Here is a 72089-nt window from a genome sequence, read left to right as displayed (position 1 = left end):
TCTCATGATTTCGGCCTTCTATATCATTGAAGGACAATTATTTTCTCAAGGAAATATATATATAATTTTTTCTCTTAATAGTTTCAATATATATTGTCAAAGATTAATATATTTATTTACTTCGAAAAGAATTTTAGTGTGTATGTTGGGACGACGAAGGAAACAGCATTCATGAGTTGAAAGAAAAAAAAAAAAAAAAAACAGTTGATCAGGATCTTTTTTTTTTTTTTTTTCACTATTTTCTCTTCTCTGGGGCTCTGATACCATGTAAGAATACAAAGAAATTTTTGTTCATCATATGTGTTCTTGATAGAGAAAGAGATTTGAGAGAATAGCAGTTTTACAGAGAGAAAGGAATCATATCTTGTATGTATTGAATGAATAATCTGAGTTACAATAGCTGCACATATATACAGACAAGGCTATCTTAGTCACCAAGTAAGCTAATTACTACTAACAAACTTAACTATTTAGCAACCTAATCTACATAAACTTGTCAATATCTGAAACATCTAATACATCTTTACACTCTGGGAGAGGATAGGTGTCTCGCACGTGACCATTGCTAAAGAACTAATTTAATCTAATCTTTCTCTAATTGGAAAATAAATAGAGAATTTAATTTCTAAAGTCAACTTGTTATGTGAAAGGTAAGCCGGAATGGCTGTCATTCAACTTATTATTAAATCCTTTACTTTTTGTTTTTTGGTAAATTATTAAATCCTTTACTGGACATGCATTAGAGGGGATTGTTCCATTTGTTCCAGGCTGTAAGAAAATAAGTTTGATGGAGGGTGATTGATATTCTTCTATGATTAATCCTTTGATTAAGGCGTGGGATCAGAAGGTTAGAACTATTCTGTTCGAACTTTATATATCGATGATGAGTATTCACGACGTATTTCGCCAGGTTCTCCAAGAATGTATGTGAAACTCATTTTACATGCATGATAGGTCGTCTCACAAGAAAGATAACGTGCAAGACTCAATCGACGCTTTAGCGCTACACCGTTCAGCCGTAGTTATACTTCAGTGTTAAGTGTTTGAAATCCCTAAATTTTTTAATTTTTTTTTTTAACAAAATGTGAAACTTCCATTGATTAATTATGTTTCTCAAAGCTAAAATCAGTAGCACTTTAGGACGAGGTGGTACACCACGTGATTGGAACACGGAGTGATATACCACATGTCATTGTATAAATAGTGAGATATGTGTTAACAAGTTGATAACTTAAAATATAAAATTTCTCACCACTTACATAAAAACAAATGGTGTAGCACCCGTGTTCCCGTCACAATGAAAAATTTCTCTTTTAGGACAAACCCAAAACGAAGCAAGCATGTATAGGGATGTTTAGATATTTGAATGTCTGGTGTGTTTTCGTATAATCCCCATCCTTATCTATGAAGTTAATTAGTTTGCTTCCCTACATGCTTCAATGCAGTGTAATAATCCCCATCCTTATCTATGAAGTTAGTTTGCTTCCCTACATGCTTCAATGCAGTGTAATATCATTACGTGCCTAATCCAACAACATGTCATTCTCGTTGGACGTGAAATTGGCTTTCGTTACTAACTTCCCTACATGCTTCAATGCGGTGTAATATCATTACGTGCCTAATCCAACAACATGTCATTCTCGTTGGACGTGAAATTGGCTTTCGTTACTAACTTCCCTACATGCTTCAATGCGGTGTAATATCATTACGTGCCTAATCCAACAACATGTAATATCATTACGTGCCTAATCCAACAACATGTCATTCTCGTTGGACGTGAAATTGGCTTTCGTTACTAACTTCCCTACATGCTTCAATGCAGTGTAATATCATTACGTGCCTAATCCAACAACATGTCATTCTCGTTGGACGTGAAATTGGCTTTCGTTTTCCTTGTAACCATTTTGTGGGTTCGATGGGGCACAGCCACATATGCATGCAACTAGAGCACATGTGATCTAAGGACCCACAAATTTCCCAAATTGATCTGGCTATAGTACTTCAGAGCTGGTGAGATAATTAAAAAGGGCTCAAGAACTATGGAATTAATATATATCTTCTGCTCTAACCGATTTACAACACCTAATTATTGCGTGGAGTTAGTAATATTAAATGGTAACGATTGTTGAATAATGTAGAGTATCACGTTCGAAACGTATATCGACGTCATTTGTATGAAACCACAACTAATTGCATTTTTGAAACAAAAAAATAAAAATAAAAAAAATAAAAAAAATAAAAAAAGAGAGAAAAAAAAAAAAAGAAGAAGCGATAGAGCTCTCTCAAACCAGCACACTCGCTAGCAAACCGGTCATGTCCCTTCATTCACCATTTACTAATAACTTTTTGTGAAATGATGATAAACTTTTAGACCGAATATGTTCTACTACCGTCATTGATATTGTCCTTAATTTAATTATTTATTACTATGTATGTGATTTTATCAAAAATTGTTTCGGTAATATTGGCAATTAACCTCTCACATATAAACTATAAGAGGAGACTCCTCAAACCATTGCTCAACATGAAAACATGAGATCTAATATAATGTAAACTTGTTCAGACAGGTGAAAAGATTAGAAAAGGGGTTGAAGTGATGATTGAGAGTCATTTTTAACCTAAGTGAAGTCTAGGCTGACAACTTCAAACATGACACAAATATGAATAGTATGAGTTCTTGTATTATTATTTTTAGGATAATGTATGAATTCTTGTATTATTATTATTTTATATCGACTTGCATATTAATTAATTAATTTGTAAGTTGAGATGAACACAATACCAACTTAAATAGATAACCCGAACACAATCCATTGCCACCACTGTCTGAGTCTGCAGGTGGTGGTAACAAGATGCTGATTGTTTTCTCTTCTGTCACCTTTCATATATGTTGCACTCTGTTTTTATTGTAAAAGAGCAAGTTTCTTCATGTTGCAACTTGCAACAAAAATAGTTTTGCATTAAAATGGAAACGAATGGCCCCAAATTATTCCTAGCAAACTAGAGCCTTCTTTTTGTTCCCCTTTGCTTCTTTAACATAGAATTGTATCTAGCCAACGAATGGTCATCTCACGTATATACTGGCAACTTGAAGAACACAAAAATATATGAGCATCTATGGAAGTAATAAATCCTAAACGAATGCTCAATCATTTATTAGAAGAATGTCTATAGTACTGGTGCACTGCATCAAACTTTAACACATAAAATGTTGATCGTTAATTATAAATGATCAATTTTTACGTGTTAAAGTACAACATTATATGACATACGTAGTTTAAAAATAAAAATATTTCTTCTCACTACTCTTTAAAGATGGTGATGATTTCATTATCACATTGATTGTTGTTATATGAGTTTAAATTTTAAGATTTCTATAATCTCATTTATCGAATGACAACCAATGTGGTGATGTTTTATGGTCACCATTATTCTACGACGGTGAAGAAAGATGAACTCTTAAAAATAAAGATGTGAGATAAATAAGGCTGAGCTTTAATTATATCTCATACCAATTTATTTTTATTTTCATTTCTTCTCATGGACGTAAGTAAACATGATATCATCTCGTGCAAACATAGGCTAGCTCTTAGATGATAACGTACATAAAATTCAGTGAAAGTCAGTGAAGAACGCGAAGTGTCAAATCCTATAAATGCTCATTTTCTTACTAATCACATTCTTGGCAACAAAACATGCATCCTCTATAAATTTTTCAATGTGTCTAGAAACATAATTTGGCATAATAAGTAATCTAATACAAGTATTTAGATACTTGAAATAGAAAAATTTCAACTACTTATATTATGATATTTAATATGTTAAATTGTATTTTCTGCACACTGAAAAATTTCTCTATTAACTCCGGCCTGAGGAGATTGAATGTTTGATCTGAATCCGAATGGGACCCATCCATGAACCACCACCTCCCTCTCCAACCCTTTTCAGTGGGTCCGTAAATGTGGTCGGAGTGGGACCAACGATGGGAGCCACCCACGAAACAACCGACTACAGCGGCACATGCAATGCACGCTCACATGGCCACCACCGCACCACACCCCACCCGGCCAGCAACGCTCATTAAGGAACCTTCTCAATTCTCAACCTTTTTCATTTTTCTTCTTTTTTTAATTGTCATGCTAATTTTTTAATTATTTAATTGAATATTGGAAAATTGTTTTGCTTGGGGAGTGATTGGCGGGTCAGGAAAGAGATCTTCTCCGGATTTTTCCCTCCAAAATTCAAGAATCAAGTAATTCGAATTTTTGAAATTTGATCAAACGGTTAAAAAAAGAGAAGTTAGTAAAAACTTTTAAAAGTTGTAATAATTTTAAGCCATTGAGTCAAATTTAAAAGGGCTATATCACTTGATCTTTAGGTTTTGGAGAGAGATCCGGAGAGAATCTCTTTTCGGCTGGAGAGACTTCCTTTGTGACACGTCAGCAGAGAGTCCACGTGGATTGTACGTACGGTCAAAAGGCGGCAGGTTGGTGGTGCAAATGCAAAAATTATGCAATGCAACAATCCTAACTGAAAGAATCTCGTCTTTCAAAAGCTTCTTATCCACAGAGAGAGAGAGAGAGAGAGAGAGAGAATGACAAACAGAAAAAAAGAGGGTTTTGAAATTCTTAATTTAATTTGGCTAGCTGCATTTGCCAAGGGCTTTTTTTTATTTTATTTTAATATATATATATATATATATATATATATATTTTAATGGTTGACAGAGAATAACAATGATATGTTATGGTATCTTTTTGAAGAAAATCATTCATCAAAACAACATTTTATTTTTATATTGTTCATTGTTTGGTTTTCATGATATGAAAAGTTAGCCCTTGTTTTCTTGATAAAGAAATAATTCATGGGAATGAGAGATCATATTATAAAGTAATGGAGGATTCTATGGAATCTCAAACATCGTAATCGTGTTATAACATGATGTAATTATCCAACATTTAACGAAAGGTTACAGTATTACTGTTCAAATTTACACTCCAATATTACATAATTATCGTAATGTTATAACTGATAAGTTCAAATATCTTAAACAACATTTCTCGCTCAAGTCTGTTGTAAGAACTATGTTGAATATACTCCTGGAAGAGTTGGGATTCACAATCACTTGTATTATCTCATGTATATTTTCAGTTTTGTAAACTTGTAATCGGAGATAAGACTCCTTGTAGTTGACTCATGTAAATCATCTAGTTAAAACCTCACTCAGAATTAATTGAGTTAAGCATCAACAACTCTTTAGCCTTCAAACTTTATATGTGAATACTTCTCTTTTATGGTATCAGGACAGGTTGCTCCACGTGTGAAGCTCAACGGTCACACCCAATTCGTGTTGTCCACGTGTTTGACTTGAAAATTCATCACACATGAGGGGACATGTGAGGATGTGAAGGTAAAAGAGTCCCACATTGGTGAAAGGAGAAACCTTGCAAGGGTTTATAAGAGGTTGGACTACTCTTCATATTGCTAATTGGTTTTACGGTGGAACCTCTCCAGTTTCTGACTCCGACTTAGTGGCCATTATCCTCAATAACATGTCTTGTGTACGAAGGTACAATAGCTTCTGCTCAAGCTAAGGTGGAAGCCATTTCGTATGGTGCTCTAGAGGCACTACTCCTCAGTGCAGAATGCCGTCAAAAGACCCACAATGTCTTTACTGTTGATGGAGCTCCCACTACACTTGCAGCTGGATGTGGAGGACATGGCTTTTAGGTTGGCGGTGCACGTGGTGGCCGTGGGCCTTTTCCTAGTGGTCGCGACACTTTCAAGCAAGTAAGACCTCGTGCTCCAAATGATGGTGTTGTTGGTGTTGTTCCTCAACATGGTGGTAATGGTTTTCACCCTCTTGTAAGAGTTCGATGCGAATTTGCACACGACATGGTCATTCTGCTACCAACTGTTACAATCGTCTGAACATGGCATATGAAGGTCACGTCCCAGCCCCCAAACTCCAGCCTTTGCTACTGCTACTCAATCTAATGAAGCTCAACCCATGGTAACACCCCAGGTTCAAAATTGGTTATTCGATTCCGGCGCCATATCATACATGACTTGGCTTAGATGGCAAATCCCAGAGAATGCAATGGCAATAACCACGTGAATAGTGTGGTTGGAGGTACATGTTTGCACATTTCTAAAATTGGTCGATTCCATATTCAAACTTCAAATCAAACCTTTAGTCTTTCCAAAACTTAATATTGTCCCAGTGCCTCCACCAATATAATTTCAATTAATCGTTTTACCTAGGATAACAATTGCTCACTAACCTTATATCCTTATTCTTATTGTGTTCAGGACTTAACAATAGGGAGGACCCTTTTGCAAGGCCGGAGTAAAAACGGCTTCTATCATTTTTCAAGCTTTTTATCCAAAAACAATAATGGCGTCTTTGCATACTTTGGTGGTCGCATGTCGGATGCAATGTGGCATTCTAGATTAGGACATCCCTCTATTTCAATTTTAAAGTTTTTAGTTGAAAGAAATAACTTGCCAATTCGTGGCCATGTGACTTCTTCTTTATGTTATTCATGCCCTTTAGGCAAGAGTCATAAACTTCCATTTCAACTTTCTAGTTCAATTTCAAAGTTGCCATTAGACTTAATTCATTCAGATGTATGGACTTCTCCATCTTATTCGATGGATGGTTTTAAATATTATGTGGTTTTTATTGATGATTATTCACGATATTCTTGGATTTATCATTTAAAACTCAAATTAGAAGTGTTTAATATATATTGTTGTTTCATTCAAGAAACTGGTTGAAAACATGTTTAGCAGGATCATTAAATCATTTCAAACTGATAGGGGAGGAGAATATAAGAGCCATAATTTTTGAAAGTTTTTAACACTCAATAGGATTCATCATCGCTTTACTCGTCCCCATCATCCCTAACAAAATGGCCTAGCAGAATGTAAGCATCGTCGTTTGGTAGAAACTAGACTTACACTACTTGCTCATGCATCAATACCTGTCACGTTTAGGGTTGAGGCCTTTCATATAGCAAACTGTTTAATCAATCACCCACCCACCAAAGTTTTGAATAATGAATCCCCTTTTCAAAAATTATTCTCCACTCCTCCCCAATATGAATTTATAAGTATTTGGATGTGCCTGCTTCCTGTATCTTCGTCCATATAATCATCATAAGCTACAATTTCGATAAAAAGGTGTATTTTTCTTGGTTATTCTTTAAACTGGCAAGGGTGTCATTGTTTGGACCCCTCTACTCGAAAAGTTTTTATGTCTCGCCAAGTTATTTTTGATGAAAATGTTTTCTTATAAAGATTTCGTTGTTACTTTGAGCATGCAAACTCCATTTTATCACTTGATAACAATTGATTGCTCATGTCCTTATCCTAAACCGTTGCAACCTAGTATTGCACCACAAACCCAACAATCACCGTCTCCTCCCAACTTAACCCTAATAGCACCTAGTAGCCTTCCTAACCATCCCTCACCTTCACTACCAATGATCTAACCCCTGGACCAAACTCCACCTATCCTACCATCCAAATCCCACTTTCCCCAAATCATGATTCTGTTGACCCTGACCCTCCAAATCATAGTTCTCCAAACCCTAGCACAACTCGGCATCCACTAAGAACCTTTTCGAATATTGGGATCCCAAGTACAGTGTCTCTATCCTCTTCAATAACATTACCTTCACACTCCATGTTCACAAGGGCTAAAGACGAAATCTGCAAACTCAATCCACGATATGCTTATGTTGCTGCCACTAAGAACAATCTTGTTGAACACTCTTATTTTACTAAGGCAAATAAACTCCCGGAATGGATACAAACCATGGCCAAGGAATTCACAGCGCTCCAACAGACTGGTACTTTGGGTCATTGTTCCATTTTTAACCTCATCTCAACATCTTTTCAAATAATCGGGTTTATAGGATTAAAAAGAAGTTTGACGGTTCCATTGAAAGATTTAAAGCGCCCTTGGTTGCTAATAGGTTCCATTAGGAAAAAGTTATCGATTATGAGGAGACGTTCAGTCTTATGGTAACTCATGTCATTCGTCTCATTCTTTTAGTTTCATTACACTACAACTAGTCATTCCGTCAATTGGATGTACAAAACGCGTTCTTGCATGGTTCATTATCTTAAGAAGTGTATATACGACAACCTCAGGGGTTCATCGACCTTTCAGTTTCCCAATCACGTTTGCAAACTTCAGTTATCTCTCTACGACCTCAAACAAGCACCTCGTGCATGGTTCCAGTCTCAACATCTTGAGGACCTAGGGTTGTTGCTTCTCAAGCAGGCTTTTCTTTCTTCACTTATTTTGATGGATCCACCATTCTTTATTTGATCATTTATCTTGATCTGGTTATCGGAAACAATGTCTCTCAAATTGAAAAATTCATCACACAACTTGGTTTAATGTTTTCCATGAAGGATCTTAGGCCACTGTATTATTTTTTAAGAATGGAAATGTGTTGGACACTATCAGGTTTTCATCTTTCCCAAACCAAATACATAACCAATCTTCTCAAAAGGACAAAAAAAAAAAAAAAAAAAAGATTTTAAACCTCTTCAAACACTAGCATCCACTTGATTGCGATTGTTTCTCCACTAACGCATCCTCCTGATGCCACAAAATTTCGAAGTATCATTGGCACCCTTCTATATATTCTCTTCAAGAGCCCTAATATTGCTTTCACCGTCAACCAAGTTTGTCAGTTTATGCACTCTCCAATGACTATCCATTGGGCTGTAGTGAAGAGAATCTTATGATATCTCAAAGGAACTCATGACCATGGTTTGCTATATAGCCCTAGGTCTCTCAATCATGGCTTATGCCAATGCTAACTATGCAGGTGATCCAAATGACTATCATCCCACAAGGGGATATTGAATTTTCCTGGGTTCAAAGAAACAAAAAAGGATCTCCCGTTTAAGCATGGAGGTGGAGTATCTCCAGTTAGCGTATACTGCAACTACCTTGTCTTGGTTTCAAAACCTGTTTCATGATCTTCATCTTTATTTTCCTTAACCTAAGTTATGGTGTGACAATATCAGCGCCCTTGTCATCGCTTCTAATCCGGTTTATCAAGCTCGTATGCGTCATGTTGAGGTTGACTATCACTACATCCGTGAAAAAGTTACACGCAAAGAAATACTTGTCAATTATGTGGCTTCTACAGATTAGGTGGCTAATTTTCTCACCAAAGGATTGTCTTCCACTCATTTAGCTTATTGCCCAAGCTTCTCGTACTCAGCCGTTCGCTCAACTTGCGAAGGCGTGATAAGCCATGAGTTTTCAAATATCTCAAGCAGCTTTTCCCGCTCAAGTCTGTTGCAACAACTCTGTCAAACATACTCCTGGAAGAGTTTGGGTTTATCTTCAACTCTTCGACTAATAATTATTTTCATTATCTCATGTATATTTCAATTTTGTATTTTTGTAATCAAAGATAAGACTCCTTGTAACTAACTAATGCAAATCATTATCTATAAATTAATGGTTAAAACCTCACTAATAATTAACTGAGTTGAGCATCAACAAACTTTTAGCCTTCAAACTTTATACGTGAATCTTATCTTTTAGTAACTAATTACAAAAGAACCCTCAAACCCTAGCCACTTGAGCATGAAGTATTTAGGAAGGGGATGTTAATGCTCAAATATAGAAAGGTCAATACAAGATCAGTACGGTCAACTCTGCTGGGTATGTGATGTTTGAAGACAAAGAGATTTAAGTGGTCCCCTCCAACAAAAATAAATAAATAAATGAGCTCCATCCATTGAGAATGTATGCTATATATTTGTTTGCTTACATAATATATCAAGAATAATTTCACAACACAATATGGTAAACCTTTTTAGAACCTAACCCCTTCTTCAGGTTGCTCTTCTTCTTTATATAGGCCCATCTCTCTACCCACAAAATATGGGCCTTGATTCTCAGGCCACCTCAATTGGCAAGTGGGCTACGATTGGGGTCCAACCGCAGGCTATCCTCCCTATTGGTGATCCCACGTGGCACATAGTTGATGTTTAAGAAGACCTATGCCTTGGGGCAATGCATCGGAAAGTTGTTAGATCCATCGCTTGGCTCAAGAGGTCAAAAGGTGATCATGCCGAGCGCTTTCCTTAGTTGCTCGCTCGGTCCCATCGGAGGTTGTCCTTTATGTTGGTGATCAACACGTGGCACGAAGTTGACATCTAAATAGACATGCATGTTCCTTACGATTTTGTGTTCCGAAGTGTTTAAATTGAGCGCTCATCTTCTTATTTGCTGCCTAACTTGATTAAAATGTAACCAAACCGGTTTATACAAGACGATGCATTATATCATATATTAATCAACTCCACATCCACAGGCTGAATTCTTGCTTTGTACAATAATCAAGATTCAGATAATAGCTGGCTGTTCATCTTTGCTCGACCAACCAACCAGAAGACAAAATAAAGTTGTTGATTTGCAGCTGTAATGAGACTTGCAAGACAAAAGGGTTGAATAAAGAAATAGTCAAAACTTTATAAAGTCACCTTTTAATTAAAGATGCTTTCTCACTAGCCACAAGTGACAAGTCAATATATCATCACTTTGTTCAAGGTAGATCGATATATGATTCCAGCTATTTAATTACGCGGCTAGAGCTTTATATGTTCGGAAATCGTTGCTTAGATTTTCCTTCTTTGTTTTTATGCTTTGGTCGACTGTTGAAGTTCAGTAGCAATTATTGCATGCTCTTCCCCAAAGGAACGACTTGTCTAAGCCATGCCCTTTTAGGTTTTTGTTTTTTGGTCAATCATGCCCTTTAGTTATATGTCTCAACATAAGAGATGTTTGAAGTTCGAATTTTTCTCTCTCAAAACTTCATAAAATAATAAAACAACATTTCAATCTAGAATCTCTCATTGATCTAAAGTTTATGGATCCAGTATCATAACTTAGATTGAATGCGTGGTGTCCTTAGGGGGCCGGGTGATCAAACTTGCAATTTTTGTTCTCCCTTCCTAAAAAAGATTAAGAACAATGTCTCTTTTGTGGTGTAAGGTACAATACTTCATGGACCCAAATTTATTTAGCTAGAAAATTATTTCATGAAGTTGGGTGTGTATGCTCTGATATAGTATCAGAGCGTCTTATCGTCCACGCATGCTTTGATATAGTATAAGCGGATTATTTTTTTCTAAGATGCATAATCTGCAGTGGTTTCAATTACATTAATGAATCGATCTAATCGAAATCCCTTCGCCTTCTTCTCATGCATGGTATACTGTGCAAGTTTCTCAAGACTCTCAAGCCAAGGAATTGAGTGCAAGTTTTGCATGCAAGGCGGCGTGCACGCATGTAGGCAACACACCCCAAATTCCATTTTCCTTTAATTGTTTCGGTTGAGACTTGGCACATGCAATGCCGTAAAAGTGGGATTTGGATCCCAACCGGATCTTCTTGTGAGAATTATAGGGAATCTCACATTCTATCCATTTATCGTACATTATTTGGCCATAAATCATTATGAATTTTTTATTTAAAATTAAACACAAACAGTACTTAACAAAAACTAGTTGTACGATATATGATGAACGAATATGATATGAGTATCCCTAGGATTCTCACAAAGAGAATCGAGAGAGGATCCTCCTCCATAAAAGTGCCCTCCCTCACTCCCTCCCTCCCTCTGCAAACTTCCACTTTACTGCCTTAAATTTTCCAAAACTTGTGACTGTACTTGTTCTCATGGAATATGGACATGCACTACAACTTCCAGTTCAAGCTCTCAACATATATAATCATTTAGATTCCTGCCTAGCTCACTCAAGCTCTCAACATATATAATCATTTAGATTCCTGCCTAGCTCACTCAAGCTCTCAACATATATAATCATTTAGATTCCTGCCTAGCTCACTCATTCTCGCACCTCGTATTTGTGACCAAACATTTCCTGATCTTCAACATATTCCTTTCCCCCATGTTTTGTTCGGTTTCATAAAGAAAGAGAAGCTTGTTCATTAATTAGGAGAAACATTTTTAAACTGTAATTCAAAAGTTAAATCCTTCCAAATTCCAATATATTTACATTTTCTACTACTATGAATACATATTCGAATTCGTAATATTTAAAAGATTTCAATACAATTGACGCTTCTATTCGTGATACATGGTGAATCTAAGTTTCTAATATTGGGGCTATATATAATTTTTTAAGCACAACAATATATTTAAATTAAGAGAAAAAAGATTTGGATTAAGCCACACAATGGGCATGCCAATAATAATTTGGTATCAAATTCCTCATCCACGAGATTTGATTTCACGCCCCTAGCCTAGGGTTGGTGGAAAACCCAAATCCAAAATGCGAGTAATTAAAATAAAAATAAACTAAAGACTTATTTTTAGCTACACTCCTTGGAACTTGATTTCGACCTCACGTTGCCCTCTAAAACTCAAAAAGTCACCACTTTGGCTTGTTTCTATGTATTCCGTTAAATAACCGTTAAGTTTACTTATGTGGTATAATTAGAGCCTACTTATGGTTGACGTGAGTGAAGTGTCAAAATAGGAAATTAAAAAAATTCAAGGGATCAGATTAGATTCGATTTGAAACGAATCCTGTCTATTTCTATCCTAAAATCCCTCGACGATGTGTACATTCATTTCTTCTCCCTTCATCTCCAGCAACCTTATCATTAATTCCATTGATTTTTGTCATTCCTTTATGTTCTTAATGGAGGAGGCTAGTCCGTAGACCTTGTAAATTTAATTAGAGTGAACTTAAAAAGCTCAGTAGGGACCTTATACCTTCACATGTATAATTGACAATTATCAATTATCAAAGATGTAATTAAATACACGTAGCCACTCAGTAGTACAGTCTGGTGGTATTCCTCTTCACTTGGAAGTGAGAGGTCTTAGGTTCGAATCTCATGGATGGTGAATTCGATACCACATTAGGCTGCCCATTGTGTGGCTTTACCGAACTCTCCCTCTCCTTAGTGTAAAATTATCAATGTACTAAAAAAAATACACATATGAAACGATATGCATGAATGCAATGCAACATACCTTCTCTATTTTCGTTAATCAGTTTAATTAAACAACTAAGCTTGAATGCCCGTACCAGGCATTTTCCCACTATTTGGTGATTTGGAATGCGCAGTCTAACCCACTTTGAAAGCCCCTCTCTTGTTAGTCGTTTTGTCCAACTCTTTATCGCTAATTCCGAATTATTTGATAAAAACCATGTGCACTTTAGATTGACCTGAGACCTTGTATCTACCATGAGTCAGACTCAACTACATAAAAGATCCTAGCCACTACCATAAATTCCAGATTCCCCTTCACAATATCCATCACAAGAGTAGTTCAAAAATATTTCATTTCATTTCCTCACATAACAAGCACAATTAATTAATCATCCAGAAAACATGACTAGGATCCAATTCGCATTCAAAATCGGCAATCATTTCCAAATAATATATCAAACAATACTTAGATGTAATATTAAACGAATAGTGATAAAAAAGTAATGAGGTTTCCCAAGACTTCCTACCACGTATTCGATTAGGTTTGTTAAGAAGTGAGAGGTTTTAGGTTCAAATCTTATAGATGACGAATTTGATACTAAATTAGGTTACCCATTTTGTGGTTTAGCCGAACTCACTTGAAAAAAAAAAAAAAAAAAAAAATACAAGTCCTCCCCAACACAACACCCGAATCCCTATCAATTTACAAAAGCATGAAAAAATAGTAACAAACACGAGTAACGCATATTAATAAGCAATGAAGGTGATTAATTACAAATAATTATTATGTGTAGCGCAGACATTATTTAGTACAACTTATATTTCAAATAACAACACTAATATAGAAGAAAAGTAATTTAAAATAAAAAAAAATTGGGAGAAGAATTGAGTATTGTAGAAACAACACTCTTTCTTCTCCAGAAAAGTGCAGAAAAACTGCTTTGATCAACCAAGACTAGGCTAACTTATTATTTATATATTTAAGGCCATATTAAGTGAACCTGATAGCCCAATTATTTCATATTCATTTGGGCCCAATTTATTTGTCATTAGCAAAGACTCAACATCCGCATCTATCGAGTTCTAGAACAGAGTAAATATATAATTTATTTGTTACGTAGATACCTTTATATATATATATATATATATATATATATATATATATTTTTTTTTTTTTTTTAATTTTCCGTTTCTGGAGTGTATTCTACTAAATATTTCAAAGGTGACTGACAGCAAACGGCAGAGAAACTAAATTTGTAAATAAAATTTGTAAACTAAATTATGTGTCACTAATAAAAATAAGTATATTATCAATGCGTAAGTAATAATTCAATCATCAACTTTTATATCATTTAATTTACAAAACTTAATCTCCCTAACATTGCTTATAATAAAAAATAAAAAAAAACACAAGCAAAAGCTCCTCGTAATGATAATACCAAAAACAACGAAAGAAACAGCTATTCCCATCAGAATATGCTAAATCACTCCTCAACTCCCACAACAAACAAATTAAAACCAATACGATAATGATCAAAACTCACTTCTTCTCTTCGTCCCCAGCTAGAATTTTGAACCTCTAGCAACCACCATTATTTTATTGCCATGCACAACTGCATGCCATGGAAATAGATCACTCTCGTCATTTTCTTCACCGTAACAGAAATGATGGTGGCTCTGACTCAGTCTCGCATTCCCACCACTCTAGAAGGCCCGTTTGTGCCTGCAACTCGGCGGTTCGATCCATCGCTTCGCACAGGTAACGAGGACTTGCCAATGGACCATCCCAGGCTCAAGAAGAACGTGACATCAAATTTCCCAGAACAGATTGCCCTCGCTATTTCTTCACCTACTGCAATGTGGGTTTCTTGGGTTACTGGTACAAAATTCAAATTCTCAATCTTTGTGTTGTTTTGGTGATTTTTTTTTTTTTTTTTTTTGTTGGGTTTAAAGTTGAATGGAACTGATAAAACTGGGTTGGTTTTGGTTTGGTCAGGGGATGCCCAGATTGGTAAAAATGTGAGACCACTTGATCCTTCAACAGTTGGGAGTGAATTGTGGTATGGGGAAGAAAGAGACAAGTATGAGACTATGAAGAAGGGGGGTTTCAGTTGTTTATAGTCAATTGTACCCTTTTGCTGGTCTCTTGAATTACACCTCTGCCATCATTCATCGCGTTAGGATTGATGGTATGGAAACCTTTTTTGTTCCTGTAGTCACTTGTATTGTTTTTGTTATTTTGCTTTCTCCTTCGCCTGTTAGATTAAAATCGAACAATAGGTGACCACAATTTTCTTAGACCCTAGAATCTAAGAGAACGGGGCTGTATTATTTGTTATTATTATGCACATAATATTTCACATCAGAAAATGGAAATCCGTCAGCGGAATTGCTAATGTTATTCTGAATTTAATCAAATTGTTTGCTTGGAGGACAAGTTCTGAACTTAGCTTAATTGTTTGTACAAGTTCCATCCTTCTGTGCTAAAATAGTATTACGAATAGTATACCCCTTCGGTTCGAGCTTGGACCTGAAAGAAAAATAGAACCCTTGATTGAGTAACTTTGATATCAATTGTTGAGGATAGAAAAATTCTGATATTGGGGTGAATCAAAATTACTGTCAATTGATAATGGTGTTGACGGTTGCTCGATGTACTGTGTAATTAACTAATACAGATATGGCCATTCTTGAATCGAAAAATCCTATTTTCCATTTTCCAATTTGAGGAAGCTCTAATAACTTGGGGGGTGGCATATGTAGTATAAGAACAATAACAAGACAAACTGCTATATTTCAAGAGGCTGGCTTGTAAACCTTTTGTCAATTTTCATCCCAAAAGAATTCTGATATATTTGATTAAACTTTTGGACTTGTAGTAAATTAGAGAAAAACTATCACATTAAAGGCTAAGTTTAAATGGTGAACTTTGATGTCAGTGTCAGAGGATGGCCATTTGGTAACATACTCGAACACCTAGAAAACGATAAGTAAAGAAACTAGGTATATCTGTTCGGCTAAGATCAACAGCTCTTCTTTGTTGTAGGTCTTAAACCGGGTACGAAATATTATTACAAGTGTGGGGATTGTGGAGCCAAAAATAATCACAAGACGACATATGGATTTTTGGATAGAAGAGGACAAAAATACTCTTGAGGCATACCAGGATTCCTATGCACGAGCAGCGGACAATCATCCCTCAACCAAGTCAAAAGTGCCCAAAATAGGTAACAATTCAAAATCCATCTCATCAACACATTTTTGGAATGAATATTTTGGAGTTAATTGGCCAATTAACACATTTTTGGAATGATAGCTAATTAATGGATCCATTAATTAGCCAATTAACACATTTTTGGAATGAATATTTTGGAGGTTTTGTAATTTATGTGGAATATTTTGTAAGTTATGGAATGATAGCTAATTGATTAGCTAAAAGAGGGAAAAAGAGGTAAAAATATATGAAATGAAATAGGTTTTGGGAGTTACCTTGTAGAAGGAATTTGATGAGATGGATTTTGAATTGTTACCTATTTTGGGCACTTTTGACTTGGTTGAGGGATGATTGTCCGCTGCTCGAGTGTAGGAATCCCGGTTTGCCTCAAGGGTATTTTTGTCCTCTTCTATCCAAAAATCCACTTATCGCCTTGTGATTATTTTTTGCTCCACAAATGCCCCCACACCTGTTGGGCTGCTCGCAGAAAATGGCAACAAGTGTAGAGATTTTCTTGCTTTAGGAAACTTTGGACTGCTTCCTATTTTGATGTAGATTCCCTCTTTAATAGGAAATTAGATCCTTCTAGGAAAGGGAAATAAATTTCTCTCAAAGCTTATTTAAGTCCACCTTAAGTGGGTTACTAAATCAACTTTGAAGAGCGATTTATTCTACCCTACAAGAGAGAGAGAGCTTAGAGGATATTTGTTCCCCCTCCTTTAGCAATCTTCTACATCTTGCATGTGCAAAAGATCATCTTTCGTTGCTTTCTTCGTTTTCTCCGTGCTGCACTGATGCAAGAAAAATTCAATTTTCTTGTCTTCTTCGTGGATAGTGTTGTCGTGGGGCAACCGTCAGGGTGGTGCGACACGTCGGCAGGCAGGGGCCAGGAGTCGGCTTGGCATGGGCCAAGTAGGTGGTTTGGCAAGGGCCATTGCTTGTGCTACTTGGCTTGATTAAAGCCAAGGATTGGCTCGGCATGGGCCGAGGAAATGGCATGGCATGGGCAACGGTTTGGGCTACCATGTCTGGGCTGCTTGCCCAAAATGAGGAAACTGCTAGAGTTTGATTTCTCAGTTGTCGTAGATGGAGCAGTCAAGGATGGAGCTGCCAAGATCGGATTTGCTGAAGATGAAGTGTCGAATGAGCAAACGGTTAACTGTAAAAGTGGCTGCTACCCCCTAACAATTTGTTGCCTAGTTGATCTTCAAGCATTCGATCTTTTGAGCTATATAGCCTTCTCGCACTGGAAGGCTTACCCAGATGGGTGTCGAGGATTTAGTTTACCCTCTCGCACTGGAGAGCAATTAGTTTATCCTCTTGCACTGGAGAGCAAACTCATATGGGTGTTGGGGAATTGGTCTACCCTCTCTCACTATAGAGCAATTAGTTTATCCTCTCATACTGGAAAGCAGACCCATATGGGTGTCGGGGAATTGGTTTACCCTCTCGCACTGGAGAGCAATTAGTTTATCCTCTCGCACTGGAGAGCAAACCTATATGGGTGTCGGGGAATTGGTTTACCCTATCGTACTAGAGAGCAATTAGTTTACCCTATCGTACTAGAGAGCAATTAGTTTATCCTCTCGCACTAGAGAGTAGACCCATATGGGTGTCGGGGAATTGGTTTACCCTATCGCACTGGAGAGCAATTAGTTTATTTAGTTTATCATCTCGCACTAAAGAGTAAACCCATATAGGTGTCGGGGAATTGGTTTACCCTATCGCACTGGAGAGCAATTAGTTTATTTAGTTTATCCTCTCGCACTAAAGAGTAAACCCATATAGGTGTCGGGGAATTGGTTTACCCTTTCGCACTGGAGAGCAATTAGTTTATTATCTCGCACTAAGCAGACCCATATAGGTGTCGGGGAATTGGTTTACCCTCTCGCACTTGAAAGCAATTAGTTTATCCTTTTGCACTGGTGAGCAGACCCATAAAGGGTTTTGAGTAGTTGTTGTGGACAGTAGTTGAGCTGGGCTTATGAGTAACTTCTTGAATCTTCATTGAGAATAATGAAATAAATCAACTGTGTAAAAATTGCATAACAAATTGGATAGTCTTCGGCTTGCGATGCCTTCTTCGTCGAGCTAATTGAGACTTCAAACTCATTTAGAAAAGCCCAAACGGGGTTTAGGGGGTGATAGAGACTTCCCCTGCTTGTGTAGGTCGTTTCATTGACCTATCAAGATACTCGTCGCATCGGCCCTCATTTGTCAGCTTCTTAAGGTATTGCTTCCACTTCAGGCAGCCGTTGGTAGTGTGGCCTAGTCCTTGATGGAATGCGCAATACTTTGTATGATCTAGCCTGGTAAGATCGCCTTTCATGGGTGGCGGCAGTTTGAACCAAGGTTCATTCTTGAGCTTGCGGAGAATTTGGCTGATTGGAACTATGAACTTGGTGAATGTTTGAGGCGCTGAGTCTTCTTTAGTCAGGCAACATTCCATGTGCTTCTTTTCTGACTCATTTGTGTTAGATTGCTTGGCCTCGTCTGATAGTGCATGTTTTTCTGCCAAAGCATACGAAGCTACTAGGGTCAGTTCTTCTCCCATAATCAGTTTTTCGGATAAAGTATGTTCGGTGGGAAGCCCATTTCTAAATACTGTCGTTGTTATATCCTCGTTGCAACCAACAATCTTGGCCTTCTCCACTTTGAACCTCTTGACATAGTCACAAATTGTCTCCCAAGGGTTTTTTACGATGCTAAAGAAATGGTCGGATGTCCTTTTGATTTAGCGGTTAGATGAGCACTCCTTAGTGAAAACAAAGGAAAGTTCATTGAAACTCCGGATTGACTGCGGTAGTAGAGTGTGAAACCAGTCTTGCGCCTCGCCTTGTAGAGTTGTGGCAAAAATTTTGCACATAAACGCATCGTTATTCCTATAGAGGATCATGGTACTATAGTAGTGCTTGAGATGTCGATCCGAATCTTCATCTTCCTTGTACAGAGTGAAGTGAGGCATAGTGAACCTGCGAGGTGGATCTGTCCGCTCGATCTCATTCGTGAATGATGACATGCTTATGTTGGTCATGTCTCGTTGAAGCGCATCGTCAGCAGGCTTGTTATGTTGGAAATTACACAATCGTTCAGTTAGGAGCCTCTCAACTTCTTCTTGAATTTGCCTCTGCTAGGGCAATGGAACTTTCAGTTGCCCCCGGTCGTGACCTACGGGTTTGGGCCGCTCTGCTGGGGCAATTAATCAATTAATTGCCAAATAGCTCACACATTAAACCACAAAATACACACAAAAAGCATCCCAAAGGTCGGCCACCTTTTCTCCAAAGGGGACCGGCCATGCCCTATAAATACTACCCATTTTCTCTAAAAACCTAGTTTCACACTCTTGCCAAACTCCCAAAAAACTTTCCAAACACTTTTCTCTCTAAATTCTAACTTTGGCATCGGAGGTTCTTCACCCATTCATCGTGGGCGCGTGAGGCTCTTGGCCTTGACCTAAGGTGTTAATTGTTTTGTAGGTGCAATTTTGTCCAAGAAGAAGAAGGCGGAAATTTGCATCCACAGGGATAGTTCTTTCCATACTATGAGCAAAGAGCATGCTTTCGAAACTTTACCAGTGCCTAGCCAAAGCACATATCCTCGTCGAATAGCTGTTGTTGGAGATTTGGGTCTCACAAGCAATACCAGTACAAGAATTGATCATTTAATCCAGAATGATCCTTCAATGATTCTAATTGTTGGGGACTTAACTTATGCAAATTAGTACCTTACAACTGGCAGGAAGGGAGCTTCATGCTATTCACGTGCATTCCCAGATGCACCAATCAGAGAAACATATCAACCCCGCTGGGACGAGTGGGGAAGGTAACCTTTATTTATTTGAATGCATCTCCTATCTCACCATATTTGTTTGCATTTATTTCAGTTTGTATTGGATATTTGTCACAGACATTAAAATGTGTCATTATCAATCTATATTGTTAGTTAGTTAAGCTATTGGAGTTAGGTAGAAGCAGTATGCAAGAAACTTGATATTTGAATTCTGACCAATTTGTGATGCTGCATGCTCTTGAATTAGTTGGTTTCGTGTTAACACTGTTGAAGTGGAAACCCAGGTTCATGGAGCCTTTAACCTCGAGAGTTCCTATGATGGTTATTGAAGGCAACCATGAGATTGAGCCTCAAGTTTCTGGAATCACTTTCCAGTCCTATTTGACAAGATTCACAGTGCCATCAGAGGAATCCGGCTCTAAAAGTAACTTCTACTACTCTTTCGATGCTAGAGAAGTACATTTTATCATACTAATTAGATCAGTACTAATAATACCAATAATACCAATAAAAGTAACTTCTACTACTCTTTCGATGTTGGGAGCATATGTTGACTACAATGCTACTGGTAATTGTTTCCATAACATTTCTTACTAATTAGATCACTAATAATAATACCAAACGATGAATTTAAAACATTTTGGTTTGGTGTTGCATTGCTGAATTATGAAAGCGTAAGCACTTTCATAACCGGTGTACTCTTTTGGAATCTGTTGTTTTTAATTGTTTGTTATGTCCTATTAATGTTCATTCAGGTGCTCAATATGCTTGGCTTAAAGATGATCTGCATCGAGTAGACTGCACAATGACCCCCTGGCTCGTAGCTGCATGGCACTCTCCTTGGTATAACAGCTATTCTTCACACCGTCAAGAATTTGGATGCATAAGACAAGAAATGGAATCACTTCTTTATCAATATGGTGTTGATATGGTTTTTTTTTCTGGTCATGTAAGTTCAAGCCGATTCTGTATAAAGTCTTGTTAATATTTATATGCATACTTATTTGGAAAAGTTGCCAATTTGTTTGCTCTACAGGTGCGTGCCTATGAACGGATGAATAGACGTTGGATCCATGCGGACCAGTTTACATAACAGTTGGAGATGGTGGAAATATTGAGAAAGTTGATGTTGAGTTTGTCGATGATCCAAGTATTGAAATTTGAAGGTGTATTTTCTATTATTATGAAGAAACAAAGTACAAAGATAGCTCATATATATGAGCGTGGGAAGAAGAGAAAAACAAGGAACAAAAAAACAATCTTCCTTCCTTGATTTACGCCTAATCACCTAACAACTAAAGTAAGGGCAGCAACTAGACTAACAACTAAAGCAAGGTCAGCAATCCCTTGAATTAGTGAGAATGACAGCCATACTCAAGTTGTTAGACAACACCCCATGCATACACCCATGCTACCTACCAGCTAGGGTAAATGACAGATAACTAGACTAGATCTTCTTTTAATACTCCCCCTCAAGCTGGATTAAACGGGTCGATTGATCCAAGCTTGGACAAGAGGTGATGGAAAGTAGCAAACGGTAATCCTTTTGTGAAGATATCTGCAAGTTGTTCATGAATACAAATGAAGTGTGTATCAATCACCTTGGACTGCACTTGATTTCGAACATAGTTGCAGTCAACTTCAATGTGTTTAGTTCGCTCATAGAAAACAGGATTTGATGCTATGTGCATCGCAGCTTGATTATCACAGTAGAAAGACATAGGTTGCTGATGAGGAAACCCCAAGTCCAATAACAGATTTTTGAGCCAAATAAGTTCACAAACAGTCGAAGCTATAGCACGGTATTCTGCTTCTGCACTAGAGCATGCAACCACACTTTGTTTCTTGCTCTTCCAGGTGACTAGGTTACCTCCTACGAAGGTGCAGAAACCAGTGATAGACTTGCGTTCAAGAGCGTTCCCTGCCCAATCTGCATCTGTATATCCTGAGATATGAGTGTGATTATTGTTGCGCATGAGAATCTTTCTACCAATGGAGCCCTTCAGATATCGAAGCACACGATGAACAATCTTCATGTGATCCATGCTTGGAGCATGCATAAACTGGCTAACAAAACTCACGGCATATGCTATATCAGGGTGAATGATAGTTAGATAAATAAGTTTGCCGACCAATCTTTGATAGTACTCTATATTGGGAATGAGATCACTGCAAGATTGCAGCTTCAAGTTACTATTCAAAGGTGTGCGAACAGGTTTACAATCTGTCATGTTGGCCTCATGAAGAAGATCAATAACATACTTGCGCTGATTTAGAAAACAACCCTTGTGAGAGTGTGCCATCTTGATCCCTAGAAAATATTTAAGAATGTTGAGATCTTTGATAGCGAACTTGTGATTGAGATATTATTTAAGAGCACTAATCTCTGACATATTATCACCTGTCACAATGAGATCATCAATGTAAATAAGCACCACAAGTTTACCCGATGTGCTTGAACGCACAAATAAGGAATAATCAACATTGCTCCGACAGAAACCAACTCTTTCTAGAACATGACTGAGCTTGGCATACCATGCACATGGACTTTGCTTGAGACCATAAATGGACTTATGAAGTTTGCACACCATTTCTGGATTGTTTGATTGAGGATGACCTGGAGGCAGTTTCATGAAAACTTTTTCTTCAAGCTCACCATGCAAAAAAGCATTTTTAACATCCATTCGAAAAAGAGGCCATGCATTGTTAATGGCAACAGATAACAGCACCCTCACAGTGTTCATCTTTGACACGGGAGCAAATGTCTCCTTGTAATCCACTTTATAGGTTTGAGTAAATCCTCGAGCAACCAAACGAGCCTTGTTCCTTTCAATCGTGCCATCTGAATGGAACTTGGTCTTGTATACCTAACGACTTCCCACAACTTTCTTTCCTTTGGGAAGTTTCACTATAGTCCCGGTGTTGTTTTCATGAAGAGCTTGAAGCTCTTCTGCCATAGCAGCTCTCCACTCACTGTGTAGATTAGCTTCTTGAAAGCTTTATGGTTCATAGGTTTCAATAATTGCACTGAGGAATGTAGCAAATGAGGATGAAACTTTATCGTAATTAATAGCAGAAGTCAAGATATACCTGGCATTGTAAGTTACATAATCATGTAACTTGGATGGAAGTTTCCTTTCACGGGGAGGATTTCGACGAACTGTGGGAGATTGAGTTGCTAGCAATTAAGCAGTTTCTTGGTTGGAAGGACTACTTGAGGGTTCTGATGAGATAGGTGAAGGAAAAATTTTGTCCTAGCTAAGAACATGTAAGAACATTTGAATACATAGGCATACTAATAACACTTTAAAGTAGGCATGCATTCAAAAACAATTCATAAAACCCATGACTTTCAAAGCCTAGTATATGGTGAACCATAAGACTCTTTAACAATATTAAAGAGAATAAGAATTTAGAGATTCTTTACCCTTGAAGCTCATCCTTGATTACACAAGGGATTCACCCAAGTGGAGGGCCTTCAAGTCACCTCCTTGCTCCTTGGATCTTCCTTGTGATTTCCTCCCTTTTAGTGCTCCTTTTCTTCTTTGAGGATTTGAGGATTTGTTCTCCAAAAACACCAAAGGTTTGGTGTCTCTAAGTCTCCACACCAAAGATGTAGTGTGAAGATGAAATGGATGACTTAGGGAAGAAGAAGATTGCTAGTGGTTGGAGAACCTATCCAGTTACAACTACAATGCAATACGGTTCTTCTCTAATACAATACTCTTAATCACATTGTTTAAGTGATAGTTTGTTTCATGTCTACTATCCAATGTGATACTTCTCTATATGATTCAATTGAATAAGATTTGGAACAAGCTTCCTTAGTCATATTCATATGCTTTGGCCAAAGACTCTCGAATCATATCTTAGAGTATTCTCCTTCCACCATGGAAGGTTAGAGATCCCTTGTTGTGCATTCATATGCCTACATGACTAGATAGCTTGACCCCAACAATGCCGTGGACACTCCAATGGAATGCCGTTGACATAATCAAAGATCAAGGACCTAACCATTAGACATCAATGATGCCTCAGGTCAAAGGACTACTTTGCATATTGCAACTATCGAGTTCTCACATGACATGTATGTTCGAACTCTCGTTTGATCGTTGTTCAGTGTACTCGATTACTCTTTCGAGCACCTATGTGTTTGCCTTAGTGTCCAACACCAAATGACTTGAGACTAGTTCATACTCACGCTTGAGTCGACATAACACATACTAACCTTAGCGGATTGTCAATGCCCAATTGGCAATCCTATGGCTAGGAACGTTTTAGGAATGAACATAAGAGAAAGGTCTCGTTAATTTAACTAACTTAAATCACTTGTCTCTTAGATCAAATACATTCCTTGGATTCCCTTATTGCTTAAACACAAGATACTATAAATAGTGATTAACAATAAGTTTTGCCCTCTATTAAACATATAAAAGTTTAACACAATAAGTATTCCAAAAAGCTATTACATCAAATGAGTGGCTTTGTGGGCATACTTCCAACAATCTCCCACTTGCACTCAAAGCCATCTTCCCATGTATCTAATACCCATCTTTTCCATATGACGGTCAAGTTGGATTTGAGACATTGGCTTCGTTAGTGGATCTGCTACGTTATCGGCTGAAGCAACTTTGAGGATGTTAACTTTCCCCTCGGCAGCATATCTTCTAATGATATTAAAGCGCCTATCAAAATGCTTGTTCTTTTGATGTGCCCTGGGTTCCTTGGCTTGAGCTATCGCCCCACTATTATCACAGGACAAAGTTACTGGTGATGTAATGGTTGGAACCACTCTAAGTTCAGTGATGAACTTCTTCATCCAGAACGCTTCTTTGCCGGCTTCAGCTGCAGCGACATATTCAGCCTCTGTCGTGGAATCAGCAATTACACTTTGTTTCTTGCTTTTCCAACTGACAGCCCCACCATTCAGAGTGAATACATATCCGGAGTTGGAACTTCTATCATCGACGTCAGATTGGAAATCTGCGTCTGTATAGCCTTCCACTCGCAACTTTGTCGCTCCTCCATAAACGAGGAACATGTCCTTAGTTCTTCTTAAGTACTTAAGGACCGTCTTGACAGCTGCCCAGTGTTCTGATCCTGGGTTAGATTGATATCGACTAGTAATGCTCACAGCATATGCGATATCAGGCCTTGTGCATATCATGGCATACATAAGACTTCCTATGGCGGAAGCATAAGGAATCATATTCATATGCCGTATCTCTTCAGGAGTCTTAGGTCTCATGGACTTAGAAAGATGAATTCCATGTCCTACAGGAAGAATACCTTTCTTAGATTGCTCCATCTGGAACCTACTTAGCACCTTATCAATGTACATAGATTGGGATAATCCAATTAATTTTCTGGATCTATCACGATAGAGCTTTATCCCAAGTACATAAGATGCATCTCCTAAATCTTTCATGTGGAAGGTTTTGGACAACCACACTTTTACAGAAGAAAGTACTGTTGTGTCATTCCCGAATAGTAATATGTCATCTACATATAACACTAGGAATACAACTGCTTCCCCAACGACTTTTTGATAAACACAATTGTCGTCTTCGTTTTGAGTAAAACCAAACGATTTGATTTCAGTATCAAAACGAATGTTCCAGCTCCTGGAGGCTTGCTTAAGTCCATAAATGGATCTCTGAAGCTTGCATACCTTAGTCTTTTCAGACTTGGACACGAAACCTTCGGGTTGAGCCATATAAAGCTCTTCCTCTAGGTAGCCGTTCAGAAAGGCCGTCTTCACGTCCATTTGCCAGATTTCATAATCATGGTACGCAGCTATAGCAAGCAAAATCCGAATGGACTTAATCATGGCTACAGGAGAGAAAGTTTCTTCATAGTCAATCCCTTCTCGTTGCCTGTAACCCTTGGCTACAAGTCTAGCCTTATAAGTCTCCACGTTCCCATCAACGCCTATCTTCCTCTTGAAGACCCATTTGTTTCCAACAGGTACTATACCTTCTGGAGGGTCTACAAGAGTCCAGACCTGATTTTGATACATGGAATCCATCTCGGATTTCATGGCCTCTTGCCATCTCTTTGAATCAATGTCGGACATTGCTTCTTTGTAGTCCCTAAGGTCCTCCTTTGTGTCATTGTCACCCAGAAGGTACAATTCCGCAAAGTCATTGTCTAAGCCATACCTCTTAGGTGGCTTATTAACCCTTTCAGATCTACGTGGAGCTTGGGGTCCAGGAACAGGGTTGTCAATATGTCGTGTGCTTGTTTGTGGTTCATCATTAATCTCATTAATTTCCATCGTTTTACTTATAGTTCCTTTGAGAACAAATTGTTCCTCAAGAAACATAACAGTTCTGGCGACAAAGACTTTCTGGTCGTCAGGATGGTAGAACTCATATCCCATAGTTTCTCTAGGATATCCCACAAAATAGCACCTTACTGATCTTGCTTCAAGCTTAGTAGCTTCAAGCTTCTTGACATATGCTTCACAACCCCAAATCTTAATATGCTTAAGACTTGGCTTTCTTCCATGCTATATCTCATAGGGCGTTTATGAAACTGATTTGGAAGGTACTCTATTAAGCAAGTAAGCTGCTGTATATAGAGCGTATCCCCATAATGTTACTGGTAGATCAGCGGAACTCATCATAGAACGAACCATGTTCATCAAGGTTCGATTTCTCCTTTCAGAAACTCCATTAAGTTGTGGAGTTCCCGGTGGAGTCCACTGTGATATTATTCCACACTCTTTGAGATAATCTAGGAACTCATTACTCAGATATTCACCCCCTCGATCTGATCTTAGGATCTTTATCTGTTTCCCAGTTTGCTTCTCAACTTCATTCTTGAATTCTTTGAACCTTTCAAAGGATTCTGACTTGTACTTCATAAGATACACATAGCCAAACCGAGAGTGATCGTCGGTGAATGTGATATAGTAGGAGAAGCCTCCTCTCGACATAGTAGACATAGGTCCACATACGTCAGTGTGGATTAACCCTAGAATTTCAGTGGCACGCTCTCCTTTCCCAGTGAATGGAGATTTGGTCATCTTCCCTTTCAAGCAACATTCACAAGTACCCATCTGGTCATTACCTAACTGGCGGAAATATCCGTCTTTCGACATCTTGCGAATCTTATCAAGGTTCACATGTCCAAGTTTAAGATGCCACATCTTTTCTTGATTAACTTCTTCTCTAGCCCTTTTGGGTTTTGAGGTATTCCCGCTTTCAATACAGTGCAAACCACTATTCGTCTCTTGGTGAAAAAGTCCCTCTATCATATTACCATGAGAGATAATACGACCGTTCAAGTATAAAGTGCAACTCATTTTGTCAAACAATATTGAGTGCCCATCTCGTAAAAGCTTAGAAATAGAAATCAAATTCTTTATACATGAAGGAAAATATAAACAATTTTTAAGTTCCAAGACTTCCCTAGAGGGTAGTTTAAGCATATAGGTGCCTATTGCTTTTACAGAGATTTTAGTGCCGTTCCCAACTCGCACAACTATCTCCCCATTGCGTAGTGTCTTGCTCTCTGCTAGTCCCTGCATCGTATTACAGATATGTTGACTAGCGCCTGAATCAAATATCCAGGAATTGGAGCTCACTGTAAAAGCACTTTCTATGACCGAAATAGTCTCTTCAAAAGTTCGTGTCATAAGGCTCGCAATGCGCACCCTGTATTTCTTCTTCCAACGTTCATCCTTTCCACAATGAAAGCATGTTCCTTTGGATTTCTTTGCCTTCTTCTTATGTAACCTTTTCCTTGTTTTTGCATTCTCACTCCCACTGTCCTTTTTGAAACAATTTTCAAATTTACAGCACATGTCAATCATCTCGTTAAAAGTATGATCGAATCTATTCACTTTATAGTTTACAATAAACTTAGTGAAATCATCCGAGAGATATGCAAGGAAAAAGTCTTGGGCCATTTTGTCAAGTATAATGGTGGGTAGTATTTTAGGCATGTCGTTAACTACATAACATAACAGAAATCGTATTAGATTGTTGATTAACTACTTGATTGGGTCTTGAATCAAATAGTACCACCCACTATTTTTGGCAAATTCCATATCCCTCAATAGAATCTGAGAGTTATGTTGAACTCTTAGCGGGGTATGGGAGACTCACCATTACCAAGCCCACCTCACGATGATACGATATCGGTTAGCAAAAATAATGATGAGAGAATAACACTTTACTCATTTACAACTCTTGTAATTACCCATCTAGTTTGGCCTCTAGAGAATGTGGCCTCACGATGATACGATATCGGCACCATTGCACTTAGTTAAGTTATTCCCACCATGCTTAGTTCATGAAGGGGTTCAAGAATAGCCTCACAATGATATGATATCGGCCATCCTCGTTGCCTACACTTACCTCATCATATGTTTATGGATTCCTCCTGAGTGTAAGCATGCACTTTGTACTCCCCCATGATAGGGTGAAGCCGGTGTACAAGTCACAAACGATTGGAGCCCACCACAGTGGAAGGCCTACGAAGAAATGTTCAAAACATCTCTCGTTTATCAACTTAATATTCGTTTGTTGAGGGAGTAGTTTTGGGCTACATCAAAATCATTTTAATCATATTAAAAGAACATGGCCCTATCATAACTATTGGTCCAAGTTAATATGATTTAGTAGCATATAATACTCCCACTGTTTCGTTGAAACAAGCGAGACTATATGGAACTACTAACGAACGCATTGCATCCTCATATGGACTATATAGTCATATTAGGTTTTAGGATGATTATGAACCGTTTGATTTGATCCAACACGAGCCTTGTGTTGGACCTTGGGTTTAAGGTAGATAGTTGTTGATTTTAGTTACGCGTTTAATCCAATTAAACCGTTATTTCCTATTGGGCGTTGGACCCAACTATTCCAATTTGCATACATATAAACAAAGAGGAATACATGAAATAATAAGAAGGGCTTATGCCCTTTTACAACACAAATAATGGGCTTATGCCCTTTACAACAACTTGAATTAATCAAATTACATTCAAATCTACATTACTTAAAACCCAAGCATTCATAATGTAAATCGGCCAATCACATAGCTCAATTATCGAGGCCTTTGGTTCATAATCACCATTTTCTTAATTAACTAAATTAACTAAGAAAGCAACTTTAAACAATTGGTTTTTGGATCCATAGAATTGATTTAAATGGAACTAAATATAATGAAAATCAAATTCTCATTAAAGAGACAAAACAATTTTTGTTCTCATTTTGTTTTGGGCCAAAAACAATGACCACAACAATTTGGGTCACTTTGTTAAAACAAAAAAATTTTGGGGTCAAAATGCAAATACACAAAAGTATCAAAACTTTATATAATTGCACAAAAGTCCCTCCAACACCTTTTACCAAAGGTGGCCGGCCATAGTGTTGAAAAATTGAAAAAATCTAAAGTTTTGTAAGTGGTTTTTGGTAGGTGAGACAAAGGTGACTTTGATGGTTTGTAAGAAAATGTTTTTTATAAAACTTTAAAATTCTTTTAGTCACATCTCACCAATAACTATCACCCACCATTTGAAAAACAAAACTTTATGAAAAACATAAAACTTTTGAATCAAAACTTCAAAACTTTTTGTTCTTGGTAAGAACTTCAAGAAATATGAAGAACATACATGAAAACTCATAATAGCTCCATGGATGTTTTCTTTCACCAAAAACTCAAATTTTCACAACTCAAAAGAGGGTTAATATCCTAGGGTACTTAGGGGTTCCAAAAAGCACATTAAAACCATTTTAACAAGGCTAACAAGAACCCAAAAAACTCACCCATTGGATTTGGCCGAAAATCCCAAAACACTTGGCACCAACTTTTAGTTCCATTATTCATGCTTTAATGAAATACATCTACAACATTTGAGATGCTAAATTTTCAAGCAAAATTTATATTCAAAGCAAGAACAAAGCTTGTAACATTTACAACACTTAAATCACAAAATATGAAAAATCACAAAACCCAAAAGGATCCACCATAAACTAGGCCTAGGCTCTTGATACCACTTGAAGGAAAAATTTTGTCCTAGCTAAGAACATGTAAGAACATTTGAATACATAGGCATACTAATAACACTTTAAAGTAGGCATGCATTCAAAAACAATTCATAAAACCCATGACTTTCAAAGCCTAGTATATGGTGAACCATAAGACTCTTTAACAATATTAAAGAGAATAAGAATTTAGAGATTCTTTACCCTTGAAGCTCATCCTTGATTACACAAGGGATTCACCCAAGTGGAGGGCCTTCAAGTCACCTCCTTGCTCCTTGGATCTTCCTTGTGATTTCCTCCCTTTTAGTGCTCCTTTTCTTCTTTGAGGATTTGAGGATTTGTTCTCCAAAAACACCAAAGGTTTGGTGTCTCTAAGTCTCCACACCAAAGATGTAGTGTGAAGATGAAATGGATGACTTAGGGAAGAAGAAGATTGCTAGATGTTCCTCCCCTAAGTGGCCGGCCTCTATGTAGAAAATGAGAGAATATGTTTCATCCAAATTCAATTAGAAAACCCTAATGTGAAACAAAGCTATAATGTTGATTTTATACTTCATTTCATGTGAGTGGCAAACTTGTAATTAATACAAGTTTGCTACCCCTCACCCTTATGGCCGGCCATATGTTGTTATTGGGCTTAATTGCCCATTTTGTTTTAGTTGTCATACAACTTAAACATAATGGGCCTTGTGGACCAAAACATTTTTGTGCCCCGAAGCCCAAAACTAACTTAAACGCCCAATACGAACGTTTCGTATGATTAATTAACTATTTAATTAATCTTGACCATTCTTCAATTAAACCATTTAATTGCTTATCCATTTCATATAATTTCTTCACTTATATCCTTACTCGGTGTACGATCCATTAGGTTCCAATTAGCGAGGTAGTGGGCGATGTTACTCTTAACGATCGATTGTGAATTGAAACCACATTTCAATTCTCCCTTAAAATTAGTGTTTGCTAATCTTTAGGGCTTCCACAAACCATGGGTGACGCCTAGCAGCATGTCATGGTTACCCAAGCTAAGTAGAAGTGGTTGGAGAACCTATCCAGTTACAACTACAATGCAATACGGTCTTTCTCTAATACAATACTCTTAATCACATTGTTTAAGTGATAGTTTGTTTCATGTCTACTATCCAATGTGATACTTCTCTATATGATTCAATTGAATAAGATTTGGAACAAGCTTCCTTAGTCATATTCATATGCTTTGGCCAAAGACTCTCGAATCATATCTTAGAGTATTCTCCTTCCACCATGGAAGGTTAGAGATCCCTTGTTGTGCATTCATATGCCTACATGACTAGATAGCTTGACCCCAACAATGCCATGGACACTCCAATGGAATGCCGTTGACATAATCAAAGATCAAGGACCTAACCATTAGACATCAATGATGCCTCAGGTCAAAGGACTACTTTGCATATTGCAACTATCGAGTTCTCACATGACATGTATGTTCGAACTCTCGTTTGATCGTTGTTCAGTGTACTCGATTACTCTTTCGAGCACCTATGTGTTTGCCTTAGTGTCCAACACCAAATGACTTGAGACTAGTTCATACTCACGCTTGAGTCGACATAACACATACTAACCTTAGCGGATTGTCAATGCCCAATTGGCAATCCTATAGCTAGGAACGTTTTAGGAATGAACATAAGAGAAAGGTCTCGTTAATTTAACTAACTTAAATCACTTGTCTCTTAGATCAAATACATTCCTTGGATTCCCTTATTGCTTAAACACAAGATACTATAAATAGTGATTAACAATAAGCTTTGCCCTCTATTAAACATATAAAAGTTTAACACAATAAGTATTCCAAAAAGCTATTACATCAAATGAGTGGCTTTGTGGGCATACTTCCAACAATAGGTTCTTCAGGGACCATAAGTGGAGAATTATGCAGGTTGCGAGAATCAACCTCATTCAATACCTGGTCTCTTGAAATATTTGTTGTATCCTCTTCACTTGGATATGGTATTGGGAACAAATCAAGCAAATTCTTCCCCTCTCTAGAATAGTCCAGAAGTTGAGTGAAGTAAGGCATGGTTTCTTCAAATTTCACATCTCTTGAAACAATTATTTTCCTAGTTGTTGGATTGTAGCATTTGTAACCCTTTTGAGTGGATGAATAGCCTAGGAAAACACATTTGGCAGCCCTTAGATCTAGTTTGTCACGATTTGGTGCTTGAACGTGAACAAAGCATGTACATCCAAAAACTCTCAAATGGGATAGATTGATCTGTCTATCTTTCAAGACCTCATAAGGTGATTTAAAGTTCAATATCTTACTAGGCAATCTATTGATGAGATATGCAGCAGTAAGAACACCTTGGGGACCAAAAAATTTTAGGCACATTCGAGTGAAACATCAGAGCTCTAGTTTTTTCAAGTAGATCTATATTCTTCCTTTTTGCTACCCCGTTTTGTTGAGGTGTTCCAACACAACTAGTTTGATGTAATATACCATGTGTGCGTAGATAGTGAGACATGTTATGGGACATATATTCGGAGCCATTATCTGATCGAAAGACATGAATGTTTGAAGCAAATTGTGTGTTTACAAGTCTATGAAAATCTTGAAAAACTTCCAGCACTTCACTTTTAAATTTCAAAAGATACAACCAAGTGATCCTTGTGAAATCATCCACAAAAGTTACAAAATATTTGTATCCATCAAATGACTCTAGTACTGGTCCCTAAACATCGAAATGCACGATTTCAAAAGGATTACTAGCCCTAGACAAGGTGGAAGTGAAAGGTAATCTAGTGGACTTAAAGAAGTGACAAACATCACAGGAACTTGTAACTTTGCACAGGTTTGGAAACAAAAAAGACAGAACTTTATCAGAAGGATGCGCAATTCGTCGGTGCCAAAGTTGTTGTTCTTGAACCAGGCTTGAAGTGACTTGGAAAACCTTGGGAATTTGGACATGCTTGGAAAGTTAGTAGAGGCCATTTAAGAAAAAAAAAACCTTCACCAATCGTCTTCTTGGTGGTGATATCCTGAAAAACCACAGTTTTTGGGGAGAAAATAGCAAGACAGTTCAATGAGTTTCTGATTTTTCCAATAGATAAGAGCTGAAAAGGGAATGAGGGAACATAAAAAGCTTTAGACTCGACATCACTAAAAATTAAATGTGTTTTCCCTCTCCCTACAACCATAGCACCCTTGCCATTAGCAACTGACACTTGAGATGGATATGAGAGTTTTTCAAAATTATGCAAATTTGTAGACTTGTTAGTCACATGATCAGTAGCTCCTGAATTTATAATCCAATAATCATGCACATTACCTACTTTGAGAGTCGTTAAGAAGATTGTAAGATACCTAGAATATCTTGTTGTGTCACACCTTCATTTTCAGCCAAAAAACCAGCAAACTACCCGAGTAGAGTAGCTTGTTTGTTATCACCTTGACTAGTTAATCCTTCATTGTCTCCATGACCTTATTTCTTATGGAGGAAGGCAGCAAATTCATTGGTCAGGGTGGTTGGATTGGAGGTGAACTTTTGTGCTCCCTCGGAATGAGTGGTGGCATTATGATTTGCCTTGTAGGATGAGTTGTGTGAACCCTTAGGGAAACCCTTGTTGTTGTCCCTAGAAAACTTGGGCCTTAGTTCAGGGTGAAGAATCCAGCAATGATCTCGTGTATGTCCACCAATATCACAGTAGCTACATTTCATAATAGGTTTCTTTCCTTTGTAGATCCTCTCTTCACTAGTTCTGTGGTTAGAGAGATATACCTTAGCTTCTGGTATATTTACCTTTAATTCCACAGTCATGATTTTTCTACGAGTTTATTGAATCGTGGCACACACACTTGAGAAAGAGGGAAGATCATGATTCATGAGGACATGACTCCTGAGATCTTCGTATTCAGGACTTAAACTCGCAAGAAGTTGAAATATTTTGTCTTCCTCAGCTCTCTTGGTCAGCACGGCAACATCATTGGTGTATGGCCGATAGACATTCAACTCATTCCATATGGTGGTTAACTTTCCAAGGTGCTGCACAAATGAGTTTCCTTCCTGTTGTAAACCAGCAATATCCTTTTTTAATTGTAACACTCGAGTTGCATTATTCTGATTCCCATACATTTCTTTGAGATTTTTCCAAAGGATACAGGAGGATTCAACATAGCTGAAATTTTTTTGCAATCTTTCGATCCATAAAATTAAGTAGCCATGACATGACCAACTGGTCCTTGCACAACCAATTATTGTAATCTGATGAGGACACATCAGGCGCTGGAATAACACCATTAACATAACCAAATTTCGATTGTCCTCCCAAGGCAAGAGTGACTGCTCTCTCCTAGGGAAAATAATTGAACTCATTTTGTAAGACAGAACTGAGACGTTGATTTAGGTTGACATCAACATCTAAATGAAGTGAAGATAGCGCAGCATGCGAGCTAACTTCTTCGCCATGCACTAAACTCTCTTCAGCCATGATAGAGAATCAGGAAAAGCTCACAGATCTTTCAAGAAACTACTTAGAAGCAGGTCGATTAGGATCACTGCTTTGATACCATATTGAAATTTGAAGGTGTACTTTCTATTATTATGAAGAAACAAAGTACAAAGATAGCTCATATATATGAGCATGGGAAGAAGAGAAAAACAAGGAACAAAAACAATCTTCCTTCCTTGATTTACGCCTAATCACCTAACAACTAAAGCAAGGGTAGCATCTAGATTAACAACTAAAGCAAGGTCAGCAATCCCTTGAATTAGTGAGAATGACAGCCATACTCAAGTTGTTAGACAACACCCCATGCATACACCTATGCTACCTACTAGCTAGGGTAAATGACAGATAACTAGACTAGATTTTTTTCCAATACCAGGAAAGTGTCCTTCGGCTGGAGACAACCCACCGGAGTTTTGAGGGTATGCCATTTGAACTTTTCTTCAAGGCCTGCTAAAGGGAATTTTTGTTAAAGCAGACAGCCGAGTGGAGTGCATTTAGGGAAAGCAGCTTTGGGCATGGAATTCTTGAGGTACAATGCTTGATTAAGAAGGTTAAATTATTAGTTTAGTCACAATTAGCGATTGCAAAATTATGTGCACTTGAAACTTGCTTTTGAGGTGTAAATCGTGAATGCAGAAAAAGCTAAGTGCGGTCTTTCGTGATGTCTTTAGTTTTTTAACACTTTCAAATCTCTCTTCCATGACCCTTTTATGTACGAAAATACAGGTTGTGAATTCTACATATGCTCTATGGACTTGGCACCGGAATCAAGATATGTGTAAGGAGGATAACCACGGCGATCAAATATACATTGTGCGACAATCTGAACTTTGCTCATCGTCTGCCAAGGTGATTTCTTAATTCAATAATTTGTGCTACGAAAAATAGATTTTCTTACTTCAACTCTCTCACTCACTTTTATTGTCCTTGTCCAACTACCAGCCCACAGCTACTCCCTCCGTACCCTCACTCTCTGCTGCATTGCATTCTCTAGTGCTATCTCTATTCTTGCCACTCATAGGAATGCTTTCTCTCTTCTCCTCTTCCTCGTAGTCTCTTTTGTACTCCGGCCGTGCATGTGTGTTTTTTCTCTCTTTGAAGTCCTTGTTAAGCTCACTTTTTCAAATTTGCAGTTCAAAGGTGTTTCCACTACTCTATGATCAGACTGGGCTTAAATTCTTGTATCTAAATTTCTTGTTGGTAACTACAGAAAAAACTTCACAAAGTATCTTTAGGTAGGTTGTGTTTCTATTTGGTTTTTTGTTTTTACTTCAATATAACATTTTTATGAGAAGTACAATATTCATTAATGAATAATTCTTGTGTTCTCCTTACGTGGAATTTACTTGTTGCTCCATTTATTAGTAAAGTATCTTCGACGTACAAACATTATAATGGGCACCATTCATTCTCTTTATCATTATTTAAAGATCATGGTAAGATTTTACCCATCTGCAAAACCAGAGTTAAATCACATAGAAAAGAGAACAATATTATTGTAGTATAAAATATCTCAAGCAAGGTCGATCTCCACAGGGACTAGTATGAATAACTTGTTCTTAAAAACAATTCTTAATTAACTTTTTTTTTTTTTAACAAACGATATTATCTATAGTAAGGGGTGAGGGAGTGGGCTAAGCCTCATACTGGGCTAGCAATAATAATGTGGTTCAAATTCGCCTTTGGTAAGAATTAAACCAAAAATCTCTCACTTACAAGTGAAGAGAAATACCATTATACTATAGTACTAAGTGCCTTAATTAATTATTTGATACAAGATTTAGAAAGTTGAAATTTTGAATTTAAAGTAATAAGTGCAAATAAGCAAAACATTAGAATCAACAAAGGCAATAAGATTAAAGTTAGCAATCGGTGTAAAAAGCACTAAAGTTTAATAGTTACCATTAACAATCATATGTAGTATTGCCAATTACTTATGTTTTTCTTATGCATATTGTAAGATCCCACATCACCCAGGGGTGAGGATTCTGTAAGCCTTATATGTATATTCTCATCTCTACCTAGCATGAGGTCTTTCGGAAGCTCACTAGCTTTGGAGTTCCTATGAACTCCAAAGTTAAGTGAGATTGGGCTGGGTCAATCCCAGGATGGGTGACCTACAGGGAAGTTGCTTGTGAGTTCCCATAAACAAAACCGTGAGAGCGTGGTTGGGACCCAAAGCGAACAATATCATGCTACGGTGGAGTTGAGCCCGAGATGTGGTATGGGCCCAGGCTGGGATGTGACAATTTGGTATCAAAACCAATCCCTGGCCGAATGTGTGCCGACGAGGACGTCGGACCCTTAAGGGGGTGGATTATAAGATCCCACATTGCCCAGGGGTGAGGATCCTGTAAGCTTTATATGTATATTCCCATCTCTACCTAGCACGAGGCCTTTCGGGAGCTCACTGGCTTCAGAGTTCCTATGAACTCCTAAGTTAAGCGAGATTGGGCTGGAGCAATCCCAGGATGGGTGACCCACTGGGAAGTTGCTTGTGCTTCCTAGAAAAAAAACCGTGAGGGCGTGGTTGGTACCCAAAGCGGACAATATCGTGCTACGGTGGAGTCGACCCCGGGATATGGTGGGGGCCTGGACAGGGATGTGACACATATTCTACTTGTGATATTCAAGCTAAAACGTATATCTAACATACAATCTGTCTGTGGCATTCAGATTAAATATAAGCATCAAGACTCATTAAGTTTTGTGAAAACCTTTTGAAAAACTAAGCCACCTTAAGAGTGTGATATTCACTTTAAGTGAACTTACAATTATCAATCACAAAAGCATTAACCAATTTCATGGTGACATTCCAACATAAATTACATCCAAACTCGTCTAAACATATGTAAATTGAACAGAAACTATATATTCATGTTAATGCTCGTAACCTCGCCCTAGCAAATAGAGAATTAGTTACACGTGATCATGATTGAATCTCAAAATATTATTAAAAAGAAAATATAAGAAAACACCCTTGTAATATAAAGTTGTGAATTGCCAAAGCTCCTAAGCCAAATTTTTTTAAAGAAAAATTCATTCTGGCCCTTTAGACCAACTTCAATCATTGGAGTAAGTTCTAAAATTTCCCACCCTCCCCCCAATTTCATTCCAACCCCTTTTCTAAAATTGGGTTAAGTGCTAGAATATCTTGACCCACTGCACACGTAGACGCGCTGTGAAAAAAGAGAAAGCGCGCTAGTTAATGCGCTAAAAGCATGGCACCGCGCCAAAAAGCAAGGAAAATGGGACACTTTGAGGGGAAGTGGGGCCCAACTTGATGTGATTGTCAGCCACCCATATGCAATCCCATCTCCTTTATTTCTATCAGACGGCATAGATTTTCATCTCCTTTAAATCTAACGAGTGAGATTTATTATTTAATAATCTTAGGCTAAAATTTTAGGCCAGAATGATTGGAGTAAAAAAGCTGTTTCTAGATTAAAAATTTTAAGTTTTACTCCAAAAGTTGAAGATTTTTAGGGCTCCAAACTCATCATATAAATAGAGGAAATTTTCTAAAAATAGGTCTCTCAAAAAAACTGGTCAGCCAGAAAATCAACCCGTTGGCTGACCAAAACAACACCGAATCAGGCATTTAAGGTAGCGTTGGAAAGATAAAAATGCTAAAAATGCCCCCCTTCGATTTTGCAGAAGGAAAGTTCCTAAAAAAAGGTCATCTTCAATTACTAATAGCCTAAATAAGCCCAAAATATGAGTTTTCTAGTACTGTTGAATATGCCTTCATTTAACATATACGAATGATTAAATGATATTCAAATTGAATGATTCTTTGCATATATAATTTTTAAATGATAATAAAAAAAATATAAAAAAAAATTCAACGATTCCAATTATCTTTGGACGATGGTCTCGTCTTCGTCGGTTTTGTATAAATAATTTAGTATTTGAACGATTCCAACAACCTAGTTTTCTATTTAGACAGTTGGGTAAAAATTTAGTATTTGAATTTGTCTGCTTGTATAAATAATTGTGGTGGAAGGTTGGGAACTTAATTTGTATGTGGGGTTTTATGAATGATTATGGTTTATGGAGGGTTGGGGTTATTCGGGAGATCTGGGCAAAGCTCTTTTTTTCTTCCCTTCCATTGACTTGGTTTGGTTGTTTCTCTTGGATGTGAAAATATTCGTGATGAGGACAGAAGGAACTCATATATATATATATATATATATATATATATATATATATATATGGGATCCACATTACATTGAACTTTTAACGATCCGAATCATCTATTTTTCAAGTTGCACCTCATAGATCATCCTTGCAAAATATTAGCTAAATAGGAAATATTTAAGACATATAATTGGGTTCAAAGAAATTAACGAATATTTTTCTATATAAGAAACAATGAATTTTTATCTTGATAATTAAATAGGCAAATGATTTCGGATTGAATTGAATTTTTGCAAGGATGATCTATGAATCGAGACTTACAAAATAGATGGTTTGGATCGTTGAAGTTCGATATGGAGTAGGCCCTACACCTAATCCCCATTTTTTGAACTTCAATGAACCATCTATTTTGTAAGTCTCGATTCATAGATCATCCTTACAAAAATTTAATTTAATCCGAAACTATTTGCCTATTTAATTATCAAGATAAAATTTCATTATTTCTTATATAACAAAGTATTCGTTAATTTCTTTGAACTCAATTAGATGTCTTAAACATTTCCGATTTGGCTAATACTTTGTAAGGATGATCTATGAGGTGCAACTTGAAAAATAGACGGTTCGGATCGTTAAAGTTTGATGTGGTGTAGACTCCACAACTAATCCCCCTTTATAATAAAATGAGGATCTTTTTCCTTAAAGGTTTCCTATATATAGGGTTTTTATTACAAATAGTCCCTGAAATTGAAATTTGATCAATATAGTCCCTGAAAATGGGTGTCGAAGATTAATGTGGTCCTTCTGTTACAATTTTGTCAAAAATTATGTTATGTGCTGATGGGGCACATAACTGGGCCCCACACTCTAATTAAATATTATCCATGTGGATATAAATATTTAAAAAAAAAATATTTTGTAAAATTAAAAACTTGGGGGAAAAAAAAAAAAAAGAGAAGATGATTGGAACTCATTGATCTGGCTACTGATGTAGGCGAAGGCGATGGGGCTGTTGTTGTTGGTGCAGCTGTTCTCGGCTCGGCTTGGGGTGGCTAATGGGTGGCACTTGGCGAAGCTATGTAGGGAGGAGTACCCGACGTGGGTGAGGATGGTGTTGTGGGTGATGGCGGAGCTGGCGTTGATTGGGGCTGATTTACATGAGGTGATTGGGAGTGCAATTGCTATCAAGTTCTTGAGTAATGGGGCTTTGCCGCTATAGTCTAGAGTCATCATAATACCTTTGGATTTTGGAATTTACCCTTTGTGTTTTTGGATCGTTTTGATCTTTGAATTGAAATTTTTGGTTGTACACTGGTGTTGAAATCACGACGACAGTGTCGATGAAGGTGGTGGCAGGAAACTCGCTGTTGAGAAAAATGAAGATGGACGGATTGCAAAGCGGTTGGTGTGTTTGGCTGCGGGTGGGAGGGGAAGAACTCCAAAGAAGTTGAACATATGGAGTAGATAGTTTTTAATTACTTTTTCTTTTTTAAATTTTTAATTGTATAGAAATAACAATTATTTTTTTTAATTCCATGAAAAAAAAATTAATTTAATATTTAAATCCACATGGACAATATTTAATTAGATTGGGGGATCCAGTTATGTGCCACATCATCACATAACAAAAATTTTGATAGAATGACTACATTGATTTGCAGTATCCATTTTTAGGGATTATATTGATCGATTTTCAAATTGAGGAACCATGTTGATGGTGTAGATCAATTTCAAAGACTATTTGTTATAAAAACCCTATATTTATATAAGGACCACACTAAAATGGTGAAGTTTTTAAGGCCGCAAGCAAACATGAAAAGTAGAGTCAATTACTAAGATGAAGTAAGTGTTTTCACAACTAATTTTAAATATTTAATTATAGTACATTTAATTTCATAAATTAATTTCCTTTACTTTTTGTAATTATATTATCTAGGGACGCCGAGTGGAGGAATTGTATATGGAGGACAACTCCAAACCCTTTAGTCATCACGGTTGTTGGAAAATTTGTAAAGGGTGAGTGTTATTTGAAGATCCACCTCAACAAAGAGTTGGTCCTAAGCCGGTGTTTGGAAATGCATCTTCAAATGCAGATGGGGATGAAGATGGATCTTTTACCATTCAAGAAACAAGGGTAGAAAATCCGTCTCTGGGTGAAGGTTCCATACCTAGGGCTATAGGACAAAATAAGGCCCAAAAATTGAAGGACAAGGGCAAGGCAAAGGATGATTACGCCTTTCAACAGGAAATGGCACCCTCCTTGCGATTAATGGTGGAGCAAAATGCATTTGCCATGTAAGAAAGGAACCGTAGGCACGAAGAACGAGCAAAACAAATTCAAGAAGAGATTGATGATAGGAACATGCAAAGGAACATTTCGGATTACACTCCAATGAGTAAGGCATAATTTGAAAGGAAAACAAGGGAAATATCGCCCGACGGGAGTTGTTTACATCCAACTATAATCCTACAATGGTGGATGATGATGCTGATGATTATAGACTTTAAATTTAAGTTGTTGTAGTTTTTAAATTTAAGTTGTAGCAATCTTTAAATTGAAATAATAAATTATATTTGGCCTATAACCCTTTGGCCCCTAGGTTGGAGATAGGTTTTTTGTCACAGGGCTATGTTTGGCTTATGGCTCATTGGCCCCTCGGTTGGAAATGGTAAGAAATATGGCTTGGCATTGTTCATTAAAATATTAATTTCTTGGAGGGCTATGGGGCTAAAGGGAGCCATCTGACCCTCATTCGATGAAGATGGCCTAATATCTCTAAAATTGCCCTCTACCGAAAGAACAAAGACAAATAATCGGTTATAAACAATGAGGGTAAAATTGTGAAAGCGAAAACATGCAAAAGAGAATGAAAGCAATTAAACTTTTCCTAATGTTCTGCTATTTGTATTTTTTTTCCCACTTGCAAGTTTGTAGTAACCTACATATGCTAATTGGTTTTTATCACAAGCAGTTTTTAAAATTGACCCATACCATCAAGATGGTCTCTCAAAATGAAAATCAATTAATGTAATCTCTGAATATGAGTGTCACAGATCAATGTAGTTATTCCGTTAGAATTCTGTTAAAATTTTGATTAGTATACTTTTGTGGCACATATGTGGACCCACAAGTCTATTGAATATTTGCTACATAGACAAATCATTAAAACCTATACAAAAAAATTAAAGTTGTTCATCAAGAAGACACACTCTCGGTTTCAAAGACTAATTATGATAAAAACCCTATATTTATATAAAGACCACACTAAAATGGTGAAGTTTTTAATATCTCTAAAATTGCCCTCTGCCAAAAGAACAAAGACAAATAATCGGTTATAAATAGTGAGAGTATAATTGTGAAAGCAAAAACATGCAAAAAAGAATGAAAGCAATTAAACTTTTCCTAATTTTCTGCTATTTGTATTTTTTTTCCCACTTGCAAGTTTGCAGTAACCAACATATGCTAATTGGGTTTTATCATAAGTAGTTTTTAAAATTGACCCATACAATCAAGAATGTCCCTGAGAATGAAAATCAATTAATGTAATATTTGAATGTGGGTGTCACAAATCAATGTAGTCATTCCGTTAGAATTCCATTAAAATTTCGGTTAGTATGCTTATGTGGCACATATGTGGACCCACAAGTCTATTGAATATTTACCACATAGATAAATCATTAAAACCTATACAAAAAAATTAAAGTTGTTCAACAAAAAGAAGACACACTGTCGGTTTCAGAGATTATTTGTGATAAAAACCCTATATTTATATAAGGACCACACTAAAATGGTGAAGTTTTTAATATCTCTAAAATTGCCCTCTGCCGAAAGAACAAAGACAAATAATCGGTTATAAACAATGAGGGTAAAATTGTGAAAGCAAAAACATGCAAAAGAGAATGAAAGCAATTAAACTTTTCCTAATGTTCTGCTTTTTGTATTTTTTTTTTCCCACTTGCAAGTTTGCAGTAACCTACATATACTAATTGGTTTTTATCACAAGTAGTTTTTAAAATTGACCCATACCATCAAGATGGTCCCTGAAAATGAAAATCAATTAATGTAATCTCCGAATGTGGATGTCACATATCAATGTAGTCATTCCGTTAGAATTCCGTTAAAATTTCGGTTAGTGTGATGTGGCACATATGTGGACCCACAAGTCTATTGAATATTTGCGACATAGATAAATCATTAAAACTTATACAAAAATATTAAAGTTGTTCAACAAAAAGAAGACACACTCTCGGTTTCAGAGACTATTTGTGATAAAAAAATATTATATTTATATAAGGACCACACTAAAATGGTGAAGTTTTTAATATCTCTAAAATTTTCCTCTGCCGAAAGAACAAAGACAAATTATCGGTTGTAAATAGTGAGGGTAAAATTGTGAAAGTGAAAACATGCAAAAGATAATGAAAGCAATTACACTTTTCCTAATTTTCTGCTATTTGTTTTTTTTTTTTTTCCTACTTGCAAGTTTGCAGTAAGCTACATATGCTAATTGGTTTTTATCACAAGTAATTTTTAAAATTGACCTTTACCATTAAAATGGTCCCTGAAAACGAAAACCAATTAATGTAATATTTGAATATGGATGTCACAGATCAATATAGTCATTCCGTTACAATTCCGTTAAAATTTGGGTTAGTATGCTTATGTTGCACATATGTGGACCCACAAGTCTATTGAATATTTGTCACATAGATAAATCATTAAAACCTATACAAAAAAATTAAATTTGTTCAACCAAAAGAAGACACACTCTCGGTTTCAGCGAATATTTGTGATAAAAACCCTATATTTATATAAGGACCACACTAAAATGGTGAAGTTTTTAATATCTCTTAAATTTCCCTTTGCCAAAAGAATAAAGACAAATAATCGGTTATAAATAGTGAGGCTAAAATTGTGAAAGTGAAAACACGCAAAAGAGAATGAAGGCAATTAAACTTTTCCTAGTTTTCTGCTATTTGTATTTTTTTCCCACTTGCAAGTTTGCAGTAACCTACATATACTAATTGGTTTTTATCACAAGTACCCATATCATTAAGATGAACCCTGAAAATAAAATCAATTAATGTAATCTCTGAATATGGGTGTCACAAATCAATGTGGTTATTCTGTTAGAATTTTGTTAAAATTTCGGTTAGTATGCTTATGTGGTACATATGTGGACCCACAAGTCTATTGAATATTTGCCACATAGAGAAATCATTAAAACCTATACAAAAAAAGTTAAAGTTGTTCAACAGAATGAAGACAAATTCTCGGTTTCAGAGAATATTTATGATAAAAACCCTATATTTATACAAGGACCATGCTAAAATGGTGAAGTTTTTAATATCTCTAAAATTGCCCTCTGCCAAAAGAACAAAGACAAATAATTGGTTAACAATGAGGGTAAAATTGTGAAAGTGAAAACATGCAAAAGAGAATGAAAACTTTTCCTAACTTTCTACTATTTGTATTTGTTTCCCATTTGCAAGTTTGCAGTAAACTACCTATGCTAATTGGTTTTTATCACAAGTAGTTTTTAAAATTGACCCATACCATCAAGTTGGTCCCTGAAAATGAAAATCAATTAATGTAATTTATGAATATGGGCGTCACTAATCAACGTAGTCATTCCGTTAGAATTCTGTTAAAATTTTGGTCAGTATGCTTATGTGGCACATATGTGGACCCACAAGTCTATTGAATATTTGCCACATAGATAAATCATTAAAACCTATACAAAATAGTAATGATATTCATACCATATTTTTGTATCACATTTTCATATCATCTTAGGTGACATTTGATGTGGACAACCACATCATTTGAATTATTCATATTTTAAATTTAGTTCGTTATTTAATAAACTAATAATTAAGAAAAACTAGTTAATTAAACGATGATTGTGGTATACGAGGAGTCTTTCTCCATCATTTCCTTGGGCTTTGCAATTTTTTCAAATGATGTGGTTGTCCACATCAAATGCCACCTAAGATGGTATAGAAATGTGGTACAAAAATATGGTATGAATAGCATTACTCTATACAAAAAAATTAAAGTTGTTCAACAAAAAGAAGACACATTCTCGGCTTCTTCTCCTTCGAACCAAGCCGCCAAACAACAATTCTCATCTTCTTCTTCAAACACCGCGACTACCCTTCTCCGCTCGCACCACCATCCCAGAGCAACTCCGTTGCCAACTGCACAAGGTATGTGATACCAACAACCAAAACTCCACTTATTAGCCAATAAAAGCATCAAAGCCAAAATAAGAAGAAGCAAAGTTAGGGGATCCGCGGCTCTGCGGCTCGAGAAGCCGAAGCTGGATGATAGTTGCAGCAACGGATGCGTCTGGTGCACGTGAAATGTGTATTAAGACAATGATGATAATCATGACCTGAGCGTCTTAGGCCTGGTTTGGTAATGAGGTGATTCTAAAAAAAACTAGTATCAAAAAAGCTGGGAGCTGTTTTTGTGTTTGGTAAACATTTAGCTTCAGTTTTTTTTCACAATTTTGGGTGAAAAAAAGCCAAAAACAAGAAGCTGCAAAACCTAGCTTTGAAAAATCGGTTTTTTTCACATCTATTTTACATAAAAGTTTACCAAACACTATAATACTGCTTTTTTTTTTTTTTTCAAAAGCACTTTTACAAAAAAGTTTACCAAACACTCTGCTGCTTTATTTTACCGCTGCTTATTCTTACAGCACACCAGAAGCAGCTTTTTTTTTCAAAGCACAGTAACACCAAACCAGCCCTTAATTTGTTAATTCTCTTGCCATCCCTCCCACCCCAGCCACCTTGTTCCCACCTGCACCCCACCCCTGACATCATTGTTCTCGGGACATGGGCTTATTTTGTTGAACAGCTTTTGATTTTTCTATTTAATCATTTTGAATTTAGTTTTAAATTATTTTAGATTAGACTTTGATAAAGTTTTCAATAATTTATTTATGTGGCTATATTCAATAGACTCGTGGGTTCACCTATGTGCCAAATAAGCATCGTAACAAAATTTTTAACGGAATTCTAATGGACTAACTATATTGATTTGCGACACTCAAAGGCTATATTGATTGATTTTCATTTTCAAGAACTATCTTGATGGTATAGGTCAATTTCAAGGATTACTTGTGATAAAAATCCTTCTGCATATCATCACTGTTTGTCTTTCTTTTCATAGGTGTTGTGTTATTTCTTTGTCCCCATTTTTTTTTTTTTTTTTTTTAGAAAGCTTAATATACTGTAACATTATGCCCGATATTGGCTTTTGTTTTCTTAATCAATCTTTTCTGTCTCAATATCCTCTGCATGGGGAACATCAATTTGTGATGGGATTTCCTGTGGTTACAAATATATAGTGGTTCTAGATGTTTATCCCTGGAGTTTAATGCTTCTCTAATGTTTTAGCTTCTCTTTGGAGTCTGTTGCGATTATAATTAAAAAAATTATCGTGATAGTTTATTTACCATTTCTCATATTGTTTAAAATTGATGCTTGCTTTTGATCATGAAGAATTGAGACATACTATACTTTTCATGTGAAGTCATCATAGTAATCGGAATTTCAAGCAATGCCATAAACCTTTTTCCTTTTTCTTTGGTGTATAACTCATTATAATTTCTGTTTCACAGAGTTGCCAAGAAAAAAGTAGTTTGCGATCATTTTCTTTTCTTCTTTTGTATTGTAGTGATGTGTGGTTAGCACAATTTTGATTTTTCTTCTGTTTAATTTCTCATCCGAAATGCAATACGAAATTATCGAGTCCAATAAACATTCACAATAAAAATCAACAAATGCAATGACATGCTTATAATTCCATCCCCCTTAATTATTGTCTTAGCTACAATCAAAGTATTTGAATGACTTGCTTTTGCTTGACTTACTTTTGTCAAGCGCAGAATTCAAAAAAGGGCCTCGCGTGCCATGCAAATACGTGCAAAAAAGCTACTATACTAAAAGCGAGAAGCCCCTTTTGTAACTGACACTAATTTAATTTTTTTGAAAACTCCCAAAACGACCCTGCTTAATAGAAACTTAAAGGACAGACAATCAAATAAATCAAGGCTAAATTAGTCAAATAAAATAATGAGATCTAGATTATTAAGATTAAGCCAAATGTTAAAATAAAAGGGAAATTTTATTTAAACCCTTGTAATCTCTTTCTACACTTAACTTACTCTCTCACCCATATTATTTTTACTTAAAGAATTAATCTCTCTTTAAACCTAATATTATTACCTAAACTACCTTCCATACCCAATTCAAAATGTTACTTTCTCTTTACACCTATTTATAGAAGAAAAAAAAAATTCAAACTAAGTAGTTTTGTTTTCAAAGAAATTTGAAAGCCAAAAAATTTCAGTAGCTGAGGCGAGAAAGAGGAGGAAAAAATTCACGAAGCCATAGAGCGTTAATGGCAAGCAATGTCGAACAAAGTGCTGAACTTTAATTCGTGTTGGCTATAAATTCTCTCATAGTTTTCATGCAGGAGCTTTTATTTTAAGGGGACTCCTTGGAGATTTGAGTCCTGGGCACATCACCTGGCCATGATTATAGAAGGTGGTTGAGCCAATAAAAGATGTGGCTTGTAACTTAGGTACATCTTCAAGGCTTTTCCTTGTACTTTATATGTTGTTTCGAATGGTTTGAGAGTGAGATGTGGTTCATCCAACTCCTCCATCCTTTGGTTTGAGAGTGAGATGTGGTTCATCCAACTCTTCCATCCTTGTTGGAATTAGGGTTTAAGCCATCAATAGAAAAAAAAAACTTGTTTTTCTCTATAAGAGTTATCAGGGTTTTAGTCGAAATGAACGTAAATAAGGAGTGATGGCAACATTTAATTATAATCACTGTTCTAAAAAAAGGGTTTAGGTGGCCGTCTAGGCATTAGGCGGTGGTGCTCTGCCACAAGTAACTCAAAATCACTTATAAAATTGGCAAAGATATTAGACGGTGTAAGGCGGCTGCCCAAATGGCCTAGGTGGCTTTGGCAGACGCTGGGCGGTCTGGGAAAAAACATAATGTCGCAACTCACAACCCTTTTGTCTCCCCGACCCTTGCCGTCCCCCTCTCAGTTTGCTTGAAATGAGCCTCGACATGGTCTGGGGGAGAGAGAGAGAGAGAGAGAGAGAGAGCTTTGTAGATTAGAAGCTTGTAGTTGCAGTCTTGCAGAGAGGGTGATGGCAGCAAGTTGTAGATGATAAGTCTAAAATTGCAGAGATGGGTGCGGCGGCTTTCGTTAGGGTTTTAACTTTAAAGCAGTTGGTAATTTAGGCTTTAGCAATTTAGCTATTAAGTTTTTCTTTTAAGCAAGTGAGTCGGTGGAAGTTATAATATATTAAAACAATAATGAAAAGGCTGACCTTCTTCACTTTTATTAATGAGAATAAAGGCCCATCAATATAGGCTTTTCTAAAATGATACAAAACTAATTTAGAAAGTCTAAAATTTTACATACATACATGCATATGCCTTCCTTATTTTTTTAAAAAAAAAAAATGTATTATTCAATGTTTTTTCATATGTTATATAGTAAATTTATATGATTTATTACTTAAATCCGTCTAGACCATATAGGCCTTCGCCTAGCTGTCTAGGCGTTAGGCCCTAACCGACTGCCAGACCAGCGCATAGCGTCTTTTAGAACCTTGATTATAATGTGGGAGTTTATTGATAAATTGTAGTTTTATTATTAATTTCATCTTCTACTTGATGGTAATTATGCAAGAAAATAAAATATATATATATATATATATATATTTAAATTTTAAATTGGATGTAGAAAGAAGTTACATGGTATTAAATAAAAGGGTTAATCTTAGTTTACTACCCTGAAATTTCTTGGTCTTCAACATGGGAAATTTTATTTAAACCCATTTAACCTCTTAAAATTTAAATGTTAATTGTCTATTTTACCCTATTACATAATTACTATTAAGTACAAAATGAAATTAATAATAAAACTGAAATTTATCAATGAACCCAAACATTATAATTAAACCCTATGATCACTCTTTGTTTATTCTACATTCATTCTGACTAAAATCCTAATAGCTCTCATAGAAAAAAATAAGTTTTTTTTTATTGATGGATGGTGATTTTGAAGTTTTGAATCCTCCAACCCAGGTATGACTCAATTTATGAATCTTTTGTTCGTTGATTTCAAATTTTTAGAGTGTAGAAGTTACTTTACTGTAATTTTTTTTTTCAACAAATACAACGAAAACATCCAACGATGAAAAATGTCCCCTGTGAAAGGACCCAATAACTGGTTGAATTAGCAAACAACTAAGAGAAGTCAAACTTATGCTCCTTTCTTGTGGTTCTGAAGCAAAAACCATGATTCCTTTGCATTATCTTGCTTAGTTGTTTCCTCTATACTAGGACTAAGAATATAAGTTATTTTCAAATTTGTAAGCTGAGTTGTGCTTGATTGCTAATATCCACTTTTTTGTGGATTTAGAACCCAAAATATTTTTACATCGTTTTCAAACTGTAATCATATTTTTGTTATTTATTTTTTAGCAACAAGAATTCAATGATGCCTTTGATCGAGGCAACGAGGTTGGACAAGAATGTGTAGTGGATTATACTAACAATTTACAACTTATGAGGTAATCATATATTTATAGTGTCATTGACGTGTTAGTTAATTTTAGAATTTTACTTCTAAATAAAATATTTGTTATGTGCAAATATTCAAAGGAAAAGATGTGTTGATTAGATGGGTTCGTGAACAGGGAAAGCTAAATAATATGGTAATTGTTATTAAAAGGTCTGATTTAGGAGGTGAAGGGAAGATTGTGAGTCGCCCTCAACTAGCACTTGCTTGTGAAAGAAACGGTACATATCTATCATACAAGCGTATTGTAGCATATGGTCAAAGGTCAAATGAGATTGGTCACACAAAAAAACAATCTAGGAGTTCTGGCATGAAAAAATGTGGATGTCCATTCTTGTTGAAAGGTGTGAATATTGGCGATGAGGACGATTGGACATTGAAGGTAGTATGTGGAGTGCATAATCATCTTGCTTGAGAGTATCTTGAAGGACATTCTTTTGTAGGGCGAATTTCTCAAGAGGTGAAAAAAATAAAATTCAATTTTATATTTGGTCTAATATAAATTATTAAGTTGTGTATATATATTAGGACTCCTATATTTGGCCAGAGTATGATTTGTATTCTTCCTTTCCTTGTGAGATATGACATATTTGTGTGTGTATATACCGTAACCCTAACGATCAATACGTACGATTTGAAGTATATTCAACCATTCATTTTCTACTATATTATGGCGGGTGATGATGGAGAATTGTCGATCTTCTCCTCCAGCAACGACGATATATTTGTTGAGATACTTTCATGGCTACCGGTCTTACCTCTCCTCCGATTCCGTTGTGTATGCAAGTTATGGTGCGACTTGATCTCTACTTCCCAATTCATCGCCAAGCACTGAGCACATACCAGCGACAACAACAAGAATGTCCTGATTCTCTTTAAACGCCCCTATCCACTTCCCCATGACTGGCCACCAATCGCCTTTCGATTTCCCCAACTCACTGACTACCAATCACTGAAAAAGAATGTTGGTGGCGCCTCCACCTCTCGCATCATCAACAATAGAAAGTAGTCGTAGAGACCTTGAAGATGAATTTGCATTTGATACTAGTCTCTACAGTTTATCCCTTGTGGGTTCTTCCAATGGCCTCATCTGCCTACTACTTGATTGGCATCCACCTTGTGACTACTATAGGTGCTATGTAAACACGAGACTTCTCTTGTGGAACCCTAGTACCAGAATAGCCCATAAGTTACCAGACATTGATTGGTTTCGTTAAAACCCATTTTATTATGGAAAACCATGTAAAGAACTCAGGTCTAAACACATCAAATTTAGCTTCTTAAAATCAAATGGGTGTAAAAATAAATTCACATATTGAATTGGGTTTATGGTGGGTATATTAGGTATTAAATTTGGGTTTAAAGAGATATTAATAGTTTAGTTAAAAATCAATTGGGTGCAAAGAGTAAGTTTGGTGTAGAAATAGGTTAGATGAGTTTAAATAAAATTTTCCCTTCAACATTTGATACATGAAGTTTTTTTTCATCCTAGAGTGGTACCTAAAGTCATAATTTTAGGACACTTTCATACATCTGTTAAGGTTGTTGTTAAATTAGCCATTAACTGGTGACGTGGTGTCCATGTGGACAATGATTGGGCACCACGTGTCAATATGGACCTACGTGAATATTAAAAAAAATTAAAAAAAAAATATTTTAATAAAAAAAAACCTTGGGTCATCTTCTACCTCGCCCGACCCTCCCTCCCTTCTCTCATCTGCACCGTCACTCCTTCACTCCCCTGATCCCTCCCTCCACCTCCCTAACCCACCTCCTCCCTATCCTTCACCCTCTTCACCTCCCCTCCCTTGTTTCTCCTCAAATCAATCCAATTTAAAATTTAAAATTTAAAATTTAAAAACCTAAAAACCTAAAAGCCAAACCCCAACTTGACGCCCAAATTATCACTTTGAAGGCTTGGAAGGCGGAAGGGTTGCTGGGCTTGACCGCCGGAGAAATCGATGAGCTGTTGGGCAATCATGAGGACGTCGTGCGTTGCCGGAAACGCAGATCTGTAGCCATGGTTGCTCTTCCAGTTCCTGCTGCTTTAAACCTTCGACATTAGTGTCGTCTCGCGGGTTCTGACGACCTTTCTCCTAAATGACCCTAAAATTTCGACGGGGAGTGGAGGGAGGGATCAAAGGAGTGAAGGAGTAGGGGTGCGGAGGAAAGAAATGAGGGAGGGTCGGGGGAGGTAAGAGATAACCCAAGTTTTTTTTTTTAATAATTTTTAAATTTTTTTTAATATTCAAGTGGGCCCATATTGACACGTGGCGCCCAGTCATTATCCACTTGGACGCCACGTCACTAGTTAACGACTGATTTAACAACAACTTTAATAGATGTATGAAAATGTCCCAAAATTACGACTTCAGGTACCACTCTGGGATGAAAAAAACTTCGTGTATCAAATGTTGAAAACCAATATACTTCAAAGTAGTAAACTGAGATTAATTCTAAATAAAATTTCCCAAATAAAAAGTAGATAATTATCAGCATTAGAGTTATGCGGTTGTACGCTTTTTCTTCACATCTCTCAAATGCTTCTATTCTCACTAATGGTGCAAAAGTGAAAATGAGACTGTCCATATGCTTACGCGTTATAAGATGCAGGGACTATGTGTTGCTAGCACTAAAACACACATTACACACGCATTGCAGAAATTAAGAGAGGGAAAAATATGCATATGTTTTATTTTAGTTTGTATAAAACTTAGTTCTTATGTATTATCTAAAGGATAATGTCAGGGTGATCAAATTTCTAAGTCAAATGTGCAAAATGTATCACTAATAAGAAAGAAACACGTTAATTGACACATAATTAATGATTCAATCATCTATAACCACATAATTTTGTTTGCAAATTTGGTCTCCTAGCATTACCGTAATTTAAGTGCAAGTCGCGTATTGAGGTTATGATTAAGAATGTGGAGAAGGATTCTCTCTCATATTTTTCCTCTCATCTTCCCTCTTCTCTTATTTGAACGCTCATGATTTTATCTCTGTAAAGAGAGAGAAAAAAGAAAAAAAAAATTGTGAGAGGGGGAGGTAGGGGAGGGAAAAAGGATGGAGAGAGAATCCCATCCTAACGCCCTTAACTAAAATAAATCTTTTGTATTGGCGTATGTGAAAAAAGTAGTAACTAGACAATTCAAAAAGGATAATTGAATTGTAACGTAAATATTGAGTAACGTACTTATCTTTTAATGATGATATGTCATTTTGGATCCTTTCCTGAGCTAATGGAGAGGATCCTCCTCATCAATTATCGTGGACCGTTAGATTTTTATTCAATGGCTACAATTATTATAACTTTAAATAGACTCTCCTGTTTGTAACCGTTGGATAAAAATCTAACAGGAGGATCCTCTCCATTAGCTCAGGAGAGGATCCAAATCCAAGAAAAGCATCACCAGCGGTCGAAAAAGATGCTCAAATAGTCCAAGAAAGCGTTACAAAAATTGAACCGCCCACCCGCACCCCACCCCAACATGCCTATGCCTAGGTCCCCGCTCTTACTCATTATCCGACACCTCTCCAATTAAAAATATTACATAAATCCAACAAAACAAATAGGAATATCGAAAATAGAAAAATAGAGACGTGTCCTGTGTCATCACCTTCCTTGCGACCCGATAAACTCCCATCATTTGACTCCTTGCAGACTCACAGTGTCTCTGCAATGGTGTTGAATAATATGCAGTACAACAACCTGGGCCGGTCCGGCCTCAAAGTGAGCCAGCTCTCCTACGGCGCCTGGGTCAGCTTCGGCAACCAGCTCGACGTCAAGGAGGCCAAGTCCCTCCTCCAGACGTGCCGCGACCACGGCGTCAACTTCTTCGACAACGCCGAGGTCTACGCCTCCGGCCGCGCCGAGGAGATCATGGGCCAGGCCATCCGCGAGCTCGGCTGGAAGCGCTCCGACGTCGTCCTCTCCACCAAGATCTTCTGGGGCGGCCCCGGACCCAATGACAAGGGCCTCTCCCGGAAGCACATCGTGGAGGGCACCAAGGCGTCGCTCAAGCGGATGGACACGGACTACGTGGATCTCATCTACTGCCACCGTCCCGACTCCACGACGCCGATCGAGGAGACGGTGAGGGCGATGAACTATGTGATCGATAAGGGGTGGGCCTTTTATTGGGGGACCAGTGAGTGGTCGGCGCAGCAGATCACGGAGGCTTGGGGGATCGCCGAGAGGTTGGATTTGGTGGGGCCCATTGTTGAGCAGCCTGAGTATAATTTGCTCTCCAGGCACAAGGTCGGTCGGCATTCATGGCCTTTTGATTTTTTGTTTGTTAATTCGTTTTTGTGCCCAGATGGAGATTGTTTGATTTTAATTAATTTTTAGGAAGGTTTGGAAGATTTTTTAATTTGGGTTTGCAGTCAATTTGTAGCTTGGTGGATGAAAATTGTAATATTGGTTTAATTAGGGTTTTGCTATTTGGTGGATTTAGTGTTTGTATATGTGATGCTAAGCCCTAAGTGGTTTACTTTCATATTAAGGCTGAGGTGCAGGTTGTTGATGATTGATTACTTGATCTTGGTTTTCGTAACAAAAATCAAAAGAAAGTGCTGAGTGGTGTTTTTGATAGGATGACATGATATTTCTTAACTGTTTTGAGATTTACGTAGTGATTAAGTTCCCGGTCATAGATAGTAGTCATGGGAGAAGATTGGTAATGAGCTTGGTCATGTAGTATTCAGTTAAAAGGCCGCAGATATTACACGAGTATGCAGAAGTTTGTCTATGCAGTACTTGTAGCCTTGTTTTTCCAGTTTTCACATAGAGATATTAGATATCAAGATTTTTCAGTTTTTTATTTAATTTGAATAACCAAAAGTTTGTCTTTGTAGTATTTGTAGCCACAGTTTTTCCAGTTTTTTACTCATTGCTAACTTTGCTTCCACCTTTCTCCTTGTAATTGTTCATTACCCATTTTCAAGCTGAAACCCTTCTACCACAAGGACTCAACCAACTGTTCCTGAACCATATATTCTTTCATTCATGTCAATGGGATGGCAGCATCCTTGAAATTTCATTTTTCTGACAATTATAATCAATAGAAATAGATGAGCATTCCTGGTAAATGATTTCTTATGATTCATTGTAATAAGTCTGTTGCGTCTCTGTATTGTGTGACTATTGGTTCTGAAAACCTGGAAAGCTCATGTCTTTCACTTCTAACTGTTTGTTTTTGGACGAATCTCATTTCTAAATTCCAAGCAAAAATTTAACTTCTATCATTTTGCATCTCTAGCTGAATGATTACCTTAAATTGCCTGAACTTATACTCATCCACGTCTGTGTTAATAGTATATGGATTACTGAATGACACTCTTTATGGGAAAGGGTCCGGCTCTTGGCTTCGATATGGGACATCAGTGTCTGCAAAGTTTAATGCCCTTCTTGTGCAACATTTTCAGATTTGAGAGCTGCTGTATCTTACAGCTTTGTTTGATGTCTTGTAATTTCTCTTTCTGTTTTCTGTAAGTAATTTTTGTAATGGCTGTTATGTCTTCTACTTGTTTTGTAGTATGGAAAACTTGTAAATTGGCGGACACCTTGTCCTCTGTTGTAATTTTTGTAATAGCTGTTATGTCTTCTATGCCTATTATTTGGGCTTTATAGTGTATAGAATTGTCTTGTATGTGTGGTTATACTCCATCAACTGCATTGCCCTATATTTCCTTATATATGTCCCTGACAAGGGAACATGAATATTGCTGTTATAGCGCAAAGAAAGGAATTCTCTCTCTCCCCCGTCTCATTCATGATTTCCTTCAACTTTTATGTGTGCAGGTTGAGTCTGAGTTCCTCCCACTGTATACCAACTATGGCCTGGGACTTACCACTTGGAGTCCACTTGCTTCTGGTGTTCTCACTGGAAAATATAACAAGGGAAATATACCTCCTGATAGTCGATTTGCTTTGGACAATTACAAAGTAAGGGGATTTAAAGAATATGTTAACTCTATGCTTTTATATACATGCACGGTTGAATTGTTTAGATTAATGACTCTAAACTGCTGCTGTCTATTTTTCAAGACCAATTATTTATTATCATGTGTATTAAAATTATTTGTCCTCCCCCTTATCTACTTGCCAACATATTCTAATCAGAACCCAGCATATAATTTGCTATTGCTGGGATGTAATGTAATGACATGCATTGATTGGTTTCTGAATTAGAATCATTGGTGTTTCCCCTTAACAGACATTGCAGATGTTATCATATATTAGTTTTCTGTTTTCAAGGTTGCATAGACTGTTATAAACCTTTTCCTCTTTTATGGGTGGGATGGCTAACGTTTGCTTTATGCTTTGCAGAATCTTGCTAGTCGATCACTGGTTGATGACGTGCTGAAAAAAGTTAATGGTCTTAAGCCAATTGCAGATGAATTAGGTGTACCATTAGCTCAACTAGCAATTGCGTGGTGTGCTGCTAATCCGAATGTCTCATCAGTTATTACTGGTGCTACAAAGGAGTCACAGGTTAGTTTTAACATACATCATATTTGCGACATAATTGTAATGCAGTCATTCTTAGCTTCTATGCATTGCTTGATCTACTAGACTACTACTGTGAGGTTAATTCAAATTTAAGGAAAATAATTCATCCCTGTCTATGTTATATTTCCAGCGGGTCTGAACCTTACATGTCAGTTTGGTGTTCAATGATCACCATTCGTGAGACATGATGGGCAGTATTGTTCTTTTAGCTTGTCTGTGCTTAATCTTTCCTTAAGTGCATTATAATTGATTTCATTTTTCAATTTCATTTTTTATTTTTGTATCTTGGATAGTTTTTCTGATTAAGATTCAACTTTTAAGTACATTAATTGTATAAGTTTGTTGGTGCGTGCTGGCACTTCTGTACACATTATGTTAGTATATTACTAGTTACGCACACGTGTCCACATTATTCCTGATTTTGAATGCATTTTTATTTTTATTTTTATTTTATTTTATTATTTTGCACATCATATCCTGTTATCTGAATAGCTGCCGACCAAGAGAATAGTATTATGTTATGGTAAACCATAATCTTGGTCATTACCATATGGAGGGTAATATTGTTATGATCTTCCAGTTTCAGTCATTTGTAATGTAGCCCATCCTATGCTTTGTGAATAGCTCCAAACTTGTCCTAATCTCTTAAATAGTGGTCATTTACTTAGAGTTTGGTCTTCAATGTCCGTTTCCCAGATTCTTTAAAGCTGGGGGAGGGGAGAAGAAAACAATATATAAAATGTCTTGACAACCCAGATAAGGAGAATGGAGGTTGTAAAGCTTTAAGTCAGCAGGGTGATTGTTACCTTATCCTAGATTGCATTCCTTTCAGTTTAAACTCAGGCCACTTTTCGGTTTAAACTCACTAGATCCAAGGTATGTTGGAGGAAGAAATGGAGGCTAACTTCCAAATTTTGTCCAAGTTAAAGAATCCTCACAGAATGGTAGGATATCAACACCTTACAGCTGATCCATCTAATTCCTTTAAGTTGGACAAAACTTGGAAGTTGGCCTTCGTTTCAACTTCAACATACCTTGAATGTAATGAGTTATCCAATCCAATCTCATCCTAGGCAGCAAACGTGACCTTAAGAAACAAAAATGACTTTTCAATGACATGTTAGCTTTTACATGCCTAACCTCCATGTCAAAATTGTTTGCTAGTCTCCATTCAATGGAGAGGGGTTTACATGGAAACAATATGGCCAATTCTACTAATTGGGAGAAGGAGCAAATGGAGAGGGAAGGGCTTTTAAACCTTTAAAAAATGTACAGTGACGTGATTGTTAAATAAGCGTGTAGTTATTGCATTGTGAAGGAGTACTCTGGTTTGTTTTAAATTGGTGATAGTCGGATCTGGAAAAGCAAAGAGAGCGTTTTATGTCCTCTGATTTCCACTAAAAAAAACGCAATTGTTATGTCATCTTTCTACAGTTACGAAAAAGCTGTTTTCATCTGTATGCAGGTCCAAGAGAACATGAAAGCCATTGATGTAATCCCTCTATTAACTCCTGCTGTAATGGAAAAGATTGAGGCTGTTGTTCAAAGCAAGCCAAAGCGTCCAGAATCCTTTAGGTAGACAGTATATTTACGAGCTCCACATATTTCCGCACATTGCACAGCAGATTAGGTTGTTCCAACTTAATGGAAGAGAAACTCATGCCTTTTGGTGCTGTTGGTTAGCTTGTTGGATATTTTTTCATTTTCACATTCTGAAGTTGTCATTTATTTTAATGTTTCCTTCCCCCTCCCTCCCATAGAAGGAGGGGGGAGTCATGGATGTTTTCTGAACTATTTAATGAATTGTGGATTTACCGGTGAAAATAAAGTAACTGGTTGTGGATTTGGTTTTAAAGAGATTTTATATTTGCTATAACCTGGTTTCTATTGTTGTTGCTTTTCATTTTTCTTGACCCAATTGGCATTTGGTTTGGTTTCCAACTGCATGGTTCAAGCAAAAGAGATTGGGTGTGATGTGAATGTTTCTGAGTAGGAAAGTCGTGCTTTCCTAGTTGATAGGTGCTCTCTGACTTTGGACGTGTCTCGTCAAAATTTGGGAAGTGATTTCTATACACGTCCTTCTGCAGCCCACCCTTTAGTCAAAGGAGAATTGAGACATAAATAAACAAGAGTGCGTAACGAGAAAGAGGAGTGCGGAAAATATTTTCCTGACCTTGTTCTTGAAAGCAATGGAAGGGTTGTTTATATCTGCTAGGTTGGGCTTTGAACAAAGCTCCTACGAATGTGAAGGGCTTAAACTTTATTTAGGGACTTTTATTTAGATACAACTTTTTCCCCAAATTATAAATTATAGATTTTGTTAAACCTGAAACTACGGGTGTAGTCAATTTGGATTTCAAAGAATTTTAATGTACTTTTTTAGGTGGCAGATTTCAAAAGGTTTTAATAGACTCTAGAATTGTATATGAATTTTGATAGATTTATATGGATTATATTATATAGATTTTTGTGGAGTTGTATGGACTTCTCTCATGGATTTCGTAGTATTTTGAAAAAATTGGAAATCACACACAGAGCTGTTAGATCATATTTAATAAAATCTTATGGCTGAGATTAAATTGTCTACATGACCTATTGCACACCAAACGACGCACGCTGTAACATCCCATATCGACCAATAGAGAGGGGATGATATGCCTTATATGTACATGCCCACCTCCATTTAGCATGAGGTCTTTTGGGAACTCACTGGCTTCGGGTTCCATCGGAACTTCGAAGTTAAGCGAGAGCAATCCTAGGATGGGTGATCCATTGGGAAGTTCTCGCGTGAGTTCCCAGAAACAAAACCGTGAGGGCGTGGCCGAGGCCCAAAACGGATAATATCGTGCTACGACGGAGTCGAGACCGGAATGTGACAGAATGGTATTAGAGCCACTCTGTCGTGTGGTGCGAGTGTGCCGATGAGGATGTCGGGCCTCTAAGGGGGGTGGATTGTAACATCCCACATCGACCAACAGAGAGGGGGTGACATGCCTTATATGTACATGCCCACCTCCATTTAGCATGAGGCCTTTTGGGAACTTAATGACTTCGGGTTCCATCAGAACTTCGAAGTTAAGAAAGTTCGGGCGAGAGCAATCATAGGATGGGTGACCCACCGGGAAGTTCTTGTCTGAGTTCCCAGAAACAAAACCGTGAGAGTGTGATCGAGGTTCAAAATGGACAATATTGTGCTGACGGAGTCGAGACTGGGATGTGACACGCGCTGTAGAAGTACTCGCCTAGGAGAGCATGAGACTGGTGGGGAGTCCTCTGTGGAAAGATTAGAACATGTCAATATAAGGGATTAGGGTTTAGGGTGCGTCACTTCACCTTGGAAAAAATGGTCGTAAAAATGGTGGCCGCTAGACCTGGCATTCGTGTCGTGTTTCTCGTGTTCGTGTCGTTTTCGTGTCATACCCGATAGCTTAACGGGTCGTGTCGTGTAATACCCGTTAAAGTAAACGGGTAATATGACCCGACCCGAAATCAACCCGTTAATATTTTCAGGTAATATGACCCGACCTGTTACCCGTTAAGAAAAATATATTTTAAATCAATAAAAATGAAAATGAAAAACATAATTTGACCCAAAAAAATGTAAAACATAATACTAAATCAGTATATGCATACTAAATTTCGGAGTTGACCCCTTAATGAAAGTTGTAAAGCTTTTTATTACGAGTGATTACATTTTTCACACTTCTACAATAATTATTATTAATTTTATTAATTTTTCACTAAAATAAATAACATTGTTCATGAGATTTGGAGGGTTTTAAAAATCTAAACGACCATGTAACCTTGTCAATGGAACTCAAAGCTTACATGTTATTCCTTTTACAAAATCCTCAATTTTCATAAATCATCATGACATAAGATTTTGTGGTATATATTCACTTCTATAAATATTTTAAATTGACGATCAAATTAGTTCATTGTATTCATATAGGATCAAGGAGTGTAGCTGTAAAAAATCATCAAAATCAGAGTTAAAATAACCGTTAAATCGTGATTTTTCGTTTATAACCGTCGAAACATTTTGTCTCGTTACTTGATCTATGAATGTTTGTTTTTTGCAATTTCTGGCGTATGCGATCTCGAAGCATATATAAACACGTTTGATGGTTGGATCATTGAAATTAGTTTCATATGATGCGTATCCCATCTAAACGATACATTAACTAACACTTAGAGTTTATTTATATTTTCATTAAGTATAACATAAGATTTTGTGGTATCCACTAATGTAAATATTTTAAATTGAAGATCGAATTCATTCATTGTATTCATATAAGGTCAAGGAGTGTAGCTATAAAAAATCATCAAAATCAGAGTTAAAATAACCGTTAAATCGTGATTTTTCATTTATAACCATCGAAAAGTTTTGTCTCATTACTTGATCTCTGAATGTTTGTTTTTTGCAATTTTTTGGCGTATGCGATCTTGAAGCATATATAAATAAGTTTGACGGTTGGATCGTTGAAATTAGTTTTGTAGGATGCATATCCCATCAAAACGATAAATTCACTAACATTTAAGAGTTTTTTTATACTTTCATCAAATATAACATAAGATTTTGTGGTATCCACTAGTGTAAATATTTCAAATTGAAGATCGAATTCATTCATTGTATTCATATAGGGTTAAGAAGTGTAGCTGTAAAAAATCATCAAAATCGAAGTTAAAATAACCGTTAAATCGTGATTTTTCATTTATAACCGTTGAAAAGTTTTGTCTCTTTACTTGATCTCTGAATGTTTGTTTTTTGCAATTTTTGGCGTATGCGATCTCGAAGCATATATAAACAAGTTTGACGGTTGGATCGTTGAAATTAGTTTCGTAGGATGCGTATCCGATCAAAACAATAGATTCACTAACACTTAAGAGTTTATTTATATTTTCATTAAGTATAACATAAGATTTTGTGGTGTCCACTAGTATAAATATTTTAAATTGAAGATCGAATTCATTCATTGTATTCATACAGGGTCAAGGAGTGTAGCTGTAAAAAATCATCAAAATCGGAGTTAAAATAACCGTTAAATTGTGATTTTTCTTTTATAACCGTCGAAAAGTTTTGTCTCATTACTTGATCTCTGAATGTTTGTTTTTTGCAATTTTTGGTGTATGCGATATCGAAGCATATATAAACAAGTTTGACGGTTGGATCGTTGAAATTAGTTTTGTAGGATGCATATCCCATCAAAACGATAAATTCACTAACATTTAAGAGTTTATTTATACTTTCATCAAGTATAACATAAGATTTTGTGGTATCCACTAGTGTAAATATTTTAAATTGAAGATCGAATTCATTCATTGTATTCATATACGGTCAAGGAGTGTAGCTATAAAAATCATCAAAATCGGAGTTAAAATAACCGTTAAATCGTGATTTTTCATTTATAACCGTCGAAAAGTTTTGTCTCATTACTTGATCTCTGAATGTTTGTTTTTTTCAATTTTTGGTGTATGCGATCTTGAAGCATATATAAACAAGTTTAACGGTTGGATCGTTGACATTAGTTTCGTAGGAAGCGTATCCCATCAAAACGATAGATTCACTAACACTTGAGAGTTTATTTATATTTTCATCAAGTATAACATAAGATTTTGTGGTATCCACTAGTGTAAATATTTTAAATTGAAGATCGAATTCATTCATTGTATTCACATAGGGTCAAGGAGTGTAGCTGTAAAAAATCATCAAAATTAGAGTTAAAATAACCGTTAAATCATGATTTTTCGTTTATAACCGTTGAAAAATTTTGTCTCGTTACTTGATCTCTAAATGTTTGTTTTTTGCAATTTTTGGCGTATGCGATCTCGAAGCATATATAAACAAGTTTGACGGTTAGATCGTTGAAATTAGTTTCGTAGGATGCATATCCCATCAAAACGATAGATTCACTAACACTTAAGAGTTTATTTATACTTTCATTAAGTATAACATAAGATTTTGTGGTGTCCACTAGTATAAATATTTTAAATTGAAGATCGAATTCATTCATTGTATTCATACAGGGTCAAGGAGTGTAGCTGTAAAAAATCATCAAAATCGGAGTTAAAATAACCGTTAAATCGTGATTTTTCGTTTATAACCGTCAAATTTTTTTGTCTTGTTACTTGATCTCTGAATGTTTGTTTTTTGCAATTTTTGGTGTATGCGATATCGAAGCATATATAAACAAGTTTGACGGTTGGATCGTTGAAATTAGTTTTGTAAGATGCATATCCCATCAAAATGATAAATTCACTAACACTTGAGAGTTTATTTATACTTTTATCAAATATAACATAAGATTTTGTGGTATCCACCAATGTAAATATTTTAAATTGAAGATCGAATTCATTCATTATATTCATATAGGGTCAAAGAGTATAGCTGTAAAAAATCATCAAAATCAGAGTTAAAACAACCGTTAAATTGTGATTTTTCGTTTATAACCGTTGAAAAGTTTTGTCTCGTTTCTTGATCTCTGAAAATTTTTTTTTTGCAAATTTTGGCGTATGCGATCTCGAAGCATATATAAACAAGCTTGACGGTTGGATCATTGAAATTTGTTTCATAGGATGCGTATCCCATCAAAACGATACATTAACTAACACTTAGAGTTTCTTTGGGTTAAATATTAGGCGGGAAATGGATGGATATAGGCTGCAAAATTTCCCAAACATTAGGCGGGAAATGGATGAAACTCTTGAAATATTAGGCGGGAAATTAATTATTATAATTTTTTTATGTGTTTGGTATTTTTACATTACTTGATATTTTTATTTTTAATGTGTTTTATGATTTTTAATCTCAATCTTTGCCTATAATATACTATACAAATAAATAAATAAATAAAACTTAAAATTTAAAGTTTATATAGAATAATAATTAATAAACAATATATACATATTCATTATATCTATTGCATTTTATAGTAAGTTTTTTTTAGTAGTTTAAAAAATTAAAATCATCAAAATAGCATTTTTCTTATCGTGTCGAAACAGGTTACCCGCGTGTCACTCTCGTGTAAACCTGTTAAGGACCCGTTATTAACGGGTTATTATCGTGTGACCCGATAATGACCCGATTAGTTATCGTGTTGACCCGAAACCCGTTATTTTCGTGTCGTTTACGTGTCGTGTTAACGGGTCGTGTAAGAAATTGCCAGGTCTAGTGGCCGCTATTGTAGTGTCCCTAATTCCCTTTTTCCACCAACACACGAAGATTAGAACTGGCAAAGGGGATTAGAACTTGCCAGAACCCAATAGTTAATTAGGATTAGAATGGATTTTTTTTAATTAATTTAGAATTTTATTGTGAGTTCTTGAATCCTGGAGAACAAGATTTTATTTAGAATTAGGGATTAGAACTTGCCAGAACCCAATAGTTGTTTACGAGTAGAATTTGAAAAACAAATCCATGATAGATGAGAATGAAGAAAATGAAGTCGAAGAGGAGGATGGGATGTGTTCCGAAGAGGAAGGTATAGATGAAGATGAAGGGCTTGGAAGGTTCTTTTCTGTTTAAGGGCGTGAAAAGAAATCAGATGGGGGAGGGTAGGATTCTTGATAGCATTTGGTCTATATACCATCCATCTTTAAATCCATCAAAATCCCTCTTAAGGATGGCAACGGTTTGGTTTGGGGACATAAATGCTATATCCATCTTCATAACCAAGAAAATTAACCATATCCATAATCGCCAATTAACCATCAGGTATTATCCATAACCATATCCATCGGGTAATGAATTCCTCATCAGTTAACGGTTATACCCATCTTCGTCAATACAAAAAATATATTTGTTCAATTGACGCATGATAATTTAGTAAATATTAATTTCATCATTAAATATTTGATGTATAAAATGATTTAATGAATGGATCTTGTAGAACATAAAAATTAAAGCTAAACATTGATAATGTTGGTTGATCTTTGATATCTCTCATAAGTACTATTGGTTTGGATTCTCATAGATTTTGATTCATATCAAAACTTCTTAACTTGCCCACAAAATGCAACTCACACAGTGCAACTTTTGTATTATTAAGGTAATGGATTCGGTGAATAATAAATATATATAAATACTATTAAGTTATATATAATTTAGTTCAGATTCGGAGATGGATACAAATTGGGGACCCTTATAACCATATCCAAAACTATAACCGAATATTATTAACGGTTTTTCTCCATATCCAAAATATACCCGAATTTTCATACCCAAATCCAATCCATTCTGGCGGTTATCAATGGTTATCGGTTTTAAAGGTTAGAATTGCCATCCCTAATCGCTCTCCCATTCAAATCCTATCAAATTTTTTGCATTCTCTCACTAACTCTGGATTTAGATGTATTCTTTAAAATCTAATTGACTATCCTTAAATTTAGATGTATTCTTTAAAATCCTACTTTGACTACACCATGATTTCTAAATCTTTTAAAACTATAATTGACTACACTCTGATTTTAAAGTCTATTAAAATCCTATCAAATCCTATTTTGACTACACCCCCTAAATTTATGCACAACTTGTCGTATTGTGATTTAAGCTCTTTAGATCACGAGAAATTGATGTCCTTAATTAATTAAGGCGTAATTTGCTAAGCTAGTTTCCCACTTTGCCACGTGGTAGTAGAGGTGGTTGTGGTGATGTGGTGGTGACAGTAATAGGGCCAATGATGACGGTGGTGGTGGTGGCAATGATGATGGTGGTGGTGGTGGCAATGATGATGACGGTGATGGTGGTGGGTGTATAAATTTAGAATTTTAATTTTCTATGATATGAATCTAAACAAGAAAATTGAGCTATGTAAATTTTAAAATTTTAACTTTTGTTGGATGTTCAAGCTTATTTTCCTTGTTCAAAACAACAAAGGAGTCAATTCCATAATAGATACAAAAACAAGGTTGGTGAATTAATAGAATTGGACCCCTAAATATATGAATCCAAATCTTCTGCACCCAAAATCCTTTGTAGCCTTTATGTGACTTATGTACTCGGGGGACACATGTACTTTTGGCATAATTTCTCTTTAGTATTTAAGTTTTTCTTGAGGAGATAAGTTGAATAATTAACATTATTTTTTTCTGTCGAGAATAATTAACATTGTTAAGTAGGGTTTAAATGAAGGATCATGTGTCAACAAATGAAATAGGCCACATAAGATTTTAGGTTTTATATATTTAATACAATCATACGGTCATATATAATTCACGTGATTGTATTAAGTACGTAAGTATGCTAACAAATTTCTAATAGCTTCCAAAAAAGAAAAAGGAGGAGAAATTCATTCAAAAATAGGTTGAGAGCAGTTAGGCCCTGTCCTTTCCCTCCATTTCCTGCAGTATTGACGCGTAATCCTTAGTAATTGTTGTTGCTTCAACTCCGATCCTCTATTCTCTCTCTCTCTCTCTCTCTCTCTAAACCAACAAAACCCCAACTCCTAAATCCATTTTCCTCTTTTCGTTTTCCTCCGGTTTAATCCGAAATGCTGAAATCCCAGTGCACCGGTCTTTGAGCTTCGATTTCAAACGTTGATCAGCGCATTTTAAGCATCACAAAGGTACCCATTTTGCTACCTTTTTTTTTCTTTTGCATGTTCATGTTCGTTCTTTCGTTTTCATATCCCTCTGTGAGCTTTGGCTCTCCTATTTTTATTTTCTTCACTTCTGTACGCTAGATGTTTGTCGAAAGTACACAGAATAACCATATTAATATGGGAAATTATTTGTTTAGGTAGCGAGGATACAGATATTGCATTGGTTTCGTCATTGCAAATTGTTTCTCCATTGATAATCAGCTCTATGAAAATTATTGCACCATTTTCTTAGGCTATCTTTCGTTATGGAAACCCGGTGATGGCTAATATTGCGAATGATACGTGATCTTGTTGGTTTCGGATGTTCTTGAATGGTGACTTCTATGTTGACAGAAATTATGGATATCGCCCATCAAGGAATTTGTACACGGTTTAGCGATTTGGAGTTTAATGTCAAGCTCACCTCTGGCAATTTGTCCGAAAGAAGAATTAGAATATATGTTAAGGAGGGGCAGAGAGTGTTCATAGGTGCATCATGGAATGAGTTTTAAAGATGGATTTATGTAATTGTTTTGAGCATTATCCATTTTGGAATTATGATTTTCATCGAGGATTTAACACTGAAAGGTGATAGGGGGTGTTCATAGATAAACCTTAGATGAAGTGGAACTTCTTTCGAGAACATGACTGGTGAGGTTCCTGGTACTTCTGGTCGACAGTTGTGCAGAGATACAACAGATGATGTTCGAAGTGGCAGAAATGCTGCAGACGAAAATGAGACTAATGTTTGTCTACAGACTGGTGAGGAATTTTCAACTGAGTTTCTGCAGGATCGTATTGCACAAAGAAGATTAGCCCCAGTAGTGACTGGAATTGATCAACCCCAGTCGAAAAAGCTGGGTTCTAATATAAACCAACACCCTAAACCGGTTTACGAGGATCTTGGTGGCGTTATGGGGGTGAAGAGAATAGATTCCGATTGTAGTTCGGAATTCTCAGATTTTAGTCCAGTTGCTCCTAAAGGTTTTCTGGCGGACACAGAGAAAAATGTTTATCCTAGTAACATGAGCAGATACTACTGGGAGTATGGTTCTATGGCGCAAGCATCGGGTAAGTTTGCGGGTGAAGTTGATCGTGATCGGGTTATACCAAGACCAACTACGCCTCCTTTTTATGTTGTGGACTCCCCTCAATCATACACTCCTCATGGCCAAGTATTTGCTGATGGTTTATTTTTCAAAATGAAATTTCTCTGCAGCTTTGGGGGAAGAATATTGCCTCGGCCAAATGATGGGAAGCTCCGATATGTAGGCGGAGATACACGGATTTTATCTATTCGCAACGGTACCAATTTGGAGGAACTAATCAAGAAGACATTTGCAATTTGCAACCAACATCACACTATCAAGTACCAGCTTCCCGGTGAGGATCTTGATGCACTTGTATCTGTTTGTTCCGACGAGGACCTTCTCCATATGATAGAGGAATATCATGAGCTAGAAAGAACCGAGGGTTCTCAAAGACTGAGGCTCTTCCTTGTACCTTTATCTGAAACGGAGATCCCAAGTTCTGTCGAGGCAAGGGTAACACATCCAATTGGTGCTGACTGCGAATTTGTTTTTGCTGTTAATGGTATGTTAGACCGAAGTCCTAGGAAAAGCTCTAGCGGGCAAAGTTTGGCCAGCCAGACTAGCCAGTACGGAAATATGTCAGATTATAGTCCAACCTTTAATAGAAACTCTCCTACAGCTGCATATTTTGAGACCAAAGATTATAGCCCCAGTTCCTCAAACGCGTTGGGTGCATTACCTAAACCAGCTCCTCAGTTCTTAGCTACTCTTCAGATCCCAAAGAAGTCCTTTAATCAATCCCCTCCAATATCTCCCGTTCCACTCCAACATAGAGATCCCAAGAGTCCTAATGTGCAGCTTTATTTGGATCCATCATATTGTGATGGTAGTGGAGACATTGCTCCCTCTGCTATGGAAAAACTTCCCTGCGACAATACCTATTATCTTGATGCAGGGGACAATAATGATAACCTTCATCATGAGCCTCCGTTGTTAAATCAGCATCATCATAACAAATATTTGGCTGAAAATTACTGGACTAAAAAGTCCCACATTGTGCACTCCCACAATCGTAGCTTTAGTGAAAATTTTGTGCCTTCTGCACAGTATGGAAAAAGTGGTATGAAATCTGAGAGACTTGGGATTCTGGAAAAGGCCCTCCATTCAGAAAAGTCTATCTCTCGTCCTGAAGATACAGTGGGACTATCTTCAGGGTCTGGTGAAAGAGATGCTTCTCATCACAGAATAATGCATGCAGTACTTTCTGACTCTCAGTTGCAGGAACATGTTCAGATGACCTCCAAAGGAGAAGCTATCCCAGTGCTCTCACTGAAATATAGACTAGAAAAATCACCTTCGTTGAAGATACAAAGGTCCTTACAAGAACTGCAACAGAAAGTGATTCTTGATGGGAAACTTCAAATTGCTAAATACGGTAATCAATTCACGGTCAGGAGACCTGACCAATGTAAAGTCGAACGAGCTCTGGAGATGTTGAACCAGACAGACATGGATGACACTTGTGCTGATAAAAAATGGACACACTTCGAAGGAAATGTTGAAGTTACATCAAATGATATTGTCATGGAATTTAAAAAGGAACAAAATGCAAACTGCCTTTGCAGTGGTTGTTTAGCTTCAGAACATTCACAATGCCCTGGAAGTGGGATTTCTGGGTCATCAAACCCCAAAACTGAAGGTTCTGAAGATAATATGGGCCCCCAAGGCTATGGACTTGACACAATTTCTCAGTTTTCTCTTAGGAGTGAAAACTGTACTTGGGATCAGCGGTGTGCTACAGCTGAGACAATTAGCAGTCAACCAGTTTCTCATTGGTCCCGTGAACTACCACCTGTTGCATCTCAGGAGTTCTTAGTCTCCACATCTGTAAGTACTTGTGCCTTTTCCAATTTTATTTATTTATTTTTTGCTTTGAATATTTGCCTAAACTTTGCTGATAATTTCATTTCAAACTATCGGAACCTATTCAGAAATTGGCTACAACTGCTGCACCAGACGGAGTATTTTCTCTCCATGACAGGGAACCAATGAATTATCCTAACGTAGGTCTCAGCAGACAGTCTTCTGAAGTAACCAACTGTGAAGATGCTATCCCCGCCCAGTTACAGCCACTAGATAATTGGCATGACAACACACTGACGGACTCGGTGGTTATTGTAGAAGACTTGATTAATATGACACCATCCAGTATCCCTGCCTCTAAAGTGGTCTATCATGTCTCGCATATAGAAGATGAGGCCAGTGATGATTGTTCATCACCTGGAGAAACGGTGACCGGAAGTTTAGCCCCAGCATCTGATAACAAGGTAAGCATAATCCCTATCAGAATTTGAGCAATGATTTTTATGGTACTTTTCCGGTGGTAAACTAGAGCTCCGATCTTGTATTTTATAGGCTATGACAGCTGATGGCAGTCATGGGCATGAAACTATCAGCGATGTCGCAATAGCTGAAATGGAAGCAGGCAACTATGGTTTGCAGGTTGAGAGCTACTATCTTGATGGATTTATTGATGATATGATATTACTTATCTCTTCTCTACATCTGATGGATGCTTGATTTGTTTCTCGACAATGCAATGTTTTTTTTTCGCATCACTCTTTTAAACCATCTCTAATGTAAATCAGCTACTATATATACAGATCATAAAGAATGATGATCTCGAAGAACTGAAAGAGTTAGGATCCGGTACATATGGAACTGTCTATCATGGCAAATGGAGAGGAACAGATGTTGCAATTAAGAGGATAAAGAAGAGTTGTTTCTCTGGAAGATCATCAGAGCAAGATCGACTGGTTGGTCCCCATAGTCATTAGTTTTCAAAATTCGGAATTTCATACCTAAAAATTCACACTACATTCTGTGATCATTTGTACGGTAAATTATATCATAACATGCAGGCTATTAATGGCTAAATTTAAGAAAAAAATTGATATTGTTGGCTAAATTTATGTTAAAGCTTCCCAGTGCCTGGAGATATATATACAAAATGGCTTGGGGGTTAAATGTAGATCCAACAGTTGAAAATATTTTCTCAATGACATTGCAAATTTCACTTGTTGACAGACTAAGGACTTCTGGAGAGAGGCAAAGATTCTTTCCACCCTTCACCATCCAAATGTGGTAGCATTTTATGGGGTGGTGCCTGATGGGCGTGGAGGAACGTTGGCAACTGTAGCTGAATACATGGTGAATGGATCGTTGAGGCATGTCCTAATAAGGAAAGATAGGTTAGTTGATCCATCTTTGTTTTGTGCAATATATCCTCTAACACTAAAAGATTTATGCAGTCTTCAGATTCTTCATGCAGAGTGCTTGATCGTCGAAAGAGGCTCATAATCTTAATGGACACAGCTTTTGGCATGGAGTATTTGCATTTCAAAAATATTGTTCACTTTGATTTGAAGTCTGACAACTTACTTGTTAATTTGAGGGATCCCGAACGGCCCATATGCAAGGTAATTGTTTCAATACAGAATGTAGCATACCCTTCTTGTCTTCCGTATTTTTTTTTTGACAGTGGAGTCAAATATAATTACTGGTTTTGCTATATTTTTCAATTAAAAGATATTAATAAGTAGTTCTTTAAAAAAAAGTCCTTTTCTTGACCAGCCAAGAATGCCTTCTGCAGGTTGGAGATTTTGGTTTGTCAAGAATTAAGCGCAACACACTAGTATCTGGTGGCGTGCGAGGAACCCTTCCGTGGATGGCACCAGAACTATTAAGTGGGAGCAGCAATGGGGTCTCTGAGAAGGTTAGGAACTTTATTATTTTTGTGAGGGAGGCTGAGCAAATCATGCCTAAGTGTTTTAACTTGATGATTTGGGTGTTCATTCTTTGACAGGTTGATGTTTTCTCATTTGGTATCGTAATGTGGGAGATCCTGACTGGGGAGGAACCATACGCTAACATGCACTGTGGTGCCATTATTGGTAAGTTTTCTAGCCTGTATAGCTTGAAGGGATTGTTTCATCTAAATTCATTCTTAAGCGCCTCAACAGACTTCGTTCTGCATAAAGAACTTATCGTTTTATCTGAATTACTGAGTTTCATTTTCCATCGACTTTCTTTATAGGGGGAATTGTAAATAACACACTGAGGCCGCCTATTCCAAAGCGTTGTGATTCTGAATGGAAAAATCTAATGGAACAATGCTGGTCACCGGATCCTGCTGATCGTCCATCGTTCACGGAGATAACACATAGTCTGCGTGACATGTCAACGGCACTCCAGAAAAAGCGGCCTAGTCTTGCAAGTAGATGAAACTTAAAGTCGTCATGTAAGTCTGACTCACTAACATAGAAATACTTTCAGCACATAATACAATTAATATTCCTGTAAAATTTTGACCTTTGTAGACCTTTATAGACTGATCAATACATGAATGAAATCTATAATTTCCCTTTTTCGTATTTTCATTTGATCTTACAACTTTGAAACATTTATTTCTATGCACACATTTGTTATCTAGATGCTGGAGGTTTTTTAGGTGTATACACACGCACGTAAGGTTACCAAACCCGTACAACAACAACAAAGCTTTATTCCACTAAGTGGGGTTAACTGTATGAATCTTAGAACACCACTATACTTGGTTTTGCACCAAGTTTTCTGTTAACCTCCAATACTCCATGTCTTTTCTTAATGTCTCTTTCAAGGTCTTTCTAGGTCTTCCTCTACCCTTTTTGCACTATGTCTCATAATCACATTTTCTAACTAGAGCATTTGTAGGTCTTTAGTTTACATGTCCTAACCATCACAATTAGTTTTCTCTCATCCTACCTTCGATTGTGGCCACCCCTACTTTACCTCGGATATTCTTGTTCTTAATCATATCATTTCTTGTGTGCTCACACATCCAACAGAGCATTCTCATCTCTGCTACACCCATTTTTTGCACGTGTTGATTTTTGATGACCGCCCAACATTTTGTGCCATAAAACATTGCTGGCCTTTTTTTCGTTTTATAAGATTTTCCCTTAAACTTTAGTGGCATTACAATGGTCGTATAGCACACCCGATGCACTCTTCCACGTCATCTATCCAATTCTTCGTTCTTTTGCAATATACATCCAAGATAACAAAAGTGTTCACTCTTTTGTACCTTTAGTTGAAGTGTTAACGAAAACATTTACCAATCCCGTAAATACACAAAATGATTCGTATGAAGTGTTAAAAGTAAAGTATACACGTGTAAAACATGTGTGTTCAATTCGTTATAGATTGTGCATTCTTAGCTATTGTTAGAAACTGAAGAAAGATAATGATGAAAAGAAAAAGCTTTTAGAATTAGGCAAATCATTTTTTTAAGATATATGATGTTCTTGTTCATATACCTTCAAAGATAAACACCAGCAAACATGCGCTGAAACTTAGCACGTGGGAAATATGTTGTGCTTCATCATCGCTGTTTCCCATCAATATCCGTCGGACCAATTATCTTCTCTATATATGGCTATCATCTTCTTGAAAAACTTGTACACAAATAGAAAACAAATACTAATAATTAACATCAAAGTTTAGTGGCTAATCCTATCCTTAATGAAAGTCGACTCATTACAAAAAGCACAGTCATATATTACTGGATCATTGATCGACACACGAAGATCGACAGCAGGGCTATAGTTATCATGTCAACAAGTATCTTGTCCCCCTCAAATGTTAAACGTTGTTAATATGGGAT

At 36.7% G+C, this 72089-nt stretch overlaps 2 protein-coding genes and 1 pseudogene across 2 annotated transcripts; all 3 read left to right on the top strand.

The window, feature by feature from the left end:
- The first annotated feature begins 14614 nt into the window (after positions 1-14614).
- Positions 14615-35554, top strand: LOC137732789 (purple acid phosphatase 23-like; annotated as a pseudogene).
- Positions 35555-52843: 17289 nt separating this feature from the next.
- Positions 52844-57631, top strand: LOC137730905 (probable voltage-gated potassium channel subunit beta). Its single transcript, XM_068469905.1, has 4 exons — positions 52844-53523; positions 55066-55209; positions 55594-55758; positions 57242-57631. The coding sequence occupies exons 1-4, from the start codon at positions 52945-52947 to the stop codon at positions 57353-57355; spliced, it is 1002 nt and encodes a 333-aa protein (XP_068326006.1). The 5' UTR covers positions 52844-52944; the 3' UTR covers positions 57356-57631.
- Positions 57632-65998: 8367 nt separating this feature from the next.
- On the top strand, positions 65999-70669 carry LOC137732787 (uncharacterized). The gene is made up of 9 exons (XM_068472058.1): positions 65999-68272; positions 68377-68712; positions 68801-68887; positions 69049-69201; positions 69473-69636; positions 69717-69864; positions 70038-70160; positions 70251-70338; positions 70482-70669. The coding sequence occupies exons 1-9, from the start codon at positions 65999-66001 to the stop codon at positions 70667-70669; spliced, it is 3561 nt and encodes a 1186-aa protein (XP_068328159.1).
- The last annotated feature ends 1420 nt before the right edge of the window (positions 70670-72089 follow it).

The sequence above is a fragment of the Pyrus communis genome, chromosome 4 (assembly GCF_963583255.1).
Source record: "Pyrus communis chromosome 4, drPyrComm1.1, whole genome shotgun sequence".
In the NCBI taxonomy this organism is placed as follows: Eukaryota; Viridiplantae; Streptophyta; class Magnoliopsida; order Rosales; family Rosaceae; genus Pyrus; species Pyrus communis.
Note: the sequence above shows the minus strand (reverse complement) of the source record. Positions and strands in the feature narration are given on the sequence as shown.

Bases quoted from the DNA above. Each gene is read 5' to 3' on its own strand.
- LOC137730905 (XM_068469905.1), top strand. From the start codon at position 52,945: ATGGTGTTGAATAATATGCAGTACAACAACCTGGGCCGGTCCGGCCTC. The intron at 55,210-55,593 runs GTAAGGGGATTT...TATGCTTTGCAG, and splicing joins TTGCTTTGGACAATTACAAA to AATCTTGCTAGTCGATCACT. The intron at 55,759-57,241 runs GTTAGTTTTAAC...ATCTGTATGCAG, and splicing joins GTGCTACAAAGGAGTCACAG to GTCCAAGAGAACATGAAAGC.
- LOC137732787 (XM_068472058.1), top strand. From the start codon at position 65,999: ATGACTGGTGAGGTTCCTGGTACTTCTGGTCGACAGTTGTGCAGAGAT. The intron at 69,202-69,472 runs GTTGGTCCCCAT...ACTTGTTGACAG, and splicing joins CATCAGAGCAAGATCGACTG to ACTAAGGACTTCTGGAGAGA. The intron at 69,865-70,037 runs GTAATTGTTTCA...TGCCTTCTGCAG, and splicing joins CCGAACGGCCCATATGCAAG to GTTGGAGATTTTGGTTTGTC.